The sequence below is a fragment of the Dipodomys ordii genome, unplaced genomic scaffold, assembly GCF_000151885.1.
Source record: "Dipodomys ordii isolate 6190 unplaced genomic scaffold, Dord_2.0 Scaffold215, whole genome shotgun sequence".
Classification (NCBI taxonomy): Eukaryota; Metazoa; Chordata; class Mammalia; order Rodentia; family Heteromyidae; genus Dipodomys; species Dipodomys ordii.
Genome location: NW_012267431.1, coordinates 751,262 through 813,067, shown reverse-complemented (window position 1 = coordinate 813,067; position 61,806 = coordinate 751,262). Strand labels below are relative to the sequence as shown.

The following is a 61,806-nucleotide window of genomic DNA, read 5'->3' as shown; positions in this document are numbered from 1 at the left end:
AAAAGCCGGAAGTGGCGCTGTGGCTCAAGTGGTAGAGTGCTAGCCTTGAGCTGAAGTGCTGAGGGACAGCGCCCAGGCCCAGAGTTCAGGCCACATGACCGGATCCCTCCCCCCCAAAATAAAAAAAAATAAAATGGTGCATAGGCTGCTTAGAGAGGTGGGTTTTCTGTGTGTGTGCATGCATATGTGTGTGCACGTGTGCGCACATGGGTGTGTGTGTGTGTGAGTGTATGTATGTGATACAGGATATCAAACATAGTTCTTGGCTCAAGCTAGGCAAGTTCTCTATTTTTAGGCTCCTTACATAGTGAGGGGTATTTGAAAATGCAACTTGTATATGCTGGGGACAGAGTTGGAGATAGTATCTGAGTACCCTGTAATAATTATTTATTTCAGCTTCTAATAGAGTTGAGCCTATGATATTTTGGGGGGCGTGTATTCATCTTGGGGCTTGAACTCAGGGCCTGAGTGCTGTAAAATTCAGGGCCTGAGTGCTGTTTCTGAGCTTTTATGCTCAAGGCTAGCACTCTACAATTTGAGCCACACTTCCATTTCTAACTTTTTGGTGCTTAATTGGAGGTAAGAGTCTCATGGACTTCCTGACCAGGTTGGGTCCGAACTGGGATCCTCAGATCTCAGTGTTTTGAGTAGCTAGGATTACAGGTGTGAGCTACCAGCACCTGGCTGGGGCTAGAATTTTAAAATACTTTCCAAAAACTGGGGCAAACCCATTGTTAATTTAGGAGTAAACTGTGAGGCTAGGTGCCACAAGTTACAGGTTGACACAGATAATCTCAGCTACTCAGGAGGAAAAGGAGGATCATGGTTTGAGGCTAGCCCAGGCAAAAAGTTAGTACAACCTGATTTCAACCAATAAACTGGGCATAATGGTGTGGGTCAGTGTCTCAGTTGTATATTAGGCATTGGTGGAGGATAGCAGTCTAAGGCTGGCCCCAGGTAAAATATCAAAACAAATCTGCTGGGCACCAGTTGCTCATTTCTGTAATCCTAGCTACACAAAAGGCTGAAACCTGAAGGTTCATAATTGGAAGCCTGGGCAGAAAAGTTCATGAGACTCTATCTCCAATTTATCATAAAAAGCTGGGCTAGATGGCCTGGGAAGGTGGCTCAGTGGTAGAGTGCTTGCCTTGCATGCATGAGGCCCTGGGTTCGATTCCTCAGCACCACATAAGCAGAAACAGCCGGATGGTGCTATGGCTCAAGTGGTAGAGTGCTAGCCTTTAGCTGAAGAGCTGAGGATAGTGCCCAGGCCGAGTTCAGGCCCATGACCAAAAAAAATAATATAAAACAAAAATCTGGGCTAGAAGCATGGCTCAAGTGATAAAGTATTACCCATGAGTGGGATAAAACTAAGAGACCTTGAGGCCCTCAGTTCAAGGCTCAGTACTGGTATAAAAAGTTGCTCAACATTTACCCAAGCGATCACAAACAAGGTTATACTAAAGCTACCAGCACAACTATGTTTATCACAGCATTATTTACCATAGCTAAAGATATGGACCCAACCCAGATGCCTCTCAGTAGATGAATGGATCAAGAGAATGTGGGGGGTGTGTGTGTGTGTATAATGGAATTTGTGTGTGTGTGTGTGTGTATAATGGAATTCTATACCTTCATCAGAAAGAGTAACATCACCCCATTTGTTTTTGTTTTTGTTTTTTTTGGTCCGGTTGTAGGGCCTGAACTCTGGGCCTGGGCGCTGTCCCTCAGCTCTTCAGCTCAAGGCTAGCGCTCTACCACTTGAGCCACAGCACCACTTGCGGCTTTTTTTTTCTTTTTGCTTATGTGGTGCTGAGGAATCGAACCCAGGGCCTCAGGCATGCAAGGCAAGCGCTTTACCACTGAGCCACCTTCCCAGCCCCCATGGCTTAAGTTTCTATAGCCACTTTACAGGTTGGACAAGCTATGGAGAAGGAAAGTCCACTAGGACTTAGATCTATGGTATATGTTAGTCTAGATTGCCTACATTTGTATAGCTTATACTGTTCTTTAGATGTGAGCCTCTCAGCAGTTGGCCTTTATGCAATTAAATTTGGCTTAATTGTAGGGATTAAGTTGTAGCAAATCCATGATTTCTTTGGAGAGAACCTGAGAAAGATTGCTGAGAGAGGGAGGTCTGCACACAGGAGTCAGCAAAGTGACCAACAGTATGAGTTGTATAGGTGACAGATTCTAATCCTGACTGCTGTATACTAAGTGTAGGGCACTGACTCTTAAATATTTGGCTTCGGTTGTCACATGACAAATGGAGTTAACAATGTCACCTCCACAGGGTTATCATGAGAAATTGGGGATAGTTAAGGGCCTGGCACAGAATAAGGGTTCCATGAATATCAGAGTTCATGTGTGTGTGTGTGTATGCCTGGGCTCACATGTGTGCATGTGCACGAATGTGTGCACTATTACTGAGGCTTAAACTCAGGACCTTGTGCTCTTGCTTACCTTTTTTTTTTTGTTGGTCGTGGGGCTTGAAGTTTGGGCTCAGGCACTGTCTCTGCACTCTTCAGCTCAAGGCGAGCGCTCTACCGTTTGAGCTGTAGCACCACTTCCAGTTTTCTAGTGTTTATTGGAGATAAGAGTCACATGGACTTTCCCTGCCCCGGCTGGCTTAGAACCTTGATCCTCAGATCTCAACCTCCTGTCTAGCTAGGATTACAGGCATGAGCTACCAGTGCCTGGATCTTGCTTTTTTGTTCAACTTTGACACTCTACTTCTTCAGCTACAACTCCACTTCCTGGTTTTAAATTTCTTGAAGGCTTGACTGCTTCCAAGCATGTTTTTCTGGCTTGTCCTACCAAGTATTTTGATCTTGGTTGTGTTCCTAAGAGGGCTGTCCTTGAGCTTTCTTGCTTGAGGCTAGTGCTCCATGTGAGCCAGTTTCACTTCTGGCTTTTGTGTGTGTGTGTGCTTAAATTGGAGATGAGTGTTATGGACCTGCCTGCAGCAACTGGCTTGGAACTTTGATTCTAAGATCTCAGCGTGCTGAGTAGATAGGATTGCAAGTATGAACCACTGGATCTCAGCCTAAGTAGCTATCTTGAAAGTGACCTTTAGTCTGGTCTTTGCCTGTGTTACAGTCCATCTTTGAGAACTGGAGGACAAGACAACTGCACAAATTCTGGCCCAGAGACTGCAGACAGCCTTGTTCGACCTTCCTCATGCCTACCCATGGCTATGCAGTCAGCAAATATGACAACCAACAGCAGCTTTGTGTATACCACCATTGGGGTTACCCTTCCAGCTACCCCTGCAGAACTGGGAAGGGCAAGAACTTAACCAGAGATCCTAGTTTGCAGAGTAGACATGAGTTTAGGGTGACAAAAGAAAATGTTAGTAGTACCCTGGTGTCTATGGCAGGCTCTTTTTTTTAACTGTCATGGGACTTGAACTTGGGGCCTGGGTGCCGTCTCTGAGCTCTTTTGCTCAAGGTTAGTATCTACCACTTCCTGCTTTTTGGTAGTTAATTACAGGTAAGAATCTCAAGCTCTTTCCTGCCTGGACTGGCTTCCAACTAATATCCTCAGGTCTCAGCCTCCTGAGCCACGGGTGTCTGGCCTATGACAGGCTTATCCAAACCAGGAATAGTAATTTTTCTCCCATCAAGTAGTTGAAAGATCTAAAATAGTTAACTGTCCAACTGGAGGTTTTTTGAGGGTGAAGTGATTAACTCAATGCAATTTGTGTTTCTCCAAATTTCAACAATTTAGAGTGGAGTTTTCTTTTCAATTATGTGGGAAATGACTAAAATGAGATGCATGATTTGTACATGTGCTGAGTAGGTCATTTTGCAAATGCTCTCACTCTAGCCATCCCATCTTTCCATAATTTTTTTTTCTTTTGGTGAGGGTCCTGGGGCTTGAACTCTGGGCCTGGGAACTGTCTCTGAGCTCTTCAGCTCAAGGCTAGTGCTCTACTAAGTCAAAGAGACACTTCTGGTTTTCTGGCGGGCTTTTCTGCCTGGGCTGGCTTTGAAATGCGATCCAGATCTCAGCCTCTTAAGATCACAGACATGAGCCACTGGTATCTGGCATGCCACTGAAAGCTCTTACTCAAGCCTAGTGCAGACCACTTAAGCTACAGTTCAATTTCTGGCTTTATTCCCCCTTTAATATTTTATTGGTGATAGAATCTCATGGACTTTCCTGCTCAGGCTGGCTTTGAACTGTGATCCTCAGATCTCAGCCTCCTGAGTAGCTATGAGTACAGATAGGCATGAGGGCTGGGAAGGTGGCTCAGTGGTAGAGCGCTTGCCTTGCATGCATGAGGCCCTGGGTTTGATTCCTCAGTACCACATAAACAGAAAAAGCCAGAAGTGGCGCTGATGTTCAAGTGGTAGAGCGCTAGCTTTGAGCTGAAGAGCTGAGGGACAGCGCCCAGGCCCAGAGTTCAGGCCCCATGACCAGACCCAAAAAAAAACCCAAAAAACAAAAAACAGATAGGCACGAGCCACTTTCAGGGCCACATTCCCAACCCCGTTTCTTTTTGTTGTTGTTGTTGGTTGTTCATGGGGCTTGAACACAGGGCCTGGTGTTGTTCCTGAGCATTTTTGCTCAAGGGTAGCACTCTACCATTTCGAGCCCCAGCTCCACTTTCAGTTTCCTGGTGGTTAACTGGAGATAAGTTTCACTGAGTTTCCTGCCCTGGCTGGCTTTGTACCGTGATCCTAAGATCTCAGCCTCCTGAGCAGCTAGGATTACAGGTATAAGCCACCAGTATCTAGCACTAGCTTTTCGTTTGTTGGTTGTGGGGCTGGACCTGGGCTCTGTCCCTGGGCTCTTCAGCTCAAGGCTAGTGAGCACTACCACTTACGCCACAGCACCACTTCTGGTTTTCTGGTGGTTTATTGGAGACTAGAGTCTCAGACTTTACTGCCCAAGCTGGCTTTGAAGCACAGTCCTCAGATCTCAGCCTTCTGAGTAGTTAGGATTACAGGCATAAGCCACTAGTGCCCAGCTTCACTAGCTTGTTTTAAGGACTAATCATTGATCATATATGAAATGGAAAAAGGATGAAAGGAGTAGTGTGGGGGAGAGAAGGACCCTCAAAGTTTGGGATAGTCAGGCCCTGAGAAATGTTCACAGCTCAATCCACCTAAACAAGATGAGAAGGCTGGAATTTATCAAGATGATTAATGTATTTAGGAAGCATGAAGTCTAAGAATTTAGCAACAATGAAAAAGCAAAAGATCGGGTTTTGGATTTGTGAGCTTCCTTAACTCCACTTTTTTTTGTCGGTAGTGGGGCTTGGAACTCTGGGACTGGGTACTGTTCCTCAGCTATTCAGCTCAAGACAAGCACTCTACCACTTGAGCCACAGCGCCACTTCTGTTTTCTGGTGGTTTACTAGAGAGTCACGGACAGTAGGTAGGATTACAGGTGTGAGCCACTGGTGCCCGGCTAACTAGACTCATTTTTTAAGGACAATGATCCTCACATCTTTTGGCAATACAATCTGTTCCAATCTATGAGGAAAAAAATCGATGGTACTCCTAGAAGCCTCAAAGCTCTGCATAGGACTTACAACCCCAAGAGGTAGGTCTTTATTTTATCACAAACTAAAAGTTACTTTAAGAATGACCCATTACAACAATGGGATGTACAAGATGCTATATTGAAAAATGAACTTTACAATTTAGGCGGGGGTGGGAGGGTGGGGGAGTTTAGTTGAGGAAGTGGGAGGGAAGGGATGGTAGGGGAAAAACAGAGGAGGCAACAATGCTTGATAAGAAATGTACTCATTACCTTGCTCATGTAACTGTAACCCCTCTGTAAAAACTTATTTAAAAAAAGATATATGACAATCCCATAAGCACAAATGAAAAAAAAAAGAATATTAATATGTATCATCTAGGAAGGCAACTCAGTGGTAGAGTGCTTGCCTAGCATGCATGAAGCCCTGGGTTCAATTCCTCAGTACCAAATACACAGAAACAGCCAGAAGTGGTACTGTGGCCCAAGTGGTAGAGTGCTAGCCTTGAGCAAAAGAGCCTCAGGGACAGTGCCCAGGCCCTGAGTTCAAGCACCAGGACTGGAAAAAATGTTAATAGCTGGGTGCTGGTGGCTCACACCTGTAATCCTAGCTACTCAAAAGGCTGAGATCTGAAGATCATGGTTCAAAGCCAGCCTGGGCAGGAAAGTCTGTGAGACTTTGATCTCCAATGAATCACTCAAAAAACTGTTAGTGGCACTATGTCTCAAGTGGTAGAGCGTTAGCCTTGATCTGAATTGCTGAGGGGCAGTGCCCAGGCCAAGTTCAAGCCCCACGACCAAGAACAAAACTAATATACACCAGGTGCTGGTGGCTCATGCCTGTAATCTTAGCTAATTAGGAGGCTGAGATCTGAGGACCAATTAACCTCCAGCAAACTAGAAATTGGTGGCTCAAAGTGGTAGAGTGCTAGCCTTGAAAAAAAGAGCTTAGGGACAGCTCCCAGGCCTCAAGTTCAAGCACCATGTTTCACAAATATATATATGACACTTTTCACAAAACCTGCAAATAGTCAGTTAGGGACAAAATAGCTAATAGTCATATTAAGGCTGATGAAAAGGTAATTAAATTGGTTATGATTAGTTATTTTTTTCCTGCTCTACCACTTGAGCCACAGCACCACTTCTGGCCTTTTCTGCTTATGTGGTGCTGAGGGCCTCATGCATGCAAGGCAAATACTTTACCACTGAGCTACCTTCCAAGCCCATCCCAGCAGTTTTTGTTGGCTAGTTATACCCAACAACCTGTAGTTTTACTTCTTCAGAATAAGCTACTAGAACCAGATAATATTCACCTGTAGGGAAGAGAAGAAAAAGGGGAGAAAGCTTTCATCAGTATTGATTTAACCAATGACTTTCACAAGTTCATTCTGCTAACATGATGAAAATGTTTATGTTACCCTCTGAGTATCTCCCATATCACATAACCCTAATTTTGTTATATGTATAGAACTCCAAATGGAACAAACACTGTAAAGAATACTTACTTACATGATCCTCAATTTACTGAACTTTCTGAGCCTTGTCACTACTAGGACCCATCTCTCTGGTGATTCCTTTCGATGACTCTAAGGTCTTTATCTTCTCAGCCTGATGAAATAATAGTTTCTGGGTAAAGTCCAAATAAGTACCTAGAATGTTCCTTGGCCCCCTGTATTGACACGAATCATGAATCTGTCTTTTTTTTTTGCTTGTTAGAGATAGGGTCTAGGTATATAGCTCAGCTAGCCTTTAACTAACAATCCTCCTGTGTCAGCCTTCTGAGTGTTGGGATTACAGGTGTGTGCCACTATAATCAGTCTGGGCTTTTTAACATTCAATTCCTTTGTTTCTAAACAATCCCTCCTCTTCATTTCTCTACCCATTGTTTTGCTTAGTGAATATAATTTTAAGTATACAAAGAACACATTAAGATTTTCTTAAAACAAGTATGCTAAAATAAAAATGCCATGCAGACAGTAGTTATTTTCATAATTTAATGAAAAAGTATTGGTAAAAAGGTGACTTTGAAAACAGATTGTATTTATCTTGAAAAACCAGACTGTCTAAGATAAAAAATTAATAGAGGCAAGAGGTAATACTTCAAACAAAATGTAGCAAATGCAATCTGGGGCAGTTGAAATGTATACAATGGAAGGCTCCTTCATTTATTTAGAAAAATGCTGCAAAAATATTATTACTATATTTCCCTGATTGAAATGATATTTTCCCATGGCATTGCATATGGAAAGTGGCTGACGTATATTGTTCCCATTTGCTTTCTCTTCCATGCACAGAAAATGGAAAGGCATGACAGGATGAATATAAAATCCTGTATTGGCCTCTAACACCAAGAGGCCTTTTCAATTCTCTTATAATTCTCTTATAATTTTGTTACCATGAAAGTGTCAAATTTTTATGCACAGAAGCTTAGTCAGGTGTAGGGGCAAGTTCTCTCCATTTTTCCATTCAAACGCTCTACATCACATGTCATGGCATATTCACACTTGTACATAGGCACAGAAGAAACATTCTGAAGACAGCCAAGCAACATGTAAAATACAGAAGTTTCCAGAAAGGGAGAAAAGCACAAGAACCTTTTCTTGACAAAGTCAGAACAAAAGTGGGGTGAAGCAAAGTGCATTGAGTTTTCTGTAGCCACCAAACCAGCGTAGGCTTCACTCACTGGTGCCTTATCAGAGCCGGGCTATTTCACCAATACAAAACTTTAGAAATTGAAAATGGCCTCTTCTGTTTGAAAATTGTTACTACATTTTTCCAAGCTAGAAAAAAGAGAATATTGATTTAAGGCTAACAACAAGAGAGCTGAGCATCCCAGTTTGCTTCACATTTTAAAACTGATATTTTGCCTTCTTTTCAAAATGGAAGCAAACGTGTTTCACCCCTTCCCCTGAAATGTAATTATTCTCTTCCTCTAGAAAGACGGAACCAAGGCTGAGAGTTTTGGAGGAGGGTATACAAACAACCTGTGAAAAATGGCTCCAGCCTTTTTGTTTGGAAAATTGCCTTGGATTCAAAATGGACACAAAGCTAAATTATATGCATGTGATAAACACATGACTTAAATTCTGTTTGAAAATAAAAATCTGTTTCAAAATTAAAGCAAATAAGAATACTTAACCTCTGTGCACTTCATTATATTTTCCTTATACCTCAATAAAATTTCTTATAAACATTAAAGCAGGAATACAAAAACTGTCAGCCAAACTCATTTGAAAACAACATGAAAACCCTGATCTGGTACAAATATCCCAGAAATGATCTCACTTTGGGAAAGACTCTGGGATTCTTCGCAAATCCCTAAACAGAGAACCAGAGCATTTTCCTTGGAAGTAGTACATGTGTACTTTTGTAAACACTATTACAAGTTAGCCTTTTATGCTTGTTAGCTGGGTAAAAGAGTTATGAGTATGTCCCCAACAAGCAGGTCTAAGAACAGGCACTGGACACTTCAAGCATTAGGAGAACTGACTGGTAAGTTATGATTCTGTCAAAGAAACTCCACCTAGCCAGAAGCTGGTAAGTTATGATTCTGTCAAAGAAACTCCACCTAGCCAGAAGCAAAGGAAGAGGGTAGTGAGCTTGACAGTATCTGATAGATAATCTCTCCCAGTCTCTCCCTTGAGACACCAGTATTAGAAACTTTCCAGAGACTGGAGCTCTGGGAATTATATTGTAGTTTCAAATAGTAAGTAGTTTTAGTGTCTGATAATCATGGTCTCTTGTAAACCATTAGCAATGTAAGGACCCTTAATACATAAACAGAGACCATTAGCAATGTAAGGACCCTTAATACATACTTAGCAGTATGTTAATGTAACTGGAAAGCAGTCCCTGAGCATTCACTGAACAAATAACTCTGGACCTAGCTGTTTCCAAACCAACCTCTGACAAACCAACTTCCAGACATAATCTTACTATATACTTGTAAAAATTAAGACTTGAAACCTTTTCAAATACTGCAATTCAATTTACTGTGGAAAAAATTCCCTTTTACTGTATTTCCTCCTAATATATGCCAGAATCATTTGGTGTTTGGATTTGTCCCAGTAACTGGGGCAAATATTGGACTACTGGCAGTTTTTAATCATCTCTGCATTGAACCATGGGGAAGAGGATGTACCTCGCTTTCCCTATGGCAATCCTGTTCAGAATCCTGAGGAGGGCTTTCCTTGTCTGAGCTATCTTTGTTTACAAGGTCTTTTTCCTTACTTCCATCACTTTTGCTCTCGGAATCACTCAGTTCCAAATCTGGGCAATAACCATCGGTCTCTGGATATGCAGCTTTCTCAGAGGATCGCCTGAGAAGCTGCCTACCCCGGAACTGATCTTTAGGATTTATATTCTTAGTTGGTTTCACATAGCATCGGGGGCCCTCAGTGCTCCTTCTCCATTTTTTGGTTGTTTCTTTAAAGGATCTGAATTTTTCCACAGTTGATTTTCTAAAGCTACTCTGACCAGCTAAGTGGGAGCCTACCATGGGCTCCTGGTTACCGAGTATCTCACTAGCACTAGCTTCCTGGATGACTTTCACAGGCAGATTGTCCTCAAGGCCATTTGACTTGGCAGACTTGGGGCTAGGCTCACTATTTCCATTGTTGCTACGAGACTGTCCATAGAGGACAGCCTCAAAGACTGGAGACTTTTCCACCTCCACTGACGACCCATGAGAAAGCTCAGAAGATGGAGATTTCTGAGTAGGACTGGGACTGTTGGCTTCATTCTGAGAGTGGTTGAGGCTGTCGAGCAAACAGTTTTTCTTGCTTTCTAGTGGAGGCATTGAATATGATTTCACTTGCAGGTCCAGTGGCTCTTCAGGCACCTGTAGGCTTCTTTTACTGAGAGTAAGCAAGCCACTGCTAGGGGAGCAGGGTCGATGATCAGTCTCTATGGTGCCATTTCTGCAATCTTCTGGTATTGGTCTGGCCCCCGACTTTAAGGCAACTTTTGATGGTGAGGAAAATAGTGCATTCTCCAGTGCATTTGTCAAAGAAGATCCTGAGATGGAAAAGAATGATTTATCAACTGATAATAGTTTATGTGCTTGTGGCAGAGGGAGCTGATGGATCCACTCTTACTAGTGCTCACCAAAAACCTATCATTGATATGTAAGTACATCATGGTGTAAGTGGTGAAAGCAGCACTAGAGGATGGGGCTAAGGGTGATAATCTTAGTAGTGCCACTCTGTTCCATCGCTCCCAACTTCCTAACCTCTCTTTTCCCTGTCTGTAAAAGGATTACAAAGACTAGTATGCTACTCCTTGTACCCCTAGTCTGCCTCCTTCCCCTACAGACACAAGGTCACTAGCAGCAGATTGAAATTGACACTGTCTACTTGTGAGTCTTGGTTTGTACAAGCATCGGTAATCCATGGCACTGCTAAAGACATGCCTTGAATATGGACATCTCAGATCATATCCCTCCCTTCTCTCCTGGCCTTCCTCATAAATGCAGCAAAGGTTTTGGTTAGGAAGAGTACATGTATGTTGTAATCTGTCATTAGAAGTGGGTGGTGGATGGGCTGGGAAGGTAGCTCAGTGGTAGAGTACTTGCCTTGCATGCATGAGGCCCTGGGTTCGATTCCTCAGCACTTACATAAGCAGAAAAAGCCAGAAGTGACACTGTGGCTCAAGTGGTAGAACGCTTGCCTTCAGCTGAAGAGCTGAGGGACAGCGCCCAAGCCCAATGACAAAAAGAAAGTGGGTGGTTCCTAAGAAGTTTAGGCTCTTAACCTGTAACAATATCCTGACTACAAGTTGCCATGATAGTGGTTACAGGGAGGTTCTAATGTAAGAATCAGAAAAGAATGACAATATTCCCACCTTTGGCCAGTTCCCTGGCTATGTCTCCACATGATCATAGGTCTTTATTATGTTGAACACTTCCAAATTAAAAAGGTACCCCATGGGCAGTGTGTGAGACCCACAGCCCCCATTTCTGCCACCTGTTGATGTTGCCAGCCATTCGGAGGCTATGACTTCTACAATTACAAAACAAAGGGCTAGAATCAATCTCTTCAGCACACAGAGGCTTTTCCTTGCTGTTCTTTGGTTCTTCTTGCTTTGCTAGTCACATTGTCCTGTAATGCTATCACTGTCTCCTACTATACCACTTTGCTTCCACCTGTTACCACATAAAAATATCCCACAACCTCATTTGGCTGGCCCCTGACAAGAGCTGATTCTGAATACCTATCTCAGTGACCCCTAGTGGCCCAGGTTGTTACCTATCTGTGTTAAATGAGAAGCAGGGAGGCTACAGGTATTACTGAATATGACTGTCATTATTCCAGCTAGGCTTGCATAGTTTAGATCTTAGTCCCTAGTTGGTGCTCAACAAATGTTAATGAATAAATGAAAAAATAAGGCATATTTCTCTTAACTTCTGGCCAAGATTTTATGACTACTGGTGAATAACCCTGGAATTAAATGCTTTATGGGAACTAAGATTCAATCTTATCATATTATTATTATTATTAGAATCACATCCCTATTTCTGGATTTTTTATGGTTAACTGGAGATGTCATAGACTTTCCTGCCTGGGCTGGCTTTGAACCACTATCCTCAAGACCTCAGCCATCTGAGTAGCTAGGATTACAGATGGGATCTTCTAATCTATAGAGATTTTTTTTTTGCCAGTCTTGGAGCTTGAACTCAGGGCCTGGGCTCTGTCCTTGAGTTTCTTGTGCTCAAGGCTAGCACTCTACCACTGGAGCCACAGTGCCACTTCTGGCCTTTTCTGGAATAGAAACCAGGGCTTCATGCATGCTAGGCAAGCACTCTACCACTAATCCACATTCCCAGCCCATATTGAGATATCTTAATGAATTAGATCATTACAGAATAATTTCATGGCTCCAATTAAAGGCCTCAAACATATGTTTGGGGTTTAGACACTTGCAATTTCTAAGCCTATCCTGAGATTTCTGGCCTCATGAGATAACATGAGCTATGTTCATATCAGGACTGGACTGAAGCAAATGAAATATCTGACAAGAACTTTAAAATACTTTGTGGAACATTTGACATAATTAAATTGTTAAAAAGGATAAAACCAGAGTCTATATATTTACTAAGACAATTATAACACACAGGTTACCTGTAGCAATTTCGTCGTGCATAATCTGGGCTTGCAAGTTGAAGATCTGCTCCTGTAACTTGTTCTGAGAGAGTTTCAGCTTCTCTCTTCTGCTTATCATGTAGCACAGATTTCGGACCTAAAAGCCCAATCCCCAGAAAATAGATGTTTGTCATGGTAACAAAATTTGACAGTTAAAATTATTTATCTAAAATGAAGATGACTAAGGTTGAAGTAGAGGATGGGTAAGAATGATGACTGGATTCAAGAGCCACACAGTGAGAGAATTCCACAGGAATTTTTGTAGCCATTATGGGGCATTAATTCCATATTAATCAGTAGCAAAAGCAAAATGCTCCAATGCTGCCTTCCGCAGTCTGTTTTTTTTCCCCCCCAGCAACTTTGAGGTTTGAAGTCAGGGCCATATGCTTACTAGACAAGTATTCTACTACTTGAGCCACTCCCTCTGGCCATTTTTATTCTAAGCTATTTTCAGATAGGGTTTTCATGCTTTTTGCCTGGGGCTAGACTTGGACCATGATCCTAACTATCTATGCCTCCTGTGTAGCTGGGATTTCAGACATGTACCATCATTACTAGTGTGTTGAAATGGGGTCTCATTAGTTTTTTTTTCCCCAGACTAGCCCTCTCAATCTCTGGGGCTTCCTGAGTAGCTGGTAGTATAGGTGTAAGCCACTGTGCCCAACTTTAAAAATCTCTTCTTTTTGTGGTGTTATGAGCTTAATAATTACATGCGATTCTCAGATCTCAGCCTCCTCAGTAGAAAGTGGCTTTTTTGCTCATACCTTCAGCTTAGTCAAGTTTCCTCAGTCACCAGGGGGAAAACTTCCTCTCACATACCCCTCACCTGTTCTGTGATCTAGTTTATGCTTCTGTAAATGGGGGTGGTTAAGTGTTTCTTTCCTTAAGTAAGTTAGGATTAAGAGTATTTATAAAATGTTTAGAAGAGTGTTGGTAACAACAGCAGTTAACAACAGGAACTCTATGTGTATCTTAAAATTTTTCATATCTCACTGGGATAAAATGAGGGAGAGGGTGACACTGTTCAAATATAAATGTACTTGGGTTGGGAGTGCCTGCCTAGTATGCATGAAGCCCTGGGTTGGATTCCTCAGTACCACATAAACACAAAAGGCCAGAAATAGTGCTGGCTCAAGTGGCAGAGTGCTATCCTTGAGGGAAAAGAAAAAGCTCAGGGTCAGTGCCCAGGCCCTGAGTTCAAGCCACAGGACAGGCAAAAAATATCTTTTTAAGATCTCATAGTTTAGCCGGCGCCAATGGCTCACGCCTATACTCCTAACTACTCAGGAGGCTGAGATCTGAGGATAACTGTTCAAAGCCAACCCAGGCAGGAAAGTCCATGAGACTCTTATCTCCAATAAACCACTAGAAAACCGGAAGTGGCGCTGTGGCTCAAGCGGTAGAGCACTCTTGAGCTGAAGAGCACAGGGACAGTGCTCAAGCCCAGAGTTCAAGCCCCACGACCGACAAAAAAAAAAAAAAAAGATATCATAGTTTTTGGAGTTTTGGTAGCAGAAGGGAAATCCCCCACCACCAAGCCATTTCTATAACTGCATAATCAACATAAATATTCTCCAGAATAAAAAATAGCAACTAGTTTACCTTTGAATTCCTATAGCACCTAACTTAGTGGATACTTGAAGAATATATCCTGAGTTAAATTATCTGGTGGTGTGGCTGTCAACCTGATGTGCTTTTTTTTTTTTTGGGTCCGGTCATGGGGCCTGAACTCTGGGCCTGGGCACTGTCCCTCAGCTCTTCAGCTCAAGGCTAGCGCTCTACCACTTGAGCCACAATGCCACTTCCGGCTTTTTTCTTTTTGCTTATGTGGTGCTGAGGAATCGAACCCAGGGCCTCAGGCATGCAAGGCAAGCGCTCTACCACTGAGCCACCTTCCCAGCCCCTGATGTGCTTTTGACTGCCAGGGCTTGCAGAACTCTGGACCTGTCATTAGCTGTGGGTCATACAACTATGTGTGTGGAATGGAGGAGGCCAGCAATGCTGCCAAGTATCTTATGCTACTTCCTATAAATGAAGGCATACAATCTGTACTATCTAGTCTAAATTACACAGAGTGCAGCTAGCACTTTCCTGAACCTAAAGTTCACTCTTTCCTCAGCCTTCATTCTCTAAATTGGGTAAGTAAATACAGTCAAGCCAATTTAGGCTCAAAATAGCAAACAAGGTGCTGGGAAGGTGGTTCAGTGGTAGAGTGCTTGCCTTGCATGCATGAGGCCCTGGGTTTGATTCCTCAGCACCACATAAACAGAAAAAGCCCAAGTGGTAGAGGGCTGGCCTTGAGCTTAAGAGCTCAGGGACAGCACCCAGGCCCAGAGTTCAAGCCCTACGACTGACCAAAAAAAGTGAACAAAAAACTAAAGCTGGATGTGGGTGGCTCATATCTTAGTGATACTCTTATCTCGAATTAATCACAGAAAAAGCTGGAAGTAGCACTGTGCCTCAAGTGGTAGAGCAATAGACTTGAGCAAAAGAAGCTCAAGGACAGTACCCAGACCGAGTTCAAGCCTTAGGACCAGCAAAAAAAAGATAGGAAAATAGAAAACAACAAAAATCATATACATGAGGCCTTGCCAATCCCTGAATGTGCTAATCAAAATTTCAAAGGAGCCCCAATGTCTCCAGACCATAGTAAAATCAGAAGATAGGCAAAACCCAGGAGGTCCTTTTTAAACTGGAAGTAGGACCTTTTATTTTTATGCAGACTATGATCTACACACTAGTCAGCACCAGTCTCCTTACCCTCTCCAAGTCCTGTCGCAGGTGCATAAACATTCTCATGCGAGTGTGAATATTTTCTTCTTTTGGCTGTACCAGGATGTTTTCTTCTTCCAACTTGGGAGGAAATAATGGTTTGTTGAAGTTGCTTTTGCGCTTGAGTTTCCAATAGTTATAGATAAAGTCCACAGTTTCCATGGGTAGCTCTAGTTCTGCAGCCACATCTTCTGCTTTCACAAAGGAATAGAACTCTTCTTCTAGTTCACGAAGCTTCTGTGCCCTCACGTTATTTTTCTCATTCTTGGTCTGGCTTGGTTCGGCAGCTCTGTGGTTGTGGGGCTCAACCTCCCCAAGTGACTGCCTGTTTTGGCTGTGCTTGAGACAGAATGACTTGAACTTTACTTCGTCGCTATCATCTAGGACGGTCTTCATATCTAGGTTGTGCTCAAAGGCACAGGTGACATGAAAAGCTGTGGTGCAGCTTCTTACAGAGCACTGCAGAAGAAAGGAGGGTTAAAGGCAACAGAACTAGGGGTGGAGGGGCAAGCAGAATCCTATGTTGAGCATATACTGAACTTGTATGAAGCCAAGGAAAAACAAGGACAAGTTATGACTATGAAAATGATTTACCAGCCGGGCGCTGGTGGCTCACGCTTGTAATCCTAGCTACTCAGGAGGCTGAGATCTGAAAATCGCAGTTCAAAGCCAGCCCGGGCAGGAGAGACCATGAGACTCCTGTCTCCAATAAACCACTAGAAAACCAGAAGTGGCGCTGTAGCTCAAGTGGTAGAGCGCTTGCCTTGAGCTGAAGAGCTGAGGGACAGCGCCCAGGCCCAGAGTTCAAGCCCCACGACCGACAAAAAAAAAAAGAAAAAGAAAATGATTTACCAGTAACGTAGGAAACCTGTTCTTACAGAAAGCAACAAAATACAGAGGCAAAAAATGTGTTCAATTCCCATTTTAAGGTTTCAGCTCAATCATTTAAACCTTGAATTTTGAGGTTTGCTGGGAAGCCTTCCTTAATTCCTAATAACGTTACATGATTTCTTTTCTGGACCTCTCACATCACTTTGCATATGATCTTTTATTTTTCCTTTTGGTCAGTCTTGGGTCTGGAAATTTGGGCCTGGGCACTGTCCCTCAGCTCTTCAGCTCAAGGCTAGCGCTCTACCACTTGAGCCACAGTGCCACATCCGGCTTTTTCTGTTTATGTGACACTGAGGAATCTAACCCAGGCCCTCATGCATGTGAGGCAAGCATTCTACCCTGCATATGATCTTATATTGCTACTTTTTGCATTGTACTTATAATGTAACTGTCAAGTCCTTGGCCATAGGTCTTAAAGACAGAAGTGGTGCCATTCATTTTGGCATTGCTATCAACTATGGAATAAACAGTAGCTCAGAAAATGCTTCAAAAATGAAAAATAAAGTCAGTATTATTTCCAGGGCAACCATGGTTCTACAATGGTTGCATCAACTGCAATAACTAAGTAACCTAACTTTTGTTCTTGTACTTATTGCCTGTTTAGCCCGAGACTGTGATCTATGCCCATATGCATCTGAAATTATAGGACATGTTGAGACAGGGTCTTGTTGACTTTTTTTTGCCCAGACTAAGTCTGAACTGGGATCTTCCTAATCTCTGCCTCCTAAGTAGCTAGATTACAAGTGTAAACCACTGTGCCTGGCTTGAAATTGCTCATGTAGGGCTGGAGACATGGCTTAGCAATAGAGTGCCTTGCAACAGCAAAGGCTGGATTTCAAATTCTAGTATCAGCATTTCAACCATTTTGAACAGCACAGATATAAAACACTTCCATCTGAAAGTATGGTGATATATGCCCATGTTTCCCTGGAGGTGTGAGGAAAGCAGGGAGACCAAGAGAGGAGTGGCTGCAAGGGGTCCTGTAGGCTGGGTGTAGGCGATGGTTTGTCTGCCTGTTTTTCTCTGTGTGTGAGTTCCAAAGAAAGTGTGGAATTTGTTCCTCCTCATCCTCTTCTAAGACTGTTTTTAAACACTGACTATGGGAGAAAATCTTTTTCTTTCTTTTTTTTTTTTTTTTGTTGGTCATGGGGCTTGAACTCTGGGCTTGGGCGCTGTACCTCAGCTCCTCAGCTCAAGGCAAGCACTCTACCACTTGAGCCACAGTGCCACTTCCGGTTTTCTGTGGGATAAAATCTTGTATGAAATCCTCCCCCACCACCTCTCCTTTTCTCCCAAACACAAAGCTTTGTGTCCACAGGAGACACTGCCTGTTTAGAAGAGCTGTGCAGATGGGTTAGCCTGGGGCTTCTCTGGAGCACACATATTTCTGATGCACATGTGGGTTCCCATTCCCTAGCAGAGCTGAGGGAAGTGCGTGCTGGGGGCCCATCATACAGGGCATAGGCCAGCTTTTGTCTGAGGGCCCTTTTGAACCCAGATTGCTGCTTTAGGTGCCAGTTTCCTAGGACGCTGCCACTCTGGAGTACACATGAAGCCAGCTATTCTTCCTGTTTATGGCCTCAAATCAGCTCATCTTCAGCTGCCCTGGCATCCCCAACTGCTGCCCATACATCCCAGGTGCCCTTCCTGTTTCCCAACACAGGTTTTCTGCCTTGATTTAGCAGAAGCTTCATCAGCCACTATCAGTCCCAGTCCTGTCAGTCATCCTGTTTGTGGGCTAAAAGTATCAGGCACTTTGGTTGCCTTTCCTTTCTGTGTATATCCTTAAAGAGAGATAAGCTTCTTGCAGAAGGCCAAAGCAAGTACAAGTCTGGTCCATGGCTTCACCAGGGCCCCAGGAATCTATCAGTGCCACTCATTCTCCCTCCCTGAATTGGTGTGGCTTCTTAGAACTGCCTAGAGTTCCTCTCTACTCCCTGCCTAGTGGGGTGGCAGGCAGTTGTTCTGCCCTTCTTAGAATCTTCACACATGGCAGGCCCTTCTGAGTAGGACCACCAGTGTCTAACACCCTAAAGGTGAGGCCAGCAATCAGCCTTAGGTGATCTAAATGATTTGGGCTTTAGCCCAGTTGAAGAAGACCATAATTTTGGGAAGAACTGTCTGTGTGCATAAAATGAGGAGTGTGTATATGTCTGCATGTGTGTTTGTTTGGTTGTGTATGCATGTATACATTCCTTTTTCTTTTGCCATGGGGATGAGTTTGGGGCATTTTTCTAGAATAGCCTTCTCTGCCTATAGTAAGGACTGGCTGTAACTCTAAGCCCATTACTAGCACTTGTAGCCTAGAGATAACCTTAAACTGGTAGCCCAAGGGTGACCAGAGTGGAAGGTGGGTATGAGGGTAAAAATCTCCAAGAGTCCTGAGAAGAGAGGATAGAAGGGTTTCCAGGGCTCAGAAGTATGAGCTGTCCTCCCCCAAGCCTTGCTGATTGTGGTGGCCTCAGTGGATGAATGTGGGAGCTCTGGCTTCCCCTTCTACCTAGACTAGGTGTCTGGTGGGCCTCACAGTGCCTAGGAAAAGATGAAGATGAGAAGGATTTCCCTACTGAATTTGTGTTTATAGGATTTGTATTTTTATGATTAAATTAACACAAAGTATGGTTGTGGACATTTTGATATATTAATATTCTCTCATTCATTCAGACACTGACTACTGAACCCAGGGTCTCAATCATGCTAAGACAAAAGCTCAAAATGCACCTCATTATGTATTTTAGTGGTGATTTTGAGCATACTTACAGTTGTGTAGCCATCATTACTACCTAATTCCAGAACATTTTCATTATCCCACATGCTCATTTGCAGTCATTCTTTTTTTCTTCTTCAAGAAGCTGCTAATCAACTTTTTCTTTCTTTACATAGTAGCAATTATTGAACATTTCATATATGTGAAGTCATATAAAATATGTGTGTGACCTGTTGCATATAACACTTTTATGGTTTATCCTTGTTGTAGCGTGTATTAAAAATTCAATGCTGTTTATGGCCAAAAACACCTATTCCACTGTATTTATCTATTCATTAATTGATGTGTATCAGGATACTTTTCACTTTTAGAGCTTTTATGAAATAATGCTTTTGGGCTGAGAAGGTTGCTCAGTGGTAGAGTGCTTGCCTCAGATGCATGAGGCCCTGGGTTCGATTCCTCAGCACCACATAAGCAGAAAAAGCCAGAAGTGGCACTGTGGCTCAAGTGGTAGAGCACTAACCTTGAGCTGAAGAGCTGAGGGACAGTGCCCAGGCCCAGAGTTCAGGCCCCACGACCAACCAACCCCCCCCCCAAACCCTAAAAACAAACAAAAAAGAAATAATGCTATGAAAACTTGTTCAGAAATTTTGTATGGACGTTTTCATTTATCCTGGGAGGTAACCTTTCAGCCCAAGTTTACTAGAGGCCTTGGGCCAAATCAGATGGCCTATGTTAGAATTTATGCTGCAGCCATTGGGCCTTGCAATATAAGCCTGGCCTCTGGAGGGACCTGAGACAAAGGTCAGTCACAATGATGGCTAGCTGTTTCTATGTGGCCAGCCCTCAATATCATCTTGACACTAAGGCTTAGTGAATTTTCCTGCTTGCTAATATTCTGCTATATTTACTGTTTGAGTCAAAATCCTGATGTTATCCTAACACCTATTTTCTTTTACACTTATCTGATTCACAATAGCTCTTGTTCAATCCACCTTTGTCATTCATGCAGATTCCAGCCAATTCTTACCATTCCAGCCCTACCATTGAGGGATAAGCAACCATTTTCCCATGCACTGCTATATATAAGAGGCTCCTAATTGCTTTTCTGGTTTCAAAACTTCTGTCTTCATAGTTTGAGTAAAACAGTCAAAGTGGTTTTTTCTCTCTATGTGTGTGTGAGAATATGGGGCTTGAACTCTGGGCCTGGGCACTGTCCCTGAGCTATTTTGCTTAAGGCTACTGCTTTACCATTTGACCCACAGTTCTACTTCCAGCCTTTTGTGGTTAACTGAAGATGAAAATCTCACAGTCTTTCCTATCTGCTCTAGCTTTGAACTTCAATCCTCAGTAACTTGGATTATAGACATAAACACTAGCTTTGTTTTTAAGACAAATTCTCACTTACCAATATCTTAGATTGTCACTCACTATGTAGGCTAGGCTGAACTCAAAGTCTCTATCCTTCTGATATAGCCTGAGTGCTAGGACTACAGATATACACTACAATACCTGTGTTCAGATTTGTTTTTAACCTGTTAAAATATGCAATTTTTAAAACTTATGTAATAGAGTACAGTGATAATCCTATATAATATCATCCAGTTTCAATGATTATTGGTACATGGCTGATCTTGTTTTATATTTACTCCTCCTAATTGTTTCCGAATCATTTCATCCATCTGTACAAAACTTGCCAAGGGCTCCTTCTTTTTTTTCGGGGGGGGGGACTGAACTCTGGTCTTAGGCGCTGTCCCTCAGTTCTTCAGCTCAAGGCTAGCACTCTACCACTTGAGCCACAGTGCCACTTCTGGCTTTTTTTGCTTATGTGGTACTGACAAATTGAACCCAGGGACTCATGCATGCAAGGCAAGCACTCTACCACTGAGCCACCTTCCAAGCCCAAAGGGCTCCTTCTTAAGCTCTTTAAAAAACCCCAAAGATCTTATAAGGGTACTGAAAAATCTTATCCGGAGATTCAAAAAGCAAATGAAGCTGGTCACCCAGTTTTTTTTTTTGGTCTGTTGTGGGGCTTGAACTCTGGGTCTGGGTGCTGTCCGCTGTCCCTGAGCTCTTCAGCTCAAGGCTAGCGCTGTACCACTTGAGCCACAGTGCCACTTGCAGTTTTCTGGTGCTTTTATTGGAGCTAAGAGTCTGACAGACTTTTGTGCCCAGGCAGGCTTTGAACCATGATTCTCAGATCTCAGCCTCCTGAGCAGTTAGGATTATAGGTGTGAGCCACCGGCACCCAGCTAGTCACCCGCTTTTATGTTGTCTATGAGCTAAGAAGTTTTTACATTTTTTATGGTGCTGTGATTGAAACTGGGTCCTTGTGCATGCTAGGCAAACACTCTACTAATAAGCTATTATCTGCAGTTAAGTTTTTACATAAAAAAATTCCACACAGAAATGGAGGGACAAAGGGCGAACAAATGCAACAGTGTTACTCACTAGACACTGTGTTGAAAATGAACTATATAAATTGTAGGTAGGGATGAGAGGGAAAAACTCAGAGTGAGGGAAGCGGTGACATTGTACAAAAAGAAAAGTACTCATTTATTGACTTATATAAGTGAAAACCCTCTGTACATTACCTTTATAATAACAACAAAAAAATTTAAAAATTTCCCAAAGGTTGAAGATGTGGTTCAGTTGGTAGATCACCAGTAAAGCATGAGGTACTGAGTTTGAGTCCTGGTCTCACAACAAAAAAAAGGAAAAGAAAAAAATTCGAAACATTTTTTTTTTTACATTTTTAAATAGTGGAGAAAAAAATCAAAAGACTATTTTGTAACAAGTTTTGTTGAAATAGAGACAGTCAGAATATAGTAATGCTCCTTTGTTTTAAGTATCATATGTGGCTGCCTTTGTACTGCAAATGTAGTGCCGAGTAGTTGTGACAGAGACTATACTATACAACTCACAAAGCCTAACATATTTGCTATGTGGTCACATATAAGTCTGCTAGTCCCTTTCCTTAACCAATAAGCCACTCTCCATGTAATCTCTTTGACTCTCTCCACATATTACAACCTGATCTTGCTTGCCTCTTTTGTTGTGTGAACAGGCACTCATATCTCATAGTCTTTTAAATGACCATTCCTCCATCTGTCTGGAACACTTCTACTGTCTGGAACATTTGTACTGCTTTTCCTCTTGCTTTCCAATCTTTGCTCAAATGCCACCTACCTCAAGATGCTCTACCCTTACCACCTTGACTTAAACTTATAACTGAGCTCCACATTTTTATTTTTCATGGCACATAGCCATCTTGTAATGTGCTTTTTAATGTTTATTGCTTGTAACTTATTATCCTGGATAAATGAAATTCCACATACTCAGAAGTTTGGACTGGGAAGATAGGTCAGTGGTAGGGTACTTGTCTAGCAGGTATGAAGTCCTGGGTTTTACCTACTGGCATTGCAAAGAAAAAAGAAAAAAAGGAGAAAAGAAAAATAAAGCCCGTCGTGGTGACTGACTCATACTTGCAATCCTATCTACTCATGAGACAGTGATCAGGAGGACTACAGTTCAAGGTCAGTCTAGGTAAAAGTCAGTGAGACAATAAGCAAGCCAGCTACCTGGGAAGCATAGGGAGAAAGATCACTGGCTGAGACTGGCCAATGAGACACTATCTGAAAAATAACCTAAAGCAAAAAGAGCTAGAAGCTTAAGTGCTGGAGTTCAATCTTAGTACTGCTAAAAAATGCCTACGTTTTCTTACTACTGTTAGGTTACTAATTAATAACTGGTACAGAAATGTGTTTTTTGTGTGCTAGTCCTGGGGCTTGAACTCAGGGCCTGAGTGCTGTTCCTAAGCTTTTGTGCTCAAGGCTAGCTTTTGTACTTGATCTACAGCTCTACTTTTGGCTTTTTACTGGTTAATGGGAGATATCATGGAACCAGGAGGCTGAGATCTGAGGATTGCAGTTCAAAGCCAGCCCAGGAAATCATGTTTTAAAACAGTAAAAATAATGGGAAATATAGATACCACAGTAAGGACAATAATTCAATGTCTAAAATAAAATGATTAATAATGATTATGGAAATGTGGAAAATATTTTACTTTTTAGAGGGGGAAATGCACATCACAAACTAATCTACAGTGCAATAAAATGAACATGTATGTACTCAACACTCTTTGAACACATATATGGGGCAGTTACTCTATTTCATGCCAGGACAAAGTCACAGACTCTTGGCCTTCAAGGAGATCACATACAGGGTCCAATAAGGAGAATGTACACAGAAACAGGAAATGTGTCATTGTAGAGTGTAGAGAAACAGCTTCCTTTATATATTACAGTACTATAATTAAACAAAGTTAGCCAAATAAAAGTTTCTAAAGAACAAAGGAAGCATTCAGTTTTGTCAGATGAATCTAGAACATGACATGACAGTAAGGAAGCTCACACAAAACACCTAGAACAACTGTCCTAAACTTTGCCATTTTATAGCCCCTTTTCTATAAAGAAAGTTAGAAGGCAAATCCAATTCCAACCACCTGTAGCTCACATGCAGGAGTCTGAAGGAGTAGAAGCTTAGTTTTTCCTTCCCTCTTGCTAGCAGAGTCACTAAAATTACATTTGGACTAGAAACTAAAATGACATTATGAAAAACAAAAGTACAAAGTCAATTTTTGTGTCTTTTTTGGAGGCAACGACCCTTTCCATCTTATTCTTGTAGCTAGGATTACAGGCGTGAGCCACCGGCACCTGGCTCTAAGCTGCTTTTTGTTCAAAACTAGTGCTCTACCACTTGAGCCATAGCACTACTTCCAGCTTTTTTGAAGTTTATTGGAGATAAGTGTCACGGACTTTCCTTCCTGGGCCTGGTTTTGAACTGTGATCCTCAGATGTCAGCCTCCTGAGTAGCTAGGATTATAGGTGTGAGTCATTGTGGCCTGGCTTTCCATCTTATTCTTGTGTTACCTTCAAACTGCTGCTTCTAGGTGCCACCACAACAACTATTTCTCCTTCATTTGAATTCCTATACCTCAGATGTCCCAGAAAGCTTTACTTACATTACCATATATAACAAATATGATTATGATAATGACTTGCAAAAGTAACCACCAGATTTTATCCATTCAAGTGCATCTTTTTTCCCTAACAAAAAAGGTCACTCAGCCCAATAACAGAACCATCTATAAAATCATCCAAGTCATCTTGGATCTCAAGTGCATTTACAGTTAATAGGTAAGTAACACAATATCATAGACTGCGTGTTTTAGAGTTCTATCTAGCTTATTTCAATCCCAAATACTATCATAGTCTGGTGTCAAGATTTCTGTTAACTCATCAGTAAAAGACAAAGATTAACTACGACTACAAATACTTCTTAAAGACAGGCTGGCTTCAAATTCCTAGACTAAAGTGATCTTCCCATCTCAACTGCTTGAATAGCTGGGCCTTCAGGTAGTCGGCTACAGGAGTATACTACTGTACCTAGCAAATACTACGAATAGAAAGAGTAACCGGAATGGGTCTAGAGGCAACATTAAAAAAGTGATTTCCAAAAGTGGTTAGCATAACATTAGCACTGTAGGTGTGAGTGGGAAACCTCCTGAATAATTTTTCGGTTCATAAAACACTTGTACTGGGAGAGTAGTAGGGACAATCTGGTTTTTGTTCACCCTACCACTTTTCATGGAGACTTACCTGAATACAAGCTCCTGTCTTCAACTTGCACAGGGTGCAAACTAAGGCCCATCGGCTAGGTGGTATGTGGGATATCTTTATGATCGGTTCCATCCTTTCAGGACAAGCAATGCTGACCTACAAATAAAATACCACCATAAGACACAAGAATTAAGCCTGATATCAGTGGCTCACTCCTGTAATCCTAGCTATTAAGAAGAATGAGAGCTGAGGACTGTTGTTTGAAGCCAGCCTGGGCAGGAAAGTCCATGAAACTCATCTCTAAGAAACTAATCAGAAAGGCCCAGAAGTGGTGCTATGGCTCAAGTGATAGAGCTAGCCTTGAGCAGAAGCTCAGGGACAGCGCCCAGGCCCTGAGTTCAAGCCCCAGGACCCGCAAAAAACAAACTAACAAAAAACAAAAAGAACTAAGGCATCGCAGAAGTACCTTTCATAAGCCAGAAATGATGTATAAGAAGCTCAGAACATCGCAACAGTGAGTGAGCTAAGTCCCATTTTGCAAGGTTAGTATGGAACCAAGAATAAATAAAACATTATCTCTAACTACTTCTCAGCCTTTCAATCATGTCCACAAGTGCAAATGATTCACATTTGGGATGAAAGGGTAAAAATGAAGACTGAGCAATGTTATCAATTAATCAAAAACATTCATGTTTACTTAGGAACCAGAGAAGGCTAAGGAAAAGAATTCAAATTCACAAATCCTATAACATCTGTCATGTGTTAGAGATGATGCCACATTTCTTGCTGATTCATTTAATAGCAAAGGATAAAAACTGGCAGGGATATGTCTTTATATTTGATTTATAAAACCCAATATTGCTGGAAAGCACCAGTTTTTTTTTTTTGGTCATGAGGCTTGAAATCTGGGCCTAGGTGCTGTCCCTCAGCTCTTTAGCTCAAGGCTAGCACTCTACCAATTGAGCCACAGCACCACTTCCAGTTTTCTGAGTGGTTTATTGGAGAGAAGAGTCTCTTGGACTTTCCTACCCAGGCTTGCTTTATACCGTGACCCTCAGATCTCAGCCTTCTGAGTAGCTAGGATTTACAGATGTAAGCCACCAGTGCCCAGAAACAGCAGAAATTTTTTTAAATTTAATTTTATTTGTGAACATACTGTACAGAGGGGTTACAATTACATGGGCAGGATAATGCGTACATTTCTTACCAAGCATTGCAGCCTCCTCCTTTGGTTTACCCTTCACATCCCTTCCCAGCCTCCTCCCTCCCCCCCAATCCCAATCCTTCTCCTTCCCCCCTCTCCCCCCCCCCACCGACGTTGTAAAGCTCGAGAAACAGCAGAAATTTTATGTAAGGAAGAATTTATAAGATATAAGTAGAAATAAAGACAACATATCAAAGCCAAATCTTTCAATCCACTAACTACTATTGGTTGACGCTACACCTCAACCAAAGTAGCTTCAAAGTTAAATTGGTTTTTAGGATAGTGATAAAAAGCAAGGGATACTTAAAAGAAAGATGGAAAAACTTTTTTTGGGGGGGTCTGGTCATGGGGCCTGAACTCTGGGCCTTGGCGCTGTCTCTCAGCTCTTCAGCTCAAGGCTAGTGCTGTACCACTTGAACCACAGTGCCACTTCCGGCTTTTTTTTTGCTGCTTATATAGTGTTGAGGAATCGAACCCAGGTCCTCAGGCATGCAAGGCAAGCGCTCTACCACTGAGCTACCTACCCAGCCCTGGACAAACTCTTTTCTGTATGAAAAATAGAGTTCATATAATTTTACAAATATAGGCATGACTAAGAGAGAAACAAGTTAAAAAAGTGAGTAACTGTCAAAGATGGCCAAACTAGCACAAGTTCTAACCTAGAATAGTCCAAAAGGTACTGGAAAGTAGGAACTAGGAAACATAAAAAAATGCTCCTATTTGAGAAAGTTTGCTGTATTAAAATTTTTTGTACGTCATAGGGCTTGAATTGAATTTAGGGCCTGAGCACTGTCTCTGAGCTTTTTTTTTGTCGGTTGTGGGGCTTGAACTCTGCGCCTGGGCGCTGTCCTTGTGCTTTCAGCTCAAGGTGAGCACTCTACTCTCTGAGCTTTCTTGCTCAAGGTTTTTGGTTTTCAGGTGTTAATTGGAAATCAAGTCTCATGGACTTTCCTGCCTGGGCTGGCTTTGAACTGCTATCCTCAGATCTCAGCCTCCTAAGTAGCTAACTAAGATTATAGGCATGAGCCACTGGTGCCCGGTTTGTATTTAAGTTTTAAAAAATAATTAATTTTATTGTTATTATAAAGGCAATATACAGATTACAATTACATGAGTATATTTCTTTTCATACAGTGTCTTATGAGCCCTCATCATCTCCCAGTCCCTCCTTCCTGTCTCTACCCACCAGTTGTGTAATTCACTTTCTTCCATGTCCACTGAGCTCCACTGATGCATTTTTTTCACCCTTTTCCCCTCGAGTTCTCCCTCCCACCCCCCTGAAGATAAATACTTGATTATACCATACATAAAGAAGATGGAACCATCAAAAATTAAAATAAAAAAGAGAGATCTCTTGTTTCTGTATCTTGGAGTTTCTTACTCTCTAATTTTATTTATTTTTGGGGTCCAGTCGTGGGGCCTGAACTCTGGGCCTGGGCGCTGTCCCTCAGCTCAAGGCTAGCACTCTACCACTTGAGCCACAGCACCACTTCCAGCTTTTTTCTTTTTGCTGAGGAATTGAACCCAGGGCCTCATGCATGCAAGGCAAGCGCTCTACCACTGAGCCACCTTCCCAGCCCCCTCTCTCTAATTTTATAAATATGAAGAGACATGTAGACATTTTGCCTTTTTCTTTCCTAAGAATATGCTCTTTTAGTTTGTGTGGAAGTATCTACAATCCTGTATAACAGCATATCCCAATGTCTTCTAGATTTATTTCCCACATATCAGAAAGAACATGCATGGTTTTTTGTCTCTGAGCTAGGCTTACCTAACAAAATTATTTGATCTAGTTCCAACCATTTCCCTGCAGATGACATTTTATTCTTTCAAATGGCTGTGTAAAATTCCATTGTGTACAGGTACCTCATTTTTTGGATAAACACATCTATTGTGGGGTGTATGGGCTGTTTGTATATCCTAGCTATTGTTAATAGTGTGTCAATGAACGTGGATGTACAGGTGTCCTTAGTATATCATACATCCTGGTTCATGATGTTCAGGGTAGATACCCAACAGTGGTATGGCTGGGCTGTAAGGAAGGTCTATGTTTACAAACAGACTTTTGGGGGACCTCCAGACTGCTGTCCAGAGTGGTTGTACTAGTTTATGTTCCCACCTACAGTGCTATTGGGTTCCTTTGTTCCCACATCCCCACCCACATTTGTTGTTCAAATTCACAATGTTGGCCAATCTAACTGGGGTGAGATAGAATCTCAGAGTTGTTTTGATTTGCATTTCCTTTATGACCAGATGATGAGCATTTCCTCATGTGTTTCTTTGCCATTCTTACCTCTTCTTCTGAGAAGTCTCTCCTTAGCTACCTTACCCATTTAAATGTGTTTGGTTTATTAGGTTTGTGAGGGGTTAGTTTCTTGAACTCCTTGTATATATTGGATATAAGGTCTTTGACTGATGTATTGCTGGTAAACATATTTTCCCAATCTGTTGGCTGTCTTTATAATTTACTAACTATATCCTTGGCTGTGTAGAAACTTTTTATTTTGATGGGAGTACACCTTGTCAAATCTTTCTCCCATCTGTTGTGCCCCTAGGACTCTTTTTTTTGGGTGTTGGTAGTGGTGCCTGCCTGAACTCTGAGTCTGGGCACTGCCCCTCAGCTCTTCAGCTCAAGGCTAGAGCTCTACCACTGGAGCCACAGTGCCACTTCCGGCCCTTTCTGTTTATGAGGTGCTGAGGAATCGAACCCAGGGCCTCAGGCACGCAAGGCAAGCACTCTACCACTGAGCCACCTTCTCAGCCCAACCCCTAGGACTCTTTTCAAGAAGTTTCTACCTATCTCTGTAAGTTCTAATGTTTGTCCTACTCTCTCTTGTAGCAGTTAAAAATTTTCATGTCTGATGTTGAGGTCTTTGATCACTCTGAATTGATATTATTGCATGGTGATAAACAGGGATGGACTTTTATTTCTCGGCCTATGGATGCCCAGTTTCCCCAACACCAGATATGGTTCCCTTATCAAATATCAAGTAACTGTAAGGGCATGGCTTTATTTCTGGGCCTTCTAATCTATTCCATTGATCTTTGGGTCTATTTTTCTTTTATTGCCAGTCCTGGGGCTTGAACTCAGGGCCTGGGCACTGTCCCTGAGCTTTTCTTGCTCAAGGCCAGCACTCTACCATTTGAGCCACAGTGCCACTTCCTGCTTTTTCTGTTTATGTGGTACTGAGGAATCAAATCCAGGGCTTCATGGATGCTAGGCAAGCACTATACAACTAAGCCACATTCCCAGCCTCTCACAATGGAACTTCTGGGATACAGTAAAAGCAGTGCTGAGAGTTCATAGCTCTAAGCCCACACATAAAGAAAACAGAAACACACTAATCACAAAAAAATTGGAAAAATAGAAAGAAAACAGGAACAGCTCAAGTAAGTAGCCTCATAAGGCAACAAAAACTGCTAGAAAAAGAACAAACCAAATCCCAAACTACTAGATGGTGAGAGATAGCAAAGATTAGGGCAGAAATCAATGAAATGGCGACTAAGAAAGCTACACATAAAATCAATGAAACAAAAAGCTGTTTTTTTGAAAAAATAATAAAATTGATAGAGCACTAGCAAGACTAATGAAAAAAAGAGATGAAATTCAAATGAATAAAATCAGAGATGCCACAGGAAACATTACAGCAAACATCCAAGAAATCCAAATGATTAGGAAGGACTTTCAAAACCTCAAAAAAGAAGGAAAACTTAGCAGAAACAGACAAATTTCTAGAGACATACAAACAGCCTAAGCTGAACCAAGAAGATATAAACCAGTTAAACAAGCCAATAACAAGATTGAGGAGGTAATCAGAAGTCTTCCAAAAAGGACAAGCCCAGGCCCAGATGGATTCACTAGTAAGTTCTAGTAAGACTTTTATTTTTTATTTATTTATTATTATTATTATTTTTTGGTCCGGTTGTGGGGCCTGAACTCTGGGCCTGGGCACTGTCCCTCAGCTCTTCAGCTCAAGACTAGTGCTCTACCACTTGAGCCACAGCGCCACTTCCGGCTTTTTTCTTTATGTGGTGCTGAGGAATCGAACCCAGGGCCTCAGGCATGCAAGGCAAGCGCTCTACCACTGAGCCACCTTCCCAGCCCTCTTCCGGCTTTTTTCTTTATGTGGTGCTGAGGAATCGAACCCAGGGCCTCAGGCATGCAAGGCAAGCGCTCTACCACTGAGCCACCTTCCCAGCCCTCTAGTAAGACTTTTAAAGGTGAACTAATACCAGTATTCCTCAAGCTTTTCCATGAAGGAAACAGAAAGAGCAATTTCAGACTCAAAACTTCATAAGGATCCAATAAAAGAAAGAGAACTACAGACCAATTTCTTTGATTAACACAGATGCACAACTCTTCAATAAATACTAGCCAACAGAATCCAGAAACAAAAAAATCATACATTATGACCAAGTAGTCTTCATCCCACAGATGCAAGGCTGGTTTAACACATGCAAATCAATAAATGAAATTCACCATATCAACAGAGACAGAAACAAGAACTACATGTCATCTACCTCAAAAGATACAGAAAAAGTCTTTGACAGAATACAACATTCATTTATGTAAAAAGCTTTTGAGAGGGTAGAAATAGAAGGAACATTCCTTAAAACAACAAAGGCCATCTATGACAGACCAGCAGCCAACATCTCACAGAAAGGTGAAAAACTAAAACCATTTCCCCTAAAATCAGGAACAAGGCAAGGATGTCCACTCTCTACATTTCCTCTTCAACATATTTCTGAAATTCCTAGTCAGAGCAACAAGGCAAGAAAAGACAAAGGAGATTCACATAGGGAAAGAAAAAATATCAAACTATTCCTATTTGCAGATGTCATGATCTTATACCTGCAGAACCCAAAAGACTTCATTCCCAAGCTCCTAGAACTGAATAACAATTTTGGCAAAGTAGTAGGATACCAAATTAATCTTCAAAAGTAACATTTCTGTATGCCAACAATGTACAAACAGGGAAATCATGAAAATAACTCCATTTGCAATAGCCTCAAATAAAAATAAATAAAATACTTAGGAATAAACCTAACCAAAGATGTAAAAGATCTTTATTGTGACAACTATAAACAGCTGAAGAAATCTAAGGTCACTAGAAAATGGAAAGACCTTCCATGTACATTGATAGATAGAACCAATATTGTGAAAAATGGCCATACCACCAAAAATCATATACAAATTGAATACAACATCCATCAAAATCCAAATGATGTTGTGGTTTCTTTTTGCCGCTCCTGGGGCTTAAACTCAGGGCCTGGGCACTGTGCCTGTGCTTCTTTTGGTCAAGGCTAGCACTCTACCACTTGAGCCATAGCACCACTTGTTTTATTTTTTTTGTTATGTGGTACTGAGGAACTGAACCCAGGGCTTCATGCATGCATGCAAACACTATCACTAAGCCATACTCCCAGCTGTGATGTTGGGATTTTGAGAGAACAATCCAAAACCTTACATGAACTACAAAAGACCTAGAATAGCAAAAGTAATTCTAGGCAAAAAAAAGTAATGTGGGTGGTATCACAATACCAGACTTCAAACTAGAGAGCCATAGGAACAAAAACAGTATGGTATCCTGCTCTTTTCTATCTCTTCTCTCAAATAACCTCACACCACTGGGAGTACCAGCTACAGCAATCAGCATGTATGTAAACACACACACACACACTGGCATCCATGAAACATCTGATTTAGTTTAAGTGGAAGAATATACATACATTTACAAACATGAGTGAGCAGGAATAATCTCCATGCTAAGTCTTAGTTGGGAATGAGGGGTGGAGGGAGGAGATCTTGAAGCAAATGGCCTTAGGCTGGGATGTTTTCTTACCTCTGGAATCCATAGAGCACAACTGACATGAGCCCATTTACTCCCACTCCTGGTAGATTTCAAGGCTCCACCTTTCTTTGGACACAATAGACACTTTGGACGAATACCCAGAACACAGGAACGACACAGCCAGTTGCCTGGTGGGATCTTGAGGATACCATAGCAGGCCTGGAGATGTAAGTAGGAGAGAGAAGAGTCGACATCTACGCATACATCTGCTCTGATACAGAAAACAGAGCACCCTTTGCTTTTGTGAGAGAGGCACATTAAGCCCAAAAAGCTTTCCAGGATTCATTTAAAAGCAGTCAAAAAAACCCAATTTGCAGTATCTGAAAGAACATATGTTCCTAAGAATTGACTTTAAGGACAATAGAGCAAGATTAGGAAGGGATACTCTCAGCAGCTAGCTCAACTGTCATCTGAGATACAGACCTTTTATTTGGCTTGTTCTCTAAACTTTCTACAATGTTTACACATTATAATTAGTAAGTTAAACACTTATTAAGCAACTTCTACATGTTGCACAGTTGTGATCAAGAAAATAAATTAAGAAATAAACTTCTGAGAAGCAAATAAGCTAATGTCTTAAAGGGTTTAATAGTGCCTCTTGCATAAAATCAGTAAATTGTAGTTTTTACTTGGGTTGAAGAAAAGGGGAATTGGATTTAATCTTGAATAGAATACTGTATTAATTGCAATAATTCATGAATTCTGGAAGCTCCTCAAATTTCTTTATGGAATCAAACTGGAGAAATAAAAAAAATAATGAATGATATGGAAGATTAGAGTTCGGAAAATGTGCCAGAGGTATTTCTTGTTAGGAAAATGCTCTACCACTTAAATTATTCCCATCAACTAGTCCTTTTGACTTCTATTTTTTTTACATCCCATTTTACCATCTTTCCTTCCTTAATGTTTTACTATATTTGGGACAAAACCTAAAAGACAGGTGGCTCTCTGTGTGGTCTAACAAACCTTCCATCACCAATTGATTCAACATGGAAGCTTCAAAACTTCTGGTTCACCCTCCCATCAGATACAAATTAGAACAATTACCATCATATCCATCCACCCCTGCCCCTCCTGCAACCTACTGTTTCCAAACTCCTTTCCATATCTAGCCAGGTTTCTTTCAGATCATCCAGATGTAACTTTTTGTCAGTTGTGGGGCTTGAACTCTGGGCCTGGGCGCTGTCCCTCAGCTCTTCAGCTCAAGGCGAGCGCTCTACTGCTTGAGCCACAGCGCCACTTCGGTTTTCTGGTCGTTTATTGGAGATAAGAGTCTCACAGACTTTCCTGCCCAGGCTGGCTTTGAACCGAGATCCTCAGATATCAGCCTCTTGAGTAGCTAGGATTACAGGTGCGAGCCATAGGCACCCGACCATCCAGATGAAACTTTTGGATTAGAACACCACTTACCTTCATCCAGTGGCCTGGGTATTTGCTATTCTTCCCTCTAGAGTGGTCCAGAGATTCTGACCTTACTATCTACTATCTATCCCCACCCTTACCACTACTGTTTCACCTAAGTTCTCATCAACACCATGCTTGGGTTATTTCTAAATTATATTCCTCCACTTTCACACCTTCTATCTAAAATGCAAGATTTCATATTCTTTTTGTTTGGTCGGTCTTGGGGCTTGAACTCTGGGCCTGGGTGCTGTCCCTGCACTCTTCAGCTCAAGGCGAGCGCTCTACCACTTGAGCCACAGAGCCACTTCCAGTTTTTGAGTGGTTTATTGGAGATAGAAGTCTCACGACTTTTCTGCCTGGGCTGGCTTTGAAATTCGATCCTCAGATCTCAGCCTCCTGAGTAGCTAGGATTATAGGCATGAGCCACCAGCACCTGGCTAAGATTTCATATTCTTGCACAGCATCAAAATCCTTCAGGGTTTTTTTCTGCCCTCATCTACCTTTTCCCCCATCAACAGTAGTACTGGCTACCGCTCCTGACCTATTTTGTAAGGTGAACACTAAGATTAGTTTTTATATTTTTAAAGAGTGGCATGAAGAAAAAAAGTTTATGTAACAGAGACTATATGTGACTGGCAACACCTAAAATATTTCTGGCCCTTTAAAGTTTGCTCACTTCTAACCTAAAACCCACAGGTCCTAACACTGTGCTATTTGTTCCCATTCCCCAGGACACCCAAACTTGGAAAACTAGGCCTCTTCCTCTGTAATTAGCCATTTAAATTCTCACTTCTATGTGTACATCTAGGTAGTTTCCCTGTGCTACATGGTCAACTCTGTGTAGTCAGACCTTTCTCATCCTTCCTCAGCTAGCTTACACTCAAGAAAACTGCAAGGCATATATTTTACATGTAATTTCAGGATGTTAATAAACTCAGTGTCAAGTGTTATATTCATGATGTAAAAACGATGAGCACATACTTTCAGGCAAATTTTTAATCTAAGTGTTCAATATTTTGGCTAAGCAGAAAATGGATATGAAAGAGACTTGGAATGGTCTTAACTTTCAAAGTTTTTTTTTTTTTGCCAGTCTGGGGCTTGAACTCAGGGCCTAAGCACTGTCCCTGAGCTTCTTTTGCTCCACCACTTGAGCCACAGTGCCACTTCTGGCTTTTTCTATTTATGTGGTACTGAGGAATCAAACCCAGGTCTTCATACATGCTAGGCAAGCATTTTACCACTAAGCCACATTCCCAGCCCTCACATTTTTTTAAAGAAAAAATTTTTAGTGGAATAGTAAAATCTAAAATACTGGTATACTTCTAAAGTACTGACTGTGAGTGTATCTTTGTCACTGAGGAACAAGCATCGCACAAGATTTGGTAAGGAAGAAAAATTCGTTCAATAATTTCAGATAGCAATATGCCCCTATTATATTAGGGAGTAAACTAGACCTTCCAAATTGTTTGACGATACTCTGGTTCTCTTCAGATGGGATAGATCTTTTGCCTTTTACCAAATTGTTTTGTCACTTTTCAGTCAACAGAGGGAGCTCTAACCTACATAGCTCTTTAGAATCCAAATGAATGTACAAGGGAATATCTGAAGCTGTATCTAATAGTCATTACTGAATGCTTTAAAAACAAGCATACTCTCAAGGAGAATTATGCTACATTTAATTTTTTAACCAAAGAATCTGAAAATAATTCTTTATTACATTGTCCCAGATGTAATAGGGAACTAAAGAATATGTAAACAACCTTTGCCCTACTCCCCTCAAGCCGACTACAGATCTACAATCATTTATCTGAAAACCCTTTGAAGAGAAGAAACATTGGAAAGTTCAGAATTGGTCACATTTTACAACATACAATAGTAACATGGTATACTACTTAACTATCTAACTACTAATGAGATAAAGGGCAGCATGACATAATCAAATACATTAATATTTCTCTAAAAATAATATTTCCACAAAATGGGTAAAGAATATAAATGGCCTCACATTGGTTTAGTTCTGATATTCACAAATTAGTTGTGGTACAGAACTTCAGGCAAAAGTGTAGTCATTAAGCACTTTTTAATTTTGGAATTGCAGGGAAGGGACTATGAAATGTATTAAATACTTAAGTTTGTAGTTAAATGGTAAAGAATTTCTGCTCTCACTGAACGTGTGTCTTAAGTGCCAATAACTGATGGAACTTATAAACTTTCAAAATTCACACTTTTAAAGGATACAGGTAAATGAAGAAATTGGTCACAGAAAATTCTGAATACTTTTGACACACAAAGGATTAAGTTAGGTAGCCCTGGAGTTAAAGTGTCAACTACTGATTGACTTCTTTCTCTATGTTATCTAGTCATTTTAGTTTTGTAAAATAATTATTTTTCTAAATTACAAATTATATCTTTTAGCACTGACAGGAAAAGAAAGATATTCAGTAGTTTGTTAGAAGATCCTTCACATGTTTTCCCTTTGCCTTTCTCTGTCCTCAGTCTTCAGGCCTTCCCTGTTCCACCTTTCCATTATGAAGTAAACAGAAGTGTCTTTGACATGATTATCCTACTCTTACTACTTGCTATCAGTGTGTTCTCCTATCTGCCTGAACAAATTTTGCTGGTTCACCTGACCTCTCCTTTTGGTCATTAAGATTTGTTAGGGTTGCCACTTCCTGGGAATTTTCCTTAACCTTTATCCCTTATATGCATTTCTATAGTAGCATGAATTTATATCTAAAACGACCCCTTGAAGTACTATGCTAAATTGGCAATTTCTTGTAGTAGTTACACCAGACTATGATCTTCCTGGGGGGGTGGCAGAGAGCATGTCTGCCTCTTCATCACTGATTGTCTTCAGCATGTAGTATAGTCCAGGTTCATGAATGATGCTGAATACCTACAGTGCTTGCTAGATAAAGTAATAATATGAACACAACACAATAGATTCACTTAAGAAAAGATTTGAACTTGATCTTGGAAGATATGTAGATTTTTGACAGCTGGAATTAGGAGACAATACAGTGCCAGTGATATTCATCAATACACTTGTGGGGAAAGTAAGCTGAAATGAGTCTTGCAACATTAACCTTGTTATTATTAGGCAGTGTGATAGAAAGAAAGATAATGTAAGTAAATTAATATAACCTTTTCTTGTATTTTTGCAAAATTAAGGGGTTAAGATAGTATTTTAAGCCAGGTGTGGGGTTCATGCCAGTAGTTCCAACTACTCATGTGGCTGAGAACTGAAGATGGTGGTTCAAAGCCAGCTTGGATAGGAAAGTCCTTGGGACTCATTCCAATTAACTACCAGGGAAAAAAAAAACCTAAGAGGCATTGTGGCTGAAAGTGTAAGAGAGCTACCTTGAATCAAAGAGATCAGAGACAGAACCCTGGTCCAAGTTCAAGCCCCACACCAAAAAACAAAAACAAAAGCAGTCAATTAGATTTAAATCACAGGGTGAGGCTAGTTGCCTGACAGTAGTGCATAGGAAGAGCCTTAGGTACCAGATAAGGAATGTGGCTTTCCAATGTGGCATGAAGTATAAACAAATCAAGGTTACTAACTATAAGTATAAACCAATAATATCATAGTGATTTTAAGGTTGAGCAGAGACTCCCAGGCAGGAAGCATGGGACTCCTTGGAAAAATCAACAAGGTAATTCCAATGGTGTGGATATGAAGTAACAAACTAAAGATTTGGGTTTAGCCAAGTTAGAAAGTTAGTAGCTAAGATATCTCAGAGATTTAAAGTATTGTTTCCAGAGGAAATACTGAAGAACAACAACCCAAAGTTTTACCTTTACCCTTAAATATACATTGCTATCCTGATATGGGTGATAGATATCATCAGTGAGCTTCAGAAAGGCTGGCCATGCGGAGGTGGTGATCTCCAATGGTACTAACCTGATGCACACAGATGTTACACTTATCACAGAATACCATATCATTCCCTTCTTCACTGTCTGGAGAGCGGCACACATCACAGATCACATCTTCATCATACTCTATGCCTAATCCTTCTACTGTCTTAATAGCATGGCTCATGCGTTCATGGCAAAGATGTTCCAGGGCTTCTATGACCTTTTCCATAAGTGTCTCATTAACTGACTCTTGACCTGTACAGAAATACAAACAACCCATCAATCAACTGTTATTCCCAAGTCACCTACTATGTGCAAACAGCAGGAAAGGGTTGGATTCATTTTTTTAAAGCATTTTTGTGCCAGTCCTGGGGCTTGAACTCAGGGCACTGTTCCTGAGCTTCTTTGCTCAAGGCAAGTTTTATTTCAGCTACAGCTACACTTCTGGCTTTTTGCTGGTTAACTAGAGATAAGAGTCTCACAAATGTTCCTGCTTGGGCTGGCTTTGAATCACAATCCTCAGATCTCAGTTTCCCAAGTAGCTAAATTACAGATAGGCATGAGCTACTGGTGCCTGGTGTTTTAAGCATTTTTAAAAGAATATATTAGATTTTACAACCAGGTGGGGTTTCATTTGAAACTAGTTTTGCTCTCAACCAGATTTCAGAGTTTTTTTTTTACTACTGCTTCTCTAATATTTACCTATAATATTATTAGTGGTTGATACATGAGAAGTACATTTCATTTTGTTTCTTTAATATTTTTATTACTGACACTTTCAATTTTCTATCTAAACCACAGCTAGTCTCCTCCTAACTCTCTCATATTTCAACTGAGGAAGGAAATAAGTCATGCTTTGTAATTCTGAATATTGTGGCATAAAATACATTATATACTTATTTGGATACAAATGATTCTCTTAGTTAATTGGCTTCAATAAACACATCTAACAGCTATATGAGGAAATATTCAGACAAAATGTATTAAGGCAAAAAAGCAAGATTTAGGTACTATGTGTACATAATTATACATATGAAATACTTTTCAAACCTGACTTTTTTTTCTTTGTTGGTTGTGGGGCTTGAACTTAGGGCCTGACGGCTGTTGAGCCACAGCTCTACTTCTGGTTTTCTAGTGGTTAATTTATGGAGATAAGAGTTTCATGGACTTTCCTGCCTGGGCTGGCTTTGAACTGTGATCCTCAGATCTCAGCCTCCTGAGTAGCTAGGATTACAACACTTAATTGTTGTATTTCTCTTCTAATAAACTTTTACGTTATCTTTACTTTATAAAATTGAATAGCATTGGCAATTTTTTTGTCGGTCGTGGGGCCTGAACTCTGGGCCTGGTCACTGTCCCTCAGCTCTTCAGCTCAAGGCTAGTGCTCTACCACTTGAGCCACAGTGCCAGTTCCAGCTTTTTTTGCTTATGTGGTGCTGAGGAATTGAACCCAGGGACTCATGTATGCAAGGCAAGCACTCTACCACTGAGCTAAAATGCTTATTGGCATTTTAGAAGCCAGGTTTGACACCAGGCACTGGTGGATCACGCCTATAATCCTAACTATTCAGGAGGTTAAGATCTGAGGATCGCAGGTCAAAGCCAGCCTGGGCAGAAAAGTCCCCATGATTTTTTTTTTTTTTTGATCAGTCGTGGGTCTGGGCGCTGTCCCTCAGCTCTTCAGCTCAAGGCTAGTGTTCTACCACTTGAGCCACAGCATCACTTCTGGCTTTTTCTGCTTATGTGGTGCAGAGGAATTGAAACCAGGGCTTCATGCATGCAAGGCAAGCACTCTACCACTGAGCCACCTTCCCAGCCCCCCCCCCATGAATCTTTTATCTCCAATTAACCTCTCAAAATCTGGAAGTGGAGCTGTGGCTCAAAGTGGTAGAGCACTTGTTGGCAAAGAGGTCAGGGACAGTGCCCAGGCCCTGAGTGCAAACCCTGCAATGAGAGAGAGGAGATAGGGGACAGAGGGGAAAGAGGAGAGATTGGGGAGAGAGAATAAAGAGGGAGAGGAAAGAGGGAGAGGGAGAGGAAGAAGGAGGAGTTGGAGAGGGAAAGAGGGGGAGAGGGGTGGAGAGAGAGAACAAAGAAAAGCACATTGTATACACATACTATAGGGAAAAGGCAGTATAGCCTATATTTACCATTTGGGGCTGTCTTTAGCCTTCTTTTTAGATGGAGCTTGGCAAAGGCCAATAGTACTTTCAATTACAAAGTACAATACAAACTCAGAAAGGTCTAATTGTAATTCTGGTTTTCTTTTGCTTTGACTACTTTTTCCTTCGATACTTTTCTTTCTTCTTAGTCTTTTACACTCAGCCCAACTAAAATACGCAAATGTCAGATGTACATAACAACAAAAGAGTTTTCTTCTTATGACTAGCGATTTTGTAAGAATATATATTTATTCTTATGGCTTATAAGACTTAAGGAGGGCTAGGAAGGTGGCTTAGTGGTAGAGTGCTTGCCTTGCATGCATGAGGCCCTGGGATCGATTCTTCAGCACCACATAAGCAGAAAAAGCCTGAAGTGGCGCTGTGGCTCAAGTGGTAGAGCGCTAGCCTTGAGCTGAAGAACTGAGGGACAGCACCCTGGCCCACAGTTTAGGTCCCATGACTGACAAAAAAAAGGCTTAAGGAAAATTCTCAAAAAGATCTAAGATAGGCTTGGGGTGTGGCTCAAGCGGCAGAACATATACCTAGCATGCACAAGCATCAAGTTTAACCTTCATAATGGCAAACAAATCATTTACCTAAGTATTCTCACTTTATCTACAATGTAAAATGTCTTAAGAAACTCCTGTTAAATATTACGGTGAAATTATATATATATATATAAAAGATACACACACATATATTATTATGAACCAAAAGAAATTACTTGGGCCTTCTGCTTCGTTTTTCCAGTCAAGAAAAATCATGAGTAAAGAAGTACAGTGTTTATTGCAAATTTAAAAGATCCTAAGAACTTTTGAGGAAAAAAATCATGGGTTTGAGTCAACTCACTACTTATAAGAAGACAACTTACCCATTTCTGTAAGGTCATGATTGAGTTCTTGAAGCCAAATGATATCCATGTCATCCAGATCATAGCGACATGTAGCTGCTGACAACTCCATGATATTGACAAAGCCAGGCTCTTCAGGGTCTGGGCTGGAGCAACGAATGTATTTCCGAGGTAGGACAAAGGGAACACTATTTACCTTCTCAGATATAATCCTACAAAAGCAAGAGAATGGTACAGGTATGATTTAACAATTGACAGGTCCCAGGCACGGACTGAATGGGCCCAACAGTATTAAGGCTATTTTTTTTAAATTTATTTTTTATTGTGAAAATACTGTACAGAGGGGTTACAATTATATGGGCAAGATAATGAGTACATTTCATATCAAGCATTGTAGCCTCCTCCTTTATTTCCCCTTCCCATCCCTTCCCAGCCTCTCCCTGTCCCCCCACCCAATCCTCCGCCACCCAGTATTAAGGCTATTGAGTGGAGCTGGGGCACTCTATATGACTTGCATTGCCCTCTGGGAAGTATGGTAAATCTCTTTCTAGAAAACAAGTGGTTCTGCAAATTGTATTGTGTTTTGCTGTGAATTCACTGCTATGCTTTATTCACCTTCATAGAGTCTAAGACTCTACTATAATGCCACTGTATATAATTTTGTTCTTGACATAAGTAAGGGTCATGTAGTATATTTAGAAAGGGAAAGATGAGAAAGGGTGATATCTGCACAAAGGTATGGTCAGATTGCACATCAAAGATGTATTTGAGCTAAATTCAGTTTTCTGTCATGGAGACAATACTGGATGTTGGTACAAAGCACAGGCTTTCGATTCGCACAAGCCTCTTGTTTTCTGTCACTTACTTGGTATGATGATTCTGGGAAGTGATTTAAGGTTCAGGGTTTTTTTTTTGTGAAAAAAGTAGGGATAATGATAAATTACGATTACTATCAAATTGCATGACTATTATATGAAATAATGTGTTTGGCTTAATATATTGTAAAAAAATGGCTGGTGTCAGTAGCCTGAGTGAGTGTTAAATGTATTATTTTCACTATGCAAATGAGTTGAAAACACTTAAGAGTTCTACAAACTCAAAGCATTTATCAAGTGATAGCAATCTCTTTGAAAAGTCACTTGAGCCCAGGAGTTCAAGACCAGCCTAGGCAACAATGCAAAAAAATCAAGTCAAAAACAAAGGTGGGCTGGAGGTGTGACTCAAGTTACAGTGCTTGCCTAACAAATGCAAGACCTTGGGTTCAAGGTTTTACCAAAAAAAAAAAAGAACAAAAAAAAGAGAGTAATAGTAGTGGGGTAAACTGAAGATAGTATCAAATCTTTTGAACTCATTTTGTACAAATATGGGATCCACCTTTAATCTGGCAGCCTTCTCAAATAGCATTAATAAAATATGGTGGTAATACCTGGATGCTGGTTGCTCACACCTGGAAATGTAGCTACTCAGGAGGCTGAGATCTGAGGATCATGGTCAAAGTCAACTTGGAAAATAAAGTCCGTTCATGAGACTCTTATCTCCAATTAATCAGCAGAACTGGCTCAAAGTAGTAGAGCACTAGCTGGGAGCAAAAAGGGCTTGGAGACAGTGCTGCAGCCCAGAGTTTAAGGCCTATGACCAACAACACCAAAAATGGTGGAAATAATACTGTGTTAGTTTCTGAGCATAGGACTTCAGATGAGCAGCTTCAAATATTTCTTATGGTATTGGGATGGAACCTACTGCTTATGAACAGTAGCGAAGTGCTAGGGCAAGACACATCCTCAGATCAGCTTCTATTTTTTTGGGGGGTTCCAGTTGTAGGGCTTGAACTCTGGGCCTGGGTGCTGTCCCTCAGCTCTTCAGCTCAAGGCTAGCGCTCTACCACTTGAGCCACAGTGCCACTCCCAGCTTTTTTCTTTTTGCTGTGGAAGAATCGAACCCAGGGCCTCATGCATGTAAGGCAAGCGCTCTACCTCTGAGCCACCTTCCCAGCCCCAGATTCTATTTCTTAGCTCTTAGAATAGTCACTGTTGGACTATTTTTCTTTTGATGGTTTTAGGGTTTGAAATCAAGGCTTTGTAGTTGCCAGGGCAAGACTACAACTTGAGCCATGCCCCAGCCTGTTCTGCTTTAGTTTATTTTTCAAGTAGGTTTGTGTGCTTTTTTGACTCCAAAAGCTCTGGGGTGAAGTTAGTAAGTCTTCCAGGAGATTCTGATGTAGCCTAAAACTTGAGAATGAAGGTTATATACTACAGAAAGATCCTTTTTGATGCCTTCTAAGAAATACAGAACAATATATTCTAACTATCAAGAGCAACCAGTTAAAAATTTAATGATTAATAATTTAATAGTCTGGGGCTGGGAAGGTGGCTCAGTGGTAGAGCGCTTGCCTTGCCTGCTCAAGGCCCTGGGTTCGATTCCTCAGCACCACATAAGCAAAAAGAAAAAAGTGGCGCTGTGGCTCAAGTGGTAGAGCACTAGCCTTGAGCTGAAGAGCTGAGGGACAGTGCCCAGGCCCAGAGTTCAGGCCCCACAACTGGACCAAAAAAAAAATTTAATAGTCTGTTTTGTTTAATTAAAGTGAAATATTTTTTGTGATAGGCAAAGAATTCTGAGAAATAAGGGATTTTCAGAAAATTCACAGTACTAATGGTAACTATTATAGATGCTCAGAACAAATAGAGCTCTGAAACCTTACATAAATTAGGGAGTACGTGCCACCAACTCTAAAGCCTTTAAATTTAACATTGCTATTCTATTTTTGTTTCCTAACTTATCATTTTTAAAATGGTACATGTAACCTTTTCCATTTAACCTGCAAGAATAATATTGCCTCCATTTAGTGACAAATGATACTGATTTTGAATCAAAACCAAGACTGAGATGTTTCAATAATGCTTGGATTGGAATAATCCTCCAGCATTCCAATCCAATGGAATGGAAGACAAGCAAGATTGTCATGTTTATATAAAAATGCTGATAACAAGGACATGAAAGTGCCTAATCTTGTTTTCATTCGAGTTATTCTGACATTTAGGAGGCAGAAGATGGTGTAAATGACAAGTGAGTGAGTGAAGATCAGAACATGTGTTGAAGAAGTCAGTGGAACTTTCCTTCAGTGTGCACAACCTCTTTGTGAGTTGTGACAGACTGGGTTGCTAAAAAGTGATTTGACAAGCATGTCTGGAACATGGCTAAGACTTAGAATTAGGTACTAGGAACACAGAATCCAAAGAAGCTTATCTCTGCCCTTTAAGAACCAAATACAAGCCAGATACCGGTGGCTCACACCTGTAATCCTAGCTACTCAGGAGGTTGAGATCTGAGGATCAGGGTTCAAAGCCAGCTCGGGCAGAAAAGTCCATGAGACTACTAGAAATAAAGTACTAGAAAACCAGAAGTGGCGCTGTGGCTCAAGTGGTAGAGTGCTAGCCTTGAGCTGAAGAGTGCAGGGACAGTGTCCAGGCCCAGAGTTCAAGCCCCACGACCGACAGAAAAAAAAAAAAACAACAAACTAATATATGCCAGCTTTGATGGTACATGCCTATAATCTTTGCATTTGGGGAAGCTGAGACATGATTACAAGTTTTGGAGTCAGCCTGGTCTGCATAGTCTCAAAAAAGAAGCCTAATATGGGACAGAAACAGATGTACAATGAGATCTACAATTTCTCATAGCAACCAGCAGGTCCCACTAGCCTCTGCCCAGGAGCTCTATGCTCTATTCATTCCTTCTTTCACTCAAGCTTATACTGAACATTTTTGTGTAAAACATTGAGAACACAAAGACCTGTAAAAGAAAATGTTTTCCAAAACTAGCCACTACTCTTTTAAAAAATTATCTTTAAGTACTTGTACAAATAAATTGTCATTTATCAAAGCAGTTTATGATACAATGCATTTGATCAATGTCATCCCTTTCAACATTATCAACCATCCTTCCCAACCTACTCTTTTCTTCACTTTTCTTTATTTTTTTTTTTAGGATATACATTAAATTCTTGACTGTGTTCTCCTCTCCTTCTATTTGTCTACTCCTCTTGCTATGATCCTCCCTTATCCATTTCAAGAACCCAAATCCTGGTGTTTATTTTGTTGAAATTTGACTTTGCCTTTCTAAGAAATTACATTATTTGAGTTCTCCCTTGAATCTTCCATATTGGTTAATACACTGGAATATACTTGCACACCACTAAACATATTTTCTTATGTATTTATAAACTAATTCTAGCTTCTACATATGAAGGAAAACTACAGCCATTACTCTTGAGCTGAAATCATTACTCTTGAAGAAAAATCTTCTCCTTCCTACAAAACCAAAGTCCACTTCTACTTAACTACCTTCTCAAGTTCTCACAAATAAAAGATATGTACTTATAGTTAACCCAATTATTCTACTATCCCCTTATTTAGGTTTGAAATTTATAAACTGTATGCTTTGATCTTATATTTACATCATCACCAGAGGCTTCTATTATATTCAGGTAATTTTCTAGGAGGAAGGTTTAATTAATCATCTTTTTCTTCAAGGCTTAATAAATGATATTGATTATTGAGACAGATTTGGAAATCTTGGTTCCCAAAATCCTATCATGAATTCGGATTGGACTTCAGTTTCATGTTATAAATAGGCTCATAATACATTTCGAAAGAAATGATCTTGACTTTACTGATCTATCATGATTTGATACAATGTGCCACTGGTTTCAGTGAATTGGTAAACATGATATGAGAACAAGGTAAGTTCCTTCCTCCCTCCCCGACCAAAGCATACACAGCTATGAGAGTATTCATACCCTAGGTCAATGATGCAAGCATGTAAATACCTGATACTAGGCTCTGGCAGAGTGTCCAGACTGGCTGGGACCTGGACTCCCTTTTCCCATTCTTCTTTCCATGTGTCAGTAAAGAGGTAATAGCTATCAGGATTAATGTGGTGAGTATCTGGAATTTTCATAGCGCTGATGAGGTCCTTCCGGAATACCTGGGAAGATACATTGCACATACCTTAGAAGACCATCCGTACGAATTAACACTATTTTTAATGTTCTCCTTTTGAAAAGACCATTCTCTACCACTGTCTATTTTCCAAAAAGATAAGTATCTCCAACACACTGAAAAGAAAAGCCAGATTATTCTCGATAAAAGAAACCTCTTTTGAATTATTCTTGAGCTCCTTGAATTTAAACAATATAGGTCACTTTAAAACATTTTGTATAAACTTGGGACAGAGTAAGGGAAGGGGTGACATTGTCCAAAAAGAAGTGTACGCTTTATCTGACTTATGTAATTGTAACTCCTCTTTATATCACCTTTATAATAATTTTTATTGACATTTTTTTTTGTTGACCATGGGGCCTGAACTCTGGCCTGGACACTGTCCCTCAGCTCTTCAGCTCAAGGCTAGGGCTCTACCACTTGAGCCACAGTGCCACTTCTGGCTTTTTCTGCTTATGTGGTGCCGAGGAATAGAACCCAGGACCTCATGCATGCAAGGCAAACACTCTACCACAAACTCACCTTCCCAGCCCTTTTATTTTTATTTAAAAAAATTATTTAAACTTTTTTTTTTACTATTGTAAAGGGGGATGGGAAGGTGGCTTAGTGGTAGAGTGCTTGCCTTGCATGCATGAGGCCCTGGGTTTGATTCCTCGGCACCACATAAGCAGAAAAAGCCAGAAGTGGCGCTGTGGCTCAAGTGGTAGAGGGCTAGCCTTGAGCTGAAGAGCTCAGGGACAGCACTCAAGCCCAGAGTTCAGGCCCCACGACCAACCAAAATAAATAAATAAATAAAAAAAGAAGCAGGTCCATTGTGCATCCTAGAAGGGCCACAAGCCCCTCACACTGTCCACAGTGACAAATCTTAATTTTTTTTCTTTGCAATTCTGGGAGAGCTGATGAGTGCTTGGGAGCTCAGGATGCAAACGACAAGATAGATCACGCAGAAGCTGCAGGCCTTAAAACACAATTGTTTTAAGGCACAATTGTTTTAAGGCCCCCAGCTTCTGAGTGCTCTACACTTTCCCCAAAGACAGACAAGCCCCAAAAGAGAAATAGACAGCATCTTTCTATCCCGAGCAGCTTCAGTGTGCATGCTAGAAGGGCCAAAAGCACCTCACACTGCCCACAGTAACTGCTCTAAATGTTTTCTTTGCAATTCTGGGAGAGCTGATGAGTGTTTGGGAGCTCAGGATGCAAACGACAAGGTAGAGCACTCAGAACTTAAAACAATTGTTTTAAGGCCCCCGAGTTCTGAGTGCTTTACACCTTCCCCAAAGGGGAGACAAGACTCCAACGAGAAACAGACAGCATCTACCTGTCCCCAGTAGCTCCTGTGTGAATCCTAGCAGGGCCAAAAGCCCCTCTCGTTGTCCACAGCCATGGGTTGAAATATTTTACTCACAATTCTGGGAGAGCTGAGGAGGGTTTGGGAGCTCATGACTCAAATGACAAGATAGAGCACTCAGAACTTGGGGCCTTAAAACAAAATTACCCTTAAATAACCCTTAAATTCCTAAAATAAGCAACAAATATCCATTTATAATCTATCAGTTTCAATTCCCATCACTTCTTTAAATTACTTAGAAATAATTCTTAGTTGGAGATAAGAATTTCACTGACTTTCCTGCCTGGACTGGCTTCAAATCTAAATCCATGGATTTCAGACTCTTGAGTAGCTAAGATTACAGACATGAACCACTGGTAGCCAATATATATTTCTTTAATAGGTATTAAGACATACACATTTATTGGTATGACTCATGTTGATCTCAACTCTGTCATATTTTGTAATTATATATATTATGCTATATTTACTGTGCTTCTTTCTCACCAGATGTGTTTTCTCCTTCCCCTTGCATCTGTCCAACACACACACCACACACATAGTTATCTTTATACTTAGAACTTAAATAATATCCTTAGTCTCATTGTCTTTAGCCTTTTACCTATCTGGTTTATCAAAAGAATTTTATTTTGCTATTAGTGAATTCCTCAAAGGTGAGGAGGACAGGAATGATAAGGGTGCTGTGACAGCTAAGGGGCTTTCAAATCCCATCCCTAAAAGGGATCCCTAAGTATGTGGAAACTTTAAATACGAGATTTAGGGAATGATGATAAATTCGTAAAACTACAATTCAGACTTTTGTGATCATCTGATTCAACAGGTCTGTGAGTAACTCAAGGGCAAAGAAAGGTGTGCATTAGCTTGCAAACATGCATGACAAAAATAGTAATGGTGGCCTTAGCTTGGCAATTCTGTCTTTTTTAGCAACAGAAATTTGTGCCCTTAAGTGTATGTTCTTAAGCTAACTCAGAAATGAGTTTAGTAATAAAAGTCTAGGTAACATCTAAACAATAGACTGTCACATAAAAGCATACATACATTTGTCTATGCTTCATTAACTCTAGTATGAAAAAAATAGTATTTTCAGGCTAAAGATAAATATGTTTGCCTATATTTTTGTAAGAACAAAGAAAGAGATGCTATCAAGGAAATATTTAATGCTTATTACAATTTTCTAAGGAGAAAAACTGTCCAAGTTCTTTGTTAAATGAAAGCAAAGGCATAGAACATGATCTCATAAAGGAACTAATTCTCAGGAGGTATAGATCTGTTTAAACTGACATTTCACAGAGCATAGGACTGAATAGTCATATAATTGAATGATGCCATCTAAGAGCTATTCTATTCATTCCTTTTCATGGACAACTTGAAAAATGCTTGTTGGTTTCACTTAAGGAAGACTTAGTATTAATAATATGACCAGAACCAATTAGATAAGTATACATATATTTATATTTGTGTATATATGTGTCTTCTACATGTAGGTGGTCAGGTGGGGACAAAATGGCCTTCCTACTATCTTTTTTTTTGGTTGGTCGTGGGGCCTGAACTCTGCCCCTCGTTTCTTCAGCTCAAGGCTAGCACTCTACCACTCAAGCCACAGTGCCATTTCCGGCTTTTTCTGTTTATGTGGTGCTGAGGAATCGAACACAGGGCCTCATCATGTGAGGCAAACACTCTACCACTGAGCCACCTTCCCAGCCTCCCTACTAAGTATCTTGACCAATTAAAGTTAATTGGTGCTGCACAGGGAGAAAGCTAATAGAAAACCAAAAAACCTGGGATTTACTACATAATACTTTGCATTTGTGGGTAAGAGGGGATCATTTAATATGTTTAGAACAGAGTTCACTGTTTGGAGTGACTAGCAAGAGACAATGACTCATTTTGCTGAATACTTCAACCGATTTCTATAAATTACTAGAGTGCCTTAACAAGGTATTGGTTAAGCAGGACCTCAGGCATGCAAGGCAAGCGCTCTACCTCTGAGCCACCTTCCCAGCCCCTCTTAAGATACTTTTATATTTAATTCCCAGGACCTGTGGGTGCTGCCCTTTTGGGAGAAAGATAATTGATGCTGTTGGGCTCCGGTGGCTCAAGCCTGTAATCCTAGCTACTCAGGAGGTTGAGATCTGAGGATCGTGGTGCAAAGCTAGCTGGGGCAGGAAAGTCCATGAGACTCTTATCTCAAATAAATCACCAGAAAAACCAAAAGTGGTGCTGTGGCTCAATTGGTAGAGCGCTTGTCTTGAGCTGAAGAGCTGAGTGGACAGTGCCCAGGCCCTGAGTTCAAGCACCATGACTGACAAAAGATTATTGATGCTAAGTTAAATATCTTGATGAAGAACTGATTCTGGAATAAGTTGATGGAGGCTAAAAGCAATAAATCACCTTATAAGCCAAAGGTAGAGGAGATTTAAGAAGAAGAAGAATCAGTGACTAAATGATACATTCAGCTAAAAAAAATCAATCAATGTTGATGGTCCCAGAGCTTTCCAATTCAGAGATTACAATCTCCATAAAGCCTCTGCCTTTGCAGAGTCAAGACTGGCTCATTTTGGATTTCTGACCTCTAGAATTTTAAGAGAACAAATTCTTTATGCCAGTACTGAGGCCTGAATTTAGGGAATGGGCACTGTCCCAACACTTTTTTGATCAAGGCTAGTGCTATATCATTTGAGCTGCAGCTCTATTTCTGACTTTTTTGGTAGTTAACTGGATACGAGTCTCATGAACTTTCCTGCTGGGGCTGACTTTGAACCATGATCCTCAGATTTTAGCCTCCTGAATAGCTAAGACTATTCGCTTGAGCCACAGGTGCCTGGCAAATTCTTGTTGTTGTTGTTGTTTTTTTAAATTCTTGTTATTTTAAGAACTTCCTTTGAGATAATTTGTTACAACAATCCTAGGAAGCTAATATACTTACAAAACAGAAGAGTAACTTGAAGACTGAACACAAACAGATATAGAGGTCAATGACATCTAGCCCTGTTCACTGCTTAGAAATACCAAAATCTCCAAGGTATATGTACCCCGTGAAGTCTGGGAAACCTCAAACTATACAATACCAACCAACTCATACCTGTTGTTCTTTTCTTTTTTGTCCCAGTCCTGAGGCTTCAACTCAGGGCCTGGGTGTGGTCCCCGAGCTTTTGTGCTCAAGGCTGGCACTCTACCAATTGAACCAGAACCCCATGTTTGGCTTTTTGGTAGTTAATTAGAGATGAGTGTCCTGTAATATCCTATCCAGGCTGGCTTCAAACTGCGATCCTCAGATCTCAGCCTCCTGAGTTGCTAGGATTACAGGTCTGATTCACCAGAGCCTGGCACATATGTGTTTTTCTTAAGTGAACTCAAAGCTAAATCCAATGATTATTATAATTTTCCTTCCCCATTAGAGAAAAATAGCAGACTTATGTGATAAAGCCTAGTTTTAATTTTGTAGCTATCTAAATTAAACAGTTTCAGATCCAAGTTTTCTAGAAAAGCATTTTCCCTTAGGCAGAGAATAAGAATATGTCTTATACTGCTGTGTAAGTCAAGCATCTCAAACATGAGACAGGATATAAGATGATGAAGAGGGAATGAGAATGTAAGTTTAGCACTGAGGCAGATTTATCTAATGATCCAGTTTCTGGTAAGAAAGGTATTTTAAAGGCTTTAAAAATGAATATAGCCAGCCACTGATGGCTTATGCTTGTAATCCTAATTACTCAGGAGGCTGAGATCTGAGGATTGTGGTCCAAAGCCAGCCCAAGTAGGAAACACTATAGGACTCTTTATTGCCAACTAACCATCAAAAAGCTGGAAGTGGAGCTGTGGCTCAAGTGGTAGAGCACGGCCCTTACGCTAAAAATAAAGCTCAGAGATAGTTTCCAGTTCCCAAGTTCAAGCCTCAATATTGGCACCAAAAACAACAAAAACCAACCAACCAAAAAAAAAACCCCACTGTATATAACCACCCTGCCCCCAACATGTCTTGGCTGGTGATGGGTTTAATACATATACATATACTTGCATATATTTTCATAAAGAAAATTGAAAAAGGATGAAATTTAAAAATCTGCAGAAGAAAGGAAAATAGGGAGAGGAATGTTTTATTCCATTTTATTTTTTACATAACAATACTTAAGATGGAGTGATTGATTTTTCTGTTTATTCATCATGGTGAGTTGTGGTACTGTATCATCCTATATGATAAAAGGGCAAACAGGATGACAGCAAAAGCAAGATTTTTTTTTTTGGTCGGTCTTGTGGTATGAACTCTGGGGCTTGGGCGCTATCCCTCAGTTCTTCAGCTCAAGGCGAGCGCTCTACTGCTTGAGCCATAGTATTAGTTCTGTTTTTCTAGTGATTTATTGGAGATATTGGACTTTCCTGCCTGGGCTGGCTTTGAACCGTGATCCTCAGATCTCAGCCTCCTGAGTAGCTAGGATTACAGGCGTGAGCCACAGGCACCTGGCGTAAAAGCAAGATTTTATAACAAGTCCACTCTCATGGCAACTCACTCCTTTGGTGATGACATTAACTGATGCTTCATTAATTAGGGCAAAGCCCTCATAACCTAATCATTTATTGAATTCCACTGCTGACACTGCTGAATTGGGGATTAGGTTTCCAAGACATGAATTCTGAGAGACACATTCAAACCATAAAAGGGAGGGAAGGGAAGAGGAGAGAAGGAAATAGAGGATAAGAGAGATATAGAGAGGGAGAAGGAGAAAAGACAAAGATAGCAGAGACAAAGATAAAAAGCTAGATCTGGCTGTGTACTGGTGGTTTATACCTATAATTTTATCTACCTGAGAATCACAGTTCAAAGTTAGCCTAGGCAGAAAAGTTAGTGAGACTTATCTCCAGTTAACCAGAAAAAAAGCCTGAAGTAAGCTGGGCACTGGTGGATCATGCATGTAATCCTAGCCACTCAGGAGGCTGAGATTTGAGGATTGAGGTTCAAAGCCAGCCTGGGCATGAAGGCCCATGAGACTCTTATCTCCAGTAAACCACTCAAAAACCAGATGTGGTGTGGCTCAAGTGGTAGAGAGCTTGCCTTGAGCAGAAGAGCTGAGGGACAGCGCCAAGGCTCAGAGTTAAAGCTCCAGGACCAACAAAAACAAACAAAAATCCTGAAGTGGAGCTGTGGCTCTTGTCATAGAGGACTGGCCTTGAGTGAAATGCTGAGGGACAACAGCATCCAGGCTCTGAGTTTAAGCCTTAGTACCAGCACACATGCGCGTGCGCACGCACACGCAAGTAGATCTGAATGTATTTTTATATTTTGATGTTTGAACCAGGATTGTATTTGATATAGTTAACTTTTTTTTTAAAGAAAAGAATATAGGTTATGGGATAGGCTACCTGGGTTAGTCTAATGGTTTCATTACTTGGTAGCTTTTAGCAAATTATCAAAAATTTCAATCTCAGTTTACTTATCTGTAAAATGAAGACAGTAATAATGCATATTTCATAGTGGTTGTTGTAAGGATTAAACAGGCAATCATGCATATATAGCATGATATTGGGAGAATTGTAACTGCTAAAATACTAGATGAAGTAATTTTATTATAATCATGCCTCAGACTGCCTTCTAAAATCACAAAAAAAAGTATATAGTTGAGCTCTATTTAATCCATAAAATAATTGTTGGTAGAGTAGGAGAAATGAGTTCACAATTCAACTAAAGTGCTCCTAATTTATCTGTAAAAACTTGCAGGATTCCCAAGAAAGTGTCCTATCAGGAAGAAGAAACTTCACAAAATAAAACATGGGCAATTGCTGCTAAACTTAAAAAGATCACAAATGATGCATATCACAGTGATCATTCTAGGTAATAATCTTGAGAAGTTTTACAAGTTTTTAATCATGTGCCTGTTTTACATGCACTGGTGGTTTCCCCCAAAATTCCTGAAACAAAAAGGCTTTGTACTTAGTAGATAACTACTCATTTATGGTCAAAGGGGGGATTCACAGGCTAACATACAGTCTAGAAGCTATGCCAAATCCAACACTGCATGTGCATCTGGCCTCTTAGATGCTTTCAGAAACAAAGGAGGTCTCACTGTGAATTCAATTTAAAAAATCAATGCTTAAACTGCCAGAGCCACAAAATGAAAATGCCCTCATGGACAACTTTGGCTTTTATTGCTCTCATTAACATCTCTCAGTGCGCAGTTTTTAAAAGCACAGTTACTTTGAACATTTATTTGTGTGACATTTTTCAGAAGAAAAGTTAAAACACATTTACTTCCTGTGTGACACAAAGGAGACTGTCGTCTGGCCTATATCAATGAAGCAGAAAGGTAGATCAGTGTCAATTCATATTTACCTAAATCTAAAACCATACATAACTGATCACTCAGTGTGTCACTCCAAACACAGAAAACAGCTGCAAACATGGCTATTATGTTTAATCAAAGGGCACTGACCTCAATTATACAATCTTAAGGCAGAAAAATATTTTCAGGCTATCTATACAGACCAATTATTTAAAGTAAAGGAAACTTATCAAGACAGAGGTCTTGCTATAATAGCTCAGCCTGGCCTTGAATTTATGATCCTCCTGCCTCAGCCTCCTGAGTGGCGGGAGTATAAGTGTGAGCCGTCACATCTGGCTCTGTGCCTGAAACTCAATGTAGTTTGGTAGTAGAGTACTTGCCCAGCATGCCAAGGTCCTGAGTATAATCCTTGGCAACATAAAAAGAAATGGAACATTTTGATAGGCCTGGGCAACAACAATGGGAACATTAATGACCATAAAATACCATATATTTAGATTTCTTAGATTAAGTTCTATTATTCCTTTTACCTCAAACCGAACAATAAGAATACAATATGGATTCTTGTAATCAAGAAGGGGGAACAGGACAGGGAAGGTGGCTCAGTGGTAGAGTGCTTGCCTTGCATGCATGAGGCCCTGGGTTTGATTCCTCAGCACTTACATAAGCAGAAAAAGCCAGAAGTGGCACTGTGGCTCAAGTGGTAGAGCACTTACTTTGAGCTGAAGAGCTTAGGAACAGGGCCCAGGCCCAGAGTTAAGGCCCCACGACCGACAAAAAGAAAAGAGGGGGGGAAACAGTCAAGTCGGACTTGGGGACCTAAGCAAAATGAATGTAAGAGATGGTATTTGGGGTTTATATTGCATGTCATTCAGTGACTCTTTTGAATAAAAAATGGCTTAATTTTTTTATTGGTAATAGAGTAAAAAGCAAAAGAATTAGCCTTGTTAGAAATACAGGCAAAGTGATGTAAATAATCTCTACCTGAATGTATGTAGTACTCTCTACTGCATTAAAATATGAGAACTTTCTGTTGGCGGTGGGTATCAGTGTGACAAAAAAGGGTGAATATAGTTGAAGCACTTTATATGTATATGTGAAAATGCATATAGAAACCTGTTAAAATTATTCAAGAAGGCAAGGAGTGGGGATAAGGGAGAGTGCTAGAAAGGGTGTGAGGTGGGCTGGGAAGCTGGCTCAGTGGTAGAGTGCTTGCCTTGCATGCATGAGGCCCTGGGTTCAATTCCTCAGCACCACATAAGCAAGAAGAAAAAAAAGCCAGAAGTGGCTCTGTGGCTCAAGTGGTAGAGTGCTAGCCTTGAGCTGAAGAGCTGAGCGACAGCACTCAGGCCCAGAGTTCAGGCTCCATGACCAGACCTCCCCCACCCCCCAAAAAAAAGAAAGGGTGTGAGGTTGATGAAGTACATGTCATGCATGAAAATATCACATCATGGGGCTGGGGAGGTGCTCAGTGGTAGAGCGCTTGCCTTGCATGCCTGAGGCCCTGGGTTCGATTCCTCAGCACCACATAAGCAAAAAGAAAAAAGCCAGAAGTGGCGCTCAAGTGGTAGAGCGCTAGCCTTGAGCTGAAGAGCTAAGGGACAGCGCCCAGGCCCAGAGTTCAGGCCCCATGACCGGACCAAAAAAAAAAAAAAAGAATCTTACTAAAATTAAAAATAGGAGCTTTTATTTTGTTGCTATGACAGTCTTAAATAAATGAGACTCTAGGTCCAGATTATATGCAGGGTTATTTTGGGAAGAATGGAAGATTTCTTAATACATTCAAATTGGTTATTTAGCACTATAAGCATTTTCTAGCAATGAAAAAAATATCTTTAATGGGGCTGGGAAGGTGGCTCAGTGGTAGAGTACATTTATTGTATGCATGAGGCCGGCCCTGGGTTTGATTCCTCATCACCATATAAGAAAAAAAAAAAAAAGAATCTTACTAAAATTAAAAATAGGAGCTTTTATTTTGTTGCTATGACAGTCTTAAATAAATGAGACTCTAGGTCCAGATTATATGCAGGGTTATTTTGGGAAGAATGGAAGATTTCTTAATACATTCAAATTGGTTATTTAGCACTATAAGCATTTTCTAGCAATGAAAAAAATATCTTTAATGGGGCTGGGAAGGTGGCTCAGTGGTAGAGTACATTTATTGTATGCATGAGGCCGGCCCTGGGTTTGATTCCTCATCACCATATAAGCAGAAAAAGTGGTGCTGTGGATCAAGTGGTAGAGTGTTAGCCTTGAGCTGAAGAGCTGAGGGACAGTGCCCAGGCCCAGAGTACAGGCCCCAGGACCAACAACAACAAGAATAATAATAAATAAATAAAAATATCTTTAAGAATATGGGTCTTGGGCTGAGAAGGTGGCTCAGTGGTAGAGTGCTCACCTTGCAAGCATGAGGCCCTGGGTTCGATTCTTCAGCACCACATAAGCAAAAAGTAAAAAGCCGGAAGTGGTGTTGTGGCAAGTGGTAGAGCACTAACCTTGAGCTGAAGAGCTGAGAGACAACGCCCAGGCCCAGAGTTCAGGCCCCATGACCGGACCCAAAAAGAAAAAAAAGAAAAAAAAAAGAATATGGGTCTTCTAGAGAGTCAGATAATTATTTCAGGGAAAAAATGTTCAAATAAGAACATACCTGCTGGGCTGGGAAGGTGGCTCAGTGGTAGAGCGCATGCCTTGCATGCCAGAGGCCCTGGGTTCGATTCCTCAGTACCACATAAGCAAAAAGCAAAAAGCCGGAAGTGGCGCTGTGGCTCAAGTGGTAGAGTGCTAGCCTTGAGCTGAAGGGCTGAGGGACATTGCCCAGGCCCAGAGTTCAGGCCCCACGACCGGACCCAAAAAAAAAAAAAAAAAGAACATACCTGCTAGGTGCTGGTGGCTCACACCTATAATCCCTAGCTAGTCAGGAGGCTGAGATCTGAGGATTATGGTTCAAAGCCAGCCTGAGTAGGAATGTCTCTGAGAACCTTTATCTACAATTAATCACAGAAAAAGCTGAGAGTAGTATTGTGTCTCAAATGGTAGAGTGCTATGCTAGTCTTGACCAAAAGAGCTCAGTGACAGTGTCCAGGCCAGAGTTCAAGTCCCAGGACTGGCAAAAGAAAAGAATATACCCTTAAAATTTTGTATGTAGTTTTCAGAACTTACACAAATGCCTTAAACCATACTTGGCATTCATAGAGCAACATGAAACTCTTCTTTAGAGGATAAATTAGAGGGGAAACAAGGTATAAGAATTGCACTGATGAGCCGGGCGCCGGTGGCTCATGCCTGTAATCCTAGCTATTCAGGAGGCTGAGATCTGAGGATTGCAGTTCAAAGCCAGCCCGGGCAGGAAAATCTGTGAGACTCTTATCTTCAATAAACCACTAGAAAACTGGAAGTGGCCTTGTGGCTCAAGTGGTAGAGCGTTCACCTTTAGCTGAAGAGCCCAGGGTCAGCGCCCAAGCACGTTCAAGCCCCACAACAGACTCCACCCCCCCAAAAAAAGAATTGCACTAATGTACTAAATATCAAAGAAATTATGTAGGCAATTAAGTCCTAACAAAAAGAGTAATTCATGTTGTATTGCAATGACTAAGTCCTAGTCAAAACCTTGAGATTTGATACTTCCACTGTCATCTCAGACTATGTAGAGTCAGAAAAAAATAAACTCCCATCTCTGTAAGACAATAAAGGCAACACAGGAAAGCAAAGTAGAAAATGCTCACAAACTTGTCAGAGAAATAAGCCACAGGACGAACTCCCAACTCAGAGACAGGCATCTACAGGGAGACACAGGAGAGAATATTTGCTTACATCAGGTAGAAGACACTGTAGGAACATTCAACTAGAAATTTTGATTAATTTTTGGAGGCCAAGTGGGGATTACAAAATAATAATGAGGAAGTGGTATTGTGGCTCAAGTGGTAGATCGCTGGCCTTGAGCTGAACAGCTGAGGGACAGCGCCCAGGCCCAGAGTTCAGGCCCCATGACCGGACCAAAAAAAAAAAAAAAGAATCTTACTAAAATTAAAAATAGGAGCTTTTATTTTGTTGCTATGACAGTCTTAAATAAATGAGACTCTAGGTCCAGATTATATGCAGGGTTATTTTGGGAAGAATGGAAGATTTCTTAATACATTCAAATTGGTTATTTAGCACTATAAGCATTTTCTAGCAATGAAAAAAATATCTTTAATGGGGCTGGGAAGGTGGCTCAGTGGTAGAGTACATTTATTGTATGCATGAGGCCGGCCCTGGGTTTGATTCCTCATCACCATATAAGCAGAAAAAGTGGTGCTGTGGCTCAAGTGGTAGAGTGCTAGCCTTGAGCTGAAGAGCTGAGGGACAGTGCCCAGGCCCAGAGTTCAGGCCCCACGACCGGATCACCCCCCACCCAAAATGACAAAATTACATTAGAAAATAATCTGGCAGTTCCTCAAATGTTAAAAAAGAATTAACTGTATGAACAAATAATTCCATTCACTGATGTATGTCCAAGACAAATGAAAAACTACGTTCATACAAAAAACTGGATATGAATGTCCACAGCAGAACTATTCAAAGAAGTTAACAAGTAGAAAGAGCCCACATGTTCATCAACTGATGAACAAAACTTAGTATAATTTGGGTGCCAGTGGCTCATGCTTGTAATTCTAGCTAGTCAGGAGGCTGAGATTTGAGGATCATGGAATCTCTTTTCTTCAATTAACCACCAGAAAAACGGAAGTGGTGCAATGGCTTCAAGTGCTAGAGTGCTAGCCTTAAGCAAAAAGATCTCAGGGATAGCACCCAGGCCTTGAGTTCAAGCCCCACAATTAACAAAAAACATCATCATTAACAACAAAAAAACATAGCATACATTTACAATATAATATCACTTGGTCACAAAAGTGAGGCACTAATATATACTAAAATATGTGGATTTGGGCTGGGAAGGTGGCTCAATGGTAGAGTGCTTGCCTTGCATGGCTGAGGCCCTGGGTTCGATTCCTCAGCACCACATAAGCAAAAAGAAAAAAGCCGGAAGTGGCGCTGTGGCTCAAGTGGTAGAGCGCTAGCCTTGAGCTGAGGAGCTGAGGGACAGTGCCCAGGCCCAGAGTTCAGGCCCCACGACCGGACCCCTCCCCTCCCAAAAAATAAATAAAATATGTGGATAAGCCTTGAAACACTACACAAATCCAAGAAGATAGACACATATTGTATGACTCCATTTACTGAAGATATCCAGAACAGGAAAATTCATAGAGATGGAAAATAGATAAGAGGTTACTAGGGTTGGATTTAGGAAAATGGAATTATGAAGTTTCTATCTAGAGTAATAAATACATTCTAAATTTAGATTGTGGTGATGGCTACACGACTGTGAATAAACTAAAACTCACAAACTGGACACTTAAAACCAGTAATTTACTATGAAAATTTGTTGCAGAGAGGTTTAAAACATTTCTCCACTATTAGTAGAGTCAACAAAGTAAGAATTTCCCTTACCACCAAGTAGTAATTTGTTTCCTAGAGAGATAACAAGAGCAAAGACAGGGGGCCTAGGTATTCTTTAACTGGCAAAGAGTCAACACTGGTATTCCCACTGATCTGATTACTTCAGAGTATTGATAAAAGAGAAGATTTAAATGAGGCTCAATATCTTGTAATGTAACACCAAAAAAGGTTCAGGGTACAATGGAAAAATCATTCATCAAAGTAGCTAGAAATGAAAAAAGATTGTCAACAACCATAGGTACCAAGACAGCACATATGTCAGAATAACCTGACAAGTATTTGAAAGCATCCAAGGTAAAAATGCTTCAATACAAATATCGTTTGTAACTGGATGCCAGGAGCTCATGCCTGTAATCCTAGTCTGAGATAGGAGAATCACATTTCAAAGCTAATCTCAGCAGGAAAGTCCTTGAGGGCTCTTATCTCCAATTAGCCACCCAAAAAGCCAGAAGTGGAGCTCTGACTTGAGTGGTAGAGCACTAGCCTTGAGCAAAAAAGCTCAGCAACAATGCCCAGTCCTTGAGTTCAGCCTTAGGACTAGCACACTTTTTGAAAAGAAGAGTGGGGGGGGCGGGGTTAAGAAAATATGAATTTAATCAAAGTACATTATATAAACATGAAAATATCACAGTGAAATCCCTTTGTGCAATTAATTTATCTCAGCAAAAAAGAAACTGTAAACACTTGGAAATAAAAAACAAAGACTCAGCAAAGAAATAGGAACTATAAAGAAAAATAAAAGAAAGAACCAGCAAACAACAGGAATCACTCAATCTGAAAAGAACATATAGTGAAAATCAAAGAGGCAGAAGGACCTGTAGGAAAATAAAGAGTATTTAATATTCAGGGAATTGATCTTTAAGGTAGAGGTGAAAAGAATATTGAATGGCTAAAAACTTGACAGTTAGGAAGCTTCCTCAACTCCAAATAAAGTAAATCAAAAGAAATCCATGCCTAGGGACATAAGCTAACTTCTCAAAATAAAAGAAAAATTCTGGGAAATAATTAAAAAATAAGTGACTAGTTACCTATAGTGGAACAACTATTTGAATGGTATCAGATTTCTCACTAGAATAAATTAGAAGGAAAAAGTCTTGTTTTTCAAAAGCTGAAAACAAAGTACTGCCAAAGCAGCATTTTATATCAAACAAAAATGTCCTTTAGGAAACAAGGTAAAATGAAAACATTCTCAAATGTAGGAAAACTAAGAGGATTTATCACCAGCAGTCTTACCCTGAAGATTGACTAAATGAAGTACTTCAAATAGAAAGGAAATGAACAAAAAAAGGGGAGGGGTGGGAAACTGAGCTGGGTGCTGGTGGCTCAGTCTTGTTATCCTAGATACTCATGAGGCTGAGATCTAAGGATCACAGTTTTTTTGGGGGGGAGGGGGAGGGGTCCGGTCGTGGGGTTTGAACTCTGGGCCTGGGCACTATCCCTGTTTTTCAGCTCAAGGCTAGCACTCTACCACTTGAGCCACAGAACCACTTTTGGCTCTTTTCTTTTTGCTTATGTGGTGCTGAGGAATCGAACCCAGGGCCTCATGCATGCAAGGCAAGCACTCTACCACTGAGCCACCTTCCCAGCCCCGAGGATCACAGTTGAAGTCAGCCCAGGCAGAAAAATTCTCTGAGACTCTTTTTTTTTTTTTTTTTGGTCAGCCGTGGGGCTTGAACTCTGGGCCTGGGCGCTGTCCCTCAGCTCTTCAGCTCAAGGCGAGTGCTCTACCACTTGAGCTACAGCGCCACTTCCGGTTTTCTGGTGGTTTATTGGAGATAGGAGTCTCACGGTCTCTCCTGCCCGGGCTGGCTTTGAACTGTGATCCTCAGATCTCAGCCTCCTGAGTAGCTAGGATTACAGGCGTGAGCCACCGGCGCGCCCGGCTTCTCTGAGACTCTTATCTACAATAGACTACTCAGAAAAAGCTGGATGTGACACTGTGGCCTTGAGCACAAAGAAGCTCAGGGAAAGCTCCCATGTCCTCCCTGAATTCAAGCCCCAGGATTGGCAAAAAAAGAGAGATTGATACAGTGAATTAAAAAAAAAGACCCAAGTCTTCAGAGCAAATGATATTACCAAAGATAAAAAAAGTATCACATTATGATGAAAAGGTTCAATTTGCCAAGCAGACAAAGTAATTCTAAATGTGTATGCATCTAAAATCAGATTCAAAATATGTAAGGCAAATCCATTGGTATATATGTTACTTTGCACATTTTCAGATTATGGGTATTATAATTATGTAGGCAGGACATATCTTACTATGTTTTTAAGTCTGAAAATAGATAACTGATCTCACCTCAGCAGGTTTCTTTTGTTCTTTTTCAGTTTTTGACTTGATTTTGCTTTTATACAGTTTGCCAGGAAAAAATGAAGTAGAAGGACCTGCAAAAGACAATTAGAAAAAAGTGCCAAGACGTAATACCTACTAATGTAACTAAATACCACCTAAGAAAATTATGAAGAACTAAGACCATGATCTTATTCTACTAAAGAAATTAAGACAGTTTCATATGCAGTCTAATGGTATTTAGAACCATTTGTCATAATAGCACCTCACAATACTTTGAAATAACACAATTCATATTCCATCTTGAAAAAAGTATCTGCAGAAACAGCTAGATAAACTAAAAATCTGGAGCAAGTTATCTATGTAACTTAAGTACTTTCTTGAAGGCTTGTATTAAGACTTTTTACAAATAATTGACCCATAATCAAACATTACTAACTAATCAAACATTACTACTAGTACCTTAGATACAATCAGTTTATGTTCTCAATTTTGTATTCCTTACCAGAAAGGCTCTATTATAGCATTACTAGATTTGGCTTTTATTGTTTGAGCTAATAGAGTAAAAACCAGGTTGTTACATGTCATACTAAAGCAATTCTTATACCTAATTTACCTATTTATTACTAATTATAGTTAAAAAAAAGGGCCCTGACAATTTCTTCCCAGAAACATTTTTAACTGTTGAAGGAAGTATGAAATGGATTATCTTCAAGGAAAAGACAAGATTCTTAAGGGGCAGAGATTCCCAGCTGTCAGCCAGTTCTACTCACAATCATCTGAACTCTCACTGCTGCTAGAAGGCTTACTGCGCTTCATCTTGGAGCATCCTAGGAAAGAGAACAAAACTGAATTAAATAATCAATACACACTTGTCCCAGAGGGCAGCTGACACTGTCCCAGAGACCCCTATAAATAGCAGCCAGCAAATTATACAAAGGAATGATTTCTGTTAATAAGTACATTCCCAAATGACCTAGGGTAATGGGAAAAACATACTAACAAATCCTATACTACCAAGTGTGCCAAAGATTAGGTGAAGGCACACAGAGCTGAAGCAATAAAGGATGAGTGGTTTACTGTGACTTGAGCCTCAGATGTGTCCACTCTCCACCAAAACAAAATGGTGACACTGGGGTGGTCTGTAGCCAGAGAACCCAATAAGGGAGGAACAACAAAGGAAAAAGTAGTCACGAAGGCAGGGTTGTTAAAAGCCTATGCTGAGCTGTGCTGGTGGCTCACCCCTGTAATCCTAGTGACTTAGGAGGTTGAGATCTGAGGATTGCAGTTCAAAGCCAGCCAAGGACAGGAAAGTCTGTGAGACTTCATCAAGAAATTAATCAGAGGGCTAGGAAGGTGGCTCAGTGGTAGAGCGCTTGCCTTGCATGCCTGGGGCCCTGGGTTCGATTCCTCAGCACCACATAAACAAAAAGAAAAAAGCCGGAAGTGG

At 40.8% G+C, this 61,806-nt stretch overlaps 1 protein-coding gene across 1 annotated transcript; it reads right to left on the bottom strand.

The window, feature by feature from the left end:
- Positions 1 to 9,030: 9,030 nt before the first annotated feature.
- On the bottom strand, positions 9,031 to 44,957 carry LOC106000290 (protein Jade-3-like). Its single transcript, XM_013035532.1, has 8 exons — positions 44,779 to 44,957; positions 39,975 to 40,165; positions 36,985 to 37,196; positions 31,668 to 31,835; positions 24,660 to 24,776; positions 15,390 to 15,860; positions 12,609 to 12,726; positions 9,031 to 10,506 (listed from the first exon to the last, which is right to left on the bottom strand). The coding sequence occupies exons 1-8, from the start codon at positions 44,955 to 44,957 to the stop codon at positions 9,596 to 9,598; spliced, it is 2,367 nt and encodes a 788-aa protein (XP_012890986.1). The 3' UTR covers positions 9,031 to 9,595.
- Positions 44,958 to 61,806: the final 16,849 nt, after the last annotated feature.

What these genes read in the sequence shown, in the direction of transcription:
- LOC106000290 (XM_013035532.1), bottom strand. Translation starts at nt 44,957, where the DNA reads ATGTGCAATGTATCTTCCCAGGTATTCCGGAAGGACCTCATCAGCGCT. An exon ending in AGACAGGAGCTTGTATTCAG is followed by an intron (nt 15,861 to 24,659) that starts GTAAGTCTCCAT and finishes TTTCTTCTGCAG; the next exon opens with TGCTCTGTAAGAAGCTGCAC. An exon ending in TGCGACAGGACTTGGAGAGG is followed by an intron (nt 12,727 to 15,389) that starts GTAAGGAGACTG and finishes TTGGGCTTTTAG; the next exon opens with GTCCGAAATCTGTGCTACAT.